The following is a 72,089-nucleotide window of genomic DNA, read 5'->3' as shown; positions in this document are numbered from 1 at the left end:
TTGTCATCCAAGATGTTCATGTCTTTCTTTCTTCAGTCATAAAGAAATTATGTTTTTTGAGGAAAAAAAAGGATTTTTCTCTACATAGTGGACTTCTATGGTGCCCGCGAATTTGAACTTATAAAATGCAGTTTAAAAAGCAGCTTCAAAGAGCTCTAAAGGATCCCAGCCAAGGAAGAAGAGTCTCATGTAGCGAAACAAATTAGTTATTTTTTTAAAAATGTACAATTTTTTATGGTTTTTAACCTTAAATGCTCATCTTGTCTGGGTCTGTGTGAACTCTGTGTGTATTCCGTTTAATGACAGTTAGGTTATGTTAAAAAACTCCCACCTCATTTTCTCCTCCAACTTCTGCACATCAGAACTATATTCTTTGGTTTTACTTACTATGATGGACAATTAAAGGAATTTGGCCTTTTTCTTCCCTCATATAAATATTCCTGTGAAAAAGGAAGCCATGGCTGGATAATTTCATGTTCCCAGTCACCCTGGTGTGCTAAAAATGGAAATATGAATAGGAATATACTTTAGAGCTATTTTACTCATAATAATTTCTAGGGGTATCAATAATTGTGCCCACTGTGTATTGTATAAGGAAAACTAATTATTTCACAATGTGATTTTCCCCTACTTTCACTTTTTTTTAAATTTCAATTAAAGGTTGCTTGTGAGTGTTTTTACGTCACATTTGCTTTTGTTCATACTATTGGGTAGGTTTAGGTGTAGTGCAGATGGTACATTATTTTAAAATGTTACAGAGCATTAGAGTTATAGCACCACTGAATGGACATGGCATATTTCGTATTACGTATTTTGTGTCTTGCCAAAAAGTTCCCACAGGTATGTTTTCATCATGAGATAAGGTTGTTTTATACACATATTTTGATGAAAGATATGCGTAAATACCATTTAATGCAATGCAAGTAGCTAGTGCTCATTTTAGCTCATTTTAGTCGGATTGTATTGGTGAGTAACCACAATGGATGTAGAAATTCTAGAGCCATTCATCATTCAACCCAAAGTGCAGTGACAAGGAAATAACCTTGCACTGGCTAACTTGATCTATTGTTGAGATCAGAGGTTATTAAGAATACTGAAAAAGAACCTTCTCACTTCCCGGTTTTGAATAAAAAGTCTGCATCAGAACCTTGTCAAAGCACAGCGTATAGTGTGAGTGAAGATTCAGATTGCATCCATATGGCTGTAAGGTTTTTTCTTTCAGTTTTTAGATGAAGCTTCCCAGTGTTCTCATTTCATTGCATATTTGCAATTACATCCATTGAGGAGAATGTGAAAACTAAACCCAGACACCTGCATCTGTACGTTTTCCATCTGCTCTCCACTCTTCATCACATCAGGCCCAAACTGCTAATGGCAACTTTGACAGCAGGCGATGTGATGCATTTTTGTGAAAGAATCAGGAATGCAGCTGTTTTAAGCACATCAAACAAAACTGAACTGGAATAATGATGATGAATTAATAACCACAGGGCCTGAGCATCACACTGATGTTGTGTTTTGGTTTGTTTTTCAGCTTAGCACTGCGCCATCAGTCTTTTGGACCCATGCGGTGCTGTAAATGTGGTGGGTACTAAGATCAGAGCGGTTGTCATGTCAATGCGCACCATCCCATTGAGAGCCATCATCCCATCCTTCAGGCATGTTTGAAGTGGTTTAGATCACTGGCTCAAAATCCCACATTAACCTGCTCAGACCACTGCTATGTTAACACACGTCCACATGTCCTCACTGCTCATATTTTACAGACACAGTGGGAAGCGTTTCAACATTCCAGCCGTTGAATATAACATTACCATAACTGTCGGTTACATCATTTAGGTGCTGCTGATTTCCAAATGCAGGTTAAGTTCAAAATCATTGGACAAAATAATCAGAGGTGCTAAGGTTAGAGCTTGGAAATGTACTGTTTCATATTCTCATCACAGTTGAAGTAATAGCATCAGTTGCAGTCGTTTCTATCAATAATAGAATCCATTAGTTTTGATTGTCTTTGTTGTCAGTGAATGATACAATCAAGGACTTTCCCATGATGGAAGACTTTGTTTCCTTGGTGATGGATGATGCCTGGAAGTGAATAAGGGTGTGTGTGCGTGTGTGTAATCACTGATTGCTGTCATTAGCCAACTCACAGCTGCCTGTTGGGATTCCCTGGCAAACATGGAGATGATTCAAACAGTCTTTAGTTCAGAAATCATCACATTCAGGGATGTCCTCTGACTCTGTTGTTTTGTTTTAGGACAAAGAATTTGCATTGACCCTTGGTGGTGTATAGAAGTCCGTTTCCGCCAGTGAATAAAAAATAAAAAATGTTATTGTGACTTTTTATCTCACAATTCTTTTTTTCTCAGAATTGTAAGATATATACTCGCAATTGCAAGTTATAATTGCAAGATATAAACTATAATTAGTCAGAATTGCGAGATATAAACTTACAGTTGCGAGTTATAAAGTCAGAATTGCAAGATATAAACACGCAATTCTGAGAAACAAAGTCAAAATTGCATGTTATAAACTCGCAATTGCATAAAGAAAATTCAGAACTGTAAGATAAAAAGCCACAATTGCGAGTTATAAAGTAAGAATTACGACTTTTTATCTCGCAATTCAAAGAAATAAAGTCAAAATTGTGTGATATAAACTTGCAATTGCTTGAAAAAAAGATCAGAATTGTGCGATAAAAAGCTACAATTGCGAGTTATAAAGTCAGAATTGCACGATATAAACTCGCAACTGCGAGAAACAAAAAGTCAGAATGTGCAATAAAAAGCTACAATTGTGAGTTATAAAGTCAGAATTGCACGATATAAACTCGCAATTGCGAGAAACAAAAATTCTGAATTGTGAGATAAAAAGCCACAAGTGCGAGTTATAAAGTCAGAATTACGACTTTTTATCTCGCAATTCAAAGAAATAAAGTCACAATTGTGTGATATAAACTTGCAATTGTTTGAAAAAAAGATCAGAATTGTGCGATAAAAAGCCACAATTGCAAGTTATAAAGTCAGAATTGCATGATATAAACTCGCAATTGGGCAAAAAAAGTCAGAATTGTGAGAAAAAAAAAATCGCAATTGCGAGTTTATATCTCACAATTCTGACTTTATTTCTCACAATTTTGAGTTTAAATCCCGCAATTCTGACTTTATAACTCACAATTGCAAGAAAAAAACACCAATTACCTTTTGTATTTTTTATTTAGTGGTGGAAAGTGGTGACCCATCAAAATTGAACATAAAATTAAAGATTCAAATGCTGAGAACAAAGGAAGATATTTTGAAAAATGTTGGTGACTAAACATTTGATGGTAGCCATTGACTTCCATATGGAAAAAAATGCTTACCAACATTCTTCGAAATATCTTTCCACACAAAAGTGGACAATTATAAATACGTATATACTCTCATGAATGTGCATCAAAGACTGACACAGAAGAGAAGAATTTGTTGAATAAAGTCTTTATTTTTTATTTTGTTTGTGCACAAAAAGTATTCTCGTAGCTTCATAAAATTAAAGTTGAACCACTGATGTCACATGGACTATTTTATCAACGTCCTTACTACCTTTCTGGGCCTTCAATGTCGTAGTTGCGTTGCTGTTTATGCAGGGTCAGAAAGCTCCCGGGTTTCATTAAAAATGTCTTAATTTGTGTTCCAAAGATGAACGAAGGTCTTACGGGTTTGGAACAACATGAAGGGTGAGTAATTAATGACAGAATTTTCATCTTTGGATGAACTATTGCTTTAACTCAGGACCATTTAAATTCAGGGCCATTTTCAGTCATCTCAATGGCAAAAAAAAGCAGTATAAGTTAAAAGCCACAAATTAACTCACTTTTGAGATCCACTTCTAACAGCAGTGTCTTTCAAAAAGCACTATGAGATGTTGTTTGTCTTTTCATTAACAGCAGCTCTATTAACAGTTTGAAAGATGTTGTGCAACATTTTCTACTGGCCTCATTGTTTCAGTTTGTTGAAGGAAAAAAAAAGTAGCTGTCTTGCACAGAGATCACACTGAACTGGAGAGTTAGCTTAAGTGCAATTACCCGACTGAGAAGTTTTTATCAACTCTTGTATTGAAGAGGATAATGAGCAAAGATGGTAGCAGAGGCTCAGAGTAATGAGAGCTACTGTTTGGGATGCAGTTGCTGGGTTAGAGAGCGCCAATCAGGGTCACAAAGTTACATCTCCTATTAGCAAGCTCTGTTATCACTACACAGGCACAAGAGCCCAATGATAATGACTGATCTGCAGAACTGAGAAAACAAGTGTTTTCAGAGGTGAGGCGATACAATTTGGCATCTGATTACTTTGCACAGTACCTCAGATTTGGAATGTATTTTTTAGTCAGTTGAACTGGTCGTGTTGTCTTAATTTTTTACATGTGATCAAAAATGCATTATAAGATTAACTAGCTGCTATTTGCCCTTTCATTCTAAATGAGTTCAGTATTCCCTACTGAGAGGGACTACATTGTGTTCTTATCTGTCAAGTGCACCTCCACACCAGCTGTAATCCTCCTTGAAGATTTCGCTCATAGGAGCGGCTTTTATCCACATCATGCCTTGGGACAAGATTTTGTTTGTTTAATCCCTTTTTAGTGCCTTAGAATTTCAGGTCAGTGAATAATGGTGGTTTGTGGACAATGCAAATAACTGTATGCTAAAATAAAAAATATAAAAAATCATTGACAAAATAACAGTATGCTGTTGATATATACTTGTGTCATCACATAGCTGTGTGAGTTCAGGTAAGTGGAACCACTAATTAAGTCCACCTGGGGGGAAAATTATCCCTATATCCATTTTTATCATTTTTGATTTCTGAATAATTAAGCAGACCAGTAGCATCTGCTTTTTTGTACCAAAAAAAAAATCAAAAACATGTAGTTACTGTAGCATCTTGAATTAAGGCTTTATTCTTAAGTAGTGTGCAAAAATTAATAATAATAATAATTAGTAGTAGTAGTAATAGTAGTGGTGGTATTTCCTGCAGTCACTAATTATAGCATTTAAAACTAATTTTTGATAATCAGATGGACATATTACAACTTTTTTCCAAGTGAAAATCATTTCGTCATGCCTTAAAGGATTAGTTCACTTCCAGAATTATAATTTCCTGATAATTTACTCACCTCCATGTCATCAATGATATTCATGTCTTTCTCTCTTCAGTCGAAATGAAAATAAGGTTTTTGAGGAAAACGTTGTAGGATTTTCCTCCATATGGTGGACTTCTATGGTGGCCAACAGTTTTGAAGGTCCAATCTTGTGAATCTGTCATTTTCGAAAAAAATAAAATTTACAGTGGTGTGAAAAAGTGTTGGCCCCCTTAATGATTTTTTATTTTTTTGCATGTTTGACACACTTTAATGTTTCAGATCATCAAACAAATTTAAATATTAATCTAAGATAACACAATAAACACAACATGCAGTTTTTAAATGAAGGGGAAACCCACATGGTTTTCACATGTGTGAAAAAGTGTTCTCTAGCCATACCCAGGCCTGATTACTGCCACACCTGTTCGCAATCAAGAAATCACTTAAATAGGACCTGCCTGACAAAGTGAAGTAGACCAAAAGATCCTCAAAAGCTAATCCAAAGAAATTCAGGAAAAGATGACAAAGAAAGTAGAGAGACTGAGATCTATCAGTCTGGAAAAGCCATTTCTAAAGATTTGGGACTCCAGCGAACCTCAGTGAGAGCCATTATCCACAAATGGCAAAAACATGGAACAGTGGTGAACTTTCCCAGGAGTGGCCGGCCGACCAAAATTACCCCAACAGCGCAGCAACAACTCATCAAAGAGGTCACAAAAGCCTTTCTTGCCTCAGGTAAGGTCAGTGTTCATGACTCCACCATAAGAAAGAGACTGGGTAAAAATGGCCTGCATGGCAGAGTTCCAAGACAAAAATCTGCAGCTGAGCAAAAAGAACATAAAGGCTCATCTCAGTTTTGCCAGAACACATCTTGATGATTCCCAAGACTTTTGGGAAAATATTCTGTGGACTGACGAGACAAAGGTTTAACTTTTTGGAAGGTGTGTGTCCCATTACATCTGGCGTAAAAGTAACGCAGCATTTCAGAAAAAGAACATCACACCAACAGTAAAATATGGTGGTGGTAGTGTGATGGTCTGGGGCTGTTTTGCTGCTTCTGGACCTGGAAGACTTGCTGTGATAAATGGAAATGGAATCATAAATTCTGCTGTCTACCAAAAAATCCTGAAGGACAATGTCCGGCTATCTGTTCGTGACCTCAAGCTGAAGTGAACTTGGGTTCTGATCCAAAACACACTAGCAAGTCCACCTCTGAATGGCTGAAGAAAAACAAAATGGAGACTTTGGAGTGGCCTAGTCAAAGTCCTGACCTGAATCCTATTGAGATGCTGTGGCATGACCTTAAAAAGGCAGTTCATGCTCTCAAACCCTCCAATGTGGCTGAATTACAACAATTCTGCCAAGATGAGTGGCCAAAATTCCTGCACAGCGCTGTAACAGACTCATTGCAAGTTACCACAAACGCTTGATTGCAGTTGTTGCTGCTAAGGGTGGCCCAACCAATTATTAAGTTTAGGGGGCAAACACTTTTTCACACAGGGCCATCTGGGTTTGAATTTTGTTTTCCCTTCATAATAAAAAACTTCATTCAAAAACTGCATGTTGTGTTTACTTGTGTTATCTTTGATTAAGATTTAAATTTGTTTGATGATCTGAAACATTAAAGTGTGACAAACATGCAAAAAAAAAAAAAATCTGGAAGGGGGCCAACACTTTTTCACACCACCGTATATACTTTTTAACCACAAATGCTTGTCTTGTACTAGCTCTGCGATGCGCGTCCGCGACTTTACACATTATGTAATCATATTGGAAAGGTCACACGTGATTAGTTCTTCGTCTGTGCACTTGTAAAGGTATTGTAGAGCGAAAAACTCCATCTCATTTCTCCTTAAACTTTAAAATCGTCCAACATCATTGTTTTAAATTTTTTTGTAAAGGGTGTTGGACTTTCTTTGCACATTTGCTTTTTGAGTTGATACTTTTGTCTACATCACGTGTGACCTTTCCAATGTGTCTACATAATGTGTTAAGTCAAGGTAGCACAAAATGAGCATTTGTGGTTAAAAAGTTATGTAAGATTTTGTTTTTTTTAAGAAAATGATCGATCATTAAAGATCCTTATTCATCAGCTGGGATGAGTGTAGAGCCCTTAGAGACTGCAATTTGGACCTTCAACTTACTATATGGAGAAACATCCTGAAATGTTTTCCACAAAAACCTTAATTTCTTTTTGACTAAAGAAAGAAAGACATGAACATCTTAGATGACATGGGGTTGAGTACATTTATTATGGAAGTGAACTAATCTTTTAAAATCAATTGAATATAACTCAAGTGATCTTTATGAGTGAGTAACTGAATGATTCACATTTAACCTGTTTATCCTGTTTCACCATGTGAAAGTATGTTTATTTTTGAAGGCAGTGTGTAGGTTGTTTAGATCTGGTAGTTTTAGCAGAGCAGTGGCTCTCATGAGGGGGTTGATTAGCAGTCCATTAAATTCTCTGGGAGGATCCGCTGCCACATAAGCACTTCAGTTCCCTCCACCTCTTCCACCAGAGTTAGTACAGTGCACTCTCCATGTAGCGTTTACAATATTATATGTGTTATTAATGTATATTGACCATAAATTATTAGAAAGGAGAGCTTGACACATGATGAGGTAGCCTTACGGTTCCAGGTAACAATGTGTTTTATCAGTTCTATATCATATATTCTGCCATCTCTTGACCCACAGCTAACATAAATGTGTCAACTGCAGACATGAGAGCGTGTGGCCTTTTAAACATATCCCTCTGTAGTCCTCTTGGAATTGGAACCACAGTGGTTTGATTTCACTGAACTGTGAAATAGGATACGGGAGAGCAGCAAACTGTAGCAAAGAGGGTGATTAGACCTTATTTTGATTTTTACTCCATAGGCACAGCACACCTGGAGCACAGGTTCAGAAACTGTTTCTTTCACTGATATTGCAGCATATTTCGTAGGGTGAGGACAGAGAACCTATGGTGAGAAGAAAACAGCTCTTAGTCGTGTCCATTCAGATATGTGGCCTTAATATCAGTATTATAGTCAGTTAACAGACTGTACAGCGATTATTCAGGGTTTTGAAAAATGCAGTCCAGAAAACACATAGTTTGTGGGTTGGCTTTTTGAACACAGTTCACTGATGACTCTAAACTGTGGAAATAAGGGCTGTTTGCTTAAGGCTGAAAAAATATTGCTTGCAGGGATAGGCAAATTTGCACCAAGATCATTAATAGTAGCATTAATAGTTTGCAATGTGTTGAATGTGCAGGTAAAATGAAATGAAAAAGAAGTAAGGCTATCTGATGGTGAAACCATTAAAAAATAAAATGTGAATAATATTGTTTAAAAAAAAAACACATTAAAAGGGACATATCATGAAAGTCTGACTTTTTCCGTGTTTAAAGGAGTAGTTCACTTTCAGAACAAAAATTTACAGATAATGTACTCATCCCCATGTCATCCAAGATGTTCATGTCTTAAAGAAATTATGTTTTTTGAGTAAAACACTTCAGGATTTCTCTCCATATAATGGACTTCTATGGTGCCCCCGAGTTTGAACTTCCAAAATGCAGCTTCAAAGGGCTCTAAACGATCACAGCCTAGGAAAGAAGGGTCTTATCTAGCAAAAGGATGGGTTATTTTCTAAAAAAAATTACAATTTATAAACTTTTTAACCTCAAATGCTGGTCTTGTCTAGCTCGGCAAGACGAGATTTGAAATTAAACAGTATATAAGGTGTAAATGTTTTTAGAAAATAACCCATCGCTTCACTAGATAAAACCCTTCTTTCCTCGGCTGTGTTTAGAGGCCTTTGAAGCTGCATTTAAGCTGCATTTTGGAAGTTCAAACTCGGGGGCACCATAGAAGTCCATTATGTGGAGAGAAATCCTGAAAGAAAGACACGATCATTTTGGATGACAAGGGGGTGAGTACATTTGTACACATCTGTAAATTTTTGTTCTGAAAGCGAACTACTCCTTTAAGTGCTTTAATTGGGTCCCCTGGTGTTTCTTTCCAAGTTGTTTACCTTCACAGACATAACCTACTGTTTTTGTAACTCATGTGTGTTTTTAACATAAACTTTTGTGTATTTGACAGCTTAAGCTTAATAAGACATAAAAGAGAACTTTTATTTTAGTTTAGTTTAGTACTCACATGCCTTGTGTCAGAATTTTTTTTGCATGTACTATGGTTGTGTGCACTCAAAAAAGCTATATTACAATTGGTTTAAAATGCATGATTTCAGTGCAATAGACATGAGAACCAAAACCAAACAGATGTTTTTTGGCAGAGTATCTGAGGTACGAGCTGCAAAGGTACAGCCCTATTCTGGAAAAGGGAGCAAGGAGCAGCAGCTTATTTGCATTAAAGAGCCATGCACAAAACAGCGTGTTTCTGCGTTCACTCAAAATAGGCATTTTCAAAATGATCTGTGGGATATTTTGAGCTAAGGCTTCACAGACACATTCTGGGGACACCTGATACTTATATTACATATTGTAAAAAAGGAGCACAATAAGTCTCCTTTAAGCTAAAATAACTTTTGACACAAACTGCATTAAAATTATCAGTGGATGTTAAATTTTGATATAAAAAAAGCATAGCGTAAAATGAAAGGGACTGGTAATGTTTTTCAATAAATGTTTACCAGTGAATATATCTCCATGGGCATCCAGATAATGTAACAGCAACAAATGCAATGTATTTAATGTTAAGTTTAAGTACATAACTCAAAATTCATCAAGTGTCATATGGACACACATGACTAATCAGCTCTGTTCTAAAAACATTTACCAAATACCAGGATTTTTAGCAGGATGCGAAGTCATGACTCAGCTTACAGCACTTTAGAACACAACTCCTTCAGAAATTTAAATCACAGAAGAAGAAAAGAAATTAAAGTTAAAAAAGGATTTTAGGCTGAAGCATTCTTGATTGGGTATCACATATGATATAATAAATGAATAAATAGTGAGACACAATGCCAAGAAGTGTTAGATCCTGCCAACTAGTTAACAGCAAGTTCTTCTAAACCAGTTAACAGCCAGTCTTGTCTGATTCAGTGGAGCCATATATTATTGTTTTGTGACATAGGACAGACCCCAGATGAGTCTGGTCTTGTTCTCCAACACTTCACCACCATCTGAGATTTTTCCTTGACATAATCTTAAGAGATTAGGGGACATATTATGATTTAATGCAAGATTCCCAGTTTATTTAGTGCCAAATGACTGTCTATGATTGAAACATGCATTTTCTGTCAATCTGTATTGTGAACAGCTATATAAATAAACAAGAGAATTTAATTTATTGAGAATTGAGAATTTAATTAAATATTGTCTGATACTCAGAATTGTATTACTGCCAGCCCAAGATGTTGATTAACAAAGAAAAGCAGAGAAAATTAGAAAGCAGAAATAGTGATGATAAAAATGAGCAGGGTTTATTGCATGATCTTAATTTTATGTTTAGTATACGTTTTATTGCTCAGTTGATCTCCATTAACAACTGAGAAGAGACTAATCTGAGAAATCCAAACATGCCAGTGCAAAGATATAAAAAGATAAAATTCACACATAGCTGAATTTTTTGAAAGTTGTCTTTTTCAGGATCTTTTGAATCTCTGTATAAAGTGAGAGAGCAGCTGGGATCGTGATGTTTAGTCAGTGTCCAAGAATAAACCTGTAACCTTTGTAAGAAAAAAAGGACATTATGCAAAAGTTGTTGCAAAGACTCAGTGAAGTAAGCACTGCAGATGGAGACGTCAGAGAGGATATTTCAGTCTTGAGTTCCATAATTAATCCTTTCTTGGATGCCTGAATGTCCAGGCTGCCAGCAACTGAGAAAACACTAACACACCGATACAAAGATAAAAAGCAATGAAATTCACACACAGTAAGAATTTTCCACATCTATTTCTGTATCTGTGACTTGAAAAGGTCTATGGTCAACACAAGACTTACAGTAAATTATTCAATAAATAATACTGATTTAATTTATGTATTTGGGCAAAATATATAATATATTAACATTTGGGTAGAGTGCTACTCATCTGCTGTAGGTCTTAGTAATTAAATTACTATGAGCAGCAGAATTATTAGCTGAAGGTTTTTTATAAAAAAAAGATATTAACCTTTTGTATGGATGGTTGAAGGATGTTTATTGCAATAAACTTTGTAAGATTTCTCCAAAAATAGCAGATTAGAAAGGGAAAATAAATTCTGTTCACTGCAATCCGAAATATGCCCTTATGAAATGAATCTGAAACAATGGATTTATGTGCTTGATAGCATATATGTCCCTGGACCACAAAACCAGTCTTAAAGGGATAGTTCACCCAAAAATGAAAATTTGATGTTTATCTGTTTACCCCCAGGGCATCCAAGATGTAGGTGACTTTGTTTCTTCAGTAGAACACAAATAAAGATTTTTAACTCAAGCCGTTGCAGTCTGTCAGTCATATAATGGCAGTCAATGGGACCCACAGCTTTGAGAGTAAAAAAAACACAGACAAAACTAAATTAAACCCTGCGGCTCATGACGACATTGAGGTGTTAAGACACAAAACAATTGGTCTGTGCAAGAAAATGAACAGTATTTATATAATTTTTTACCTCTGATCCACCGCAATGTCCAACTGTCCTGAGCGTTTTCACAACAGCCTCAGCTTCATGTTCCATGAAGATTTTTGGCAAATTTCCTACTGTAAATACTAATGTAAAACTTAATTTTCGATGGGTAATATGCATTAAGATGGGTAAGATTTTTTGCATCCTCAGATTCCAAATTGTCAAATAGTTGCATCTCGGCCAAATATTGTCATATCCTAGCAAACCATACATCTATGGAAAGCTTATTAATTACGGCATGTATACATCTCAGTTTAAAAAAAATTGACCCTTATGACTGGTTTTGTAGTCCAGTGTCACATATATTGATTATTCCGTTATTATGTAAGAGAAAAGCTAAGTTTAAAGATCAGCATCCATGACTCAAGAGCTTGAACGTTTAAAAGCGTCATAGGAAACCTTGTGCACTTAAAATCATAAGAAAGCAGAAAATGCAAATTTCTACATCTCTTAATAGTCAAATTAGGGCTTGAAAAACTGAAAATTTTAGATTAAATTAATTAAATATTAGTAATATTTTAAATGCACAATAATTAAAAATAGATTAAAATGGACTTGTCTGTTGCCTTTCAAATCACAGCTCAGGATATTCTCTACCAGGGAGATGTTTGGAAATGTTAACAGATATCTTTCTCTCAGATATGATATATATCTTTAGCACCACTGGGCTTGACAGCTTCCAAAGCTGTACTTTCTTCTGCAAATTTAACTTTTCTAGCTATGTGGACAGGGAGGTGACTTTGCCCTGAAGTGTTTAGACAGGGACTGATCACTGGGCAGTCATGTGAGTGAATGCCATCTGCTGTTAATGGGCCATACACATACAAATACCTTGTTTATTCAAGAATAGAGTGTTATTTACACACAGAGAGTGGTTAGGCAATGGCTTTGAATGTGGAATTTTTCCAGTATTACCTTAAACTCTCATTGTGAATGCCTTTCTCTGATTTTACAAAAATGGAGTGCATTCATTTTTGTTTTACCCTGTCATTGTTAGCGCTTGAAATAAATCTGCATGAAAGCTGGAAATGGATGACCCTAGATTGAAACCCTACGGCCTGCCATTTACTCCTTAAACTAATATTAGCTTCAATCAGCAGATGAACAAAGGGTCAGCAGAACCACTGATTGCATAAAATGACCAAGGATGGACATGAATGAATGATTGTATCTGTACTTTCTCCTCTAATTTTGGTTGACCAGAGGATAAATGAAAGCAAAATAGGTCTTTAGCATCTGATAGCTTCTAGCACCTAAAGCAAAAAGTCATAAAACTCAAATAAGTCCTACATCTTAAAGAAATTGATGGTTTTCAGTGGGAATATTGCCATATCACAAGTGTAGTGCTGCAGGGATGACGTATTTTTGTAGGCCAGAACCTGAAAAACTAGTCAGCATTTTAGCACTTCCAGTTAAACTGTCCTAAAGTCAGTTGGTTTGAATGAATTTTTGGGTTAAATAAATTAAACAATGTCTCTGGTCAACACAAGCTCAATGTGTTTTTACTTTTAATTCTATTATAAAATACATTAGTAAAACAAATTTTTAAGAAAGTTTTTATCTTGAAAGCTTGTCTCGAAAAAGGTGGTTGATAACAAGTGGCACTCTTGCGAACTATTCAAGGAAAATAAATGAGATGTCAGAAGCTTAATGATTGTGACACTGAAGTCATGCGTTGTGCTATTGGTCGTTTATAACCTATGTCTAGCTTTTTACTTCGGGTGATTGATTGTATTTAGGCTTCAAGATCCATAAAAGTTATGTTCATTTGTGAAGATTAGCACAATGAACACAATGTACAAGAATCATAAAGTTTGGTTGGTGACTGATTTTATTTTCTGCAATAATCCAAAATCCAATGGAAAAGTCTGGGTTTTTTGTTGAGGGTAAATGTGTGATGCTAAACTTCTAAACTGCCTTACAAAAATACATAATCTCTGCAGCACTCTATATTGGCTATTGTACATCATGGTTCATTCAGTCTGGGTTTAGGTGCTGAATTTTATATTATTCTATTCTAGTGCAGGAGCTACTGGCCCTTAACAGCTTCATGGGTGTCAGTTCTGTCTTCCATGCAGAATGAAGGTGGGGGGAATGAGTAGGGTCACATTGTCTGATTTGTGGGAGTTGGTGGTATAATGTGAGCTCAGTGCACATGGGGATTTGGATCTCTGCTTTTAAACTGCAGCTGGAGTCTCTGATGGTGCACATTGAGACACCTTTCTGTAACGTGATAACAAACGAAGGGAAGCAAGTGCAGTGAAATGGTTATTTATTGAAACAGATGATGAATACGTGAACCGAGGATACAGATGACGTGCACAGATGATCCCAGTGTGGTGATGTCTCTCGACTGGGTGACGCAAGGGCTAGATGGCAGAGTGGTGATGTGCCGTGAAGATCCCGTGGTGTTGATGAAGTCCGATAGTGATCCCACGACGAAATAAACATCCAACAAGACGAGACACGAACCAAGACAACCAACACAGTTGTAAGGGTGGCTTCCAACAGTGGTTCAGGCTGTAGGACTGCCGAAGGACTAAAGAAATGTTGTCAGCACGATGGTATAAATCTGTACATTTCTAGTCTAATACCACCCACTGCCGCTTATACCAACGACGGAAATAAGCGCAGTTATAATAGCTAAATATGTGGGAGAGCGTTGCTATTGAGTGACTATATTGTATTGCAATAAGTAGCACATCAATGTTAATGTTAAATCAAGACTAGTTAGCACATCATTCATCATTAAAATGGTTTAATAACAATGTTTTGTTATGGTTACACTTAAATTGGTTACACAATAGATGAAGGATGGTAAAATAGACAGTTAATTGTACCCAACATGTACATGTATGTGAAATGTTACCTGAGAGAGAGAAAGAGAGGGGGGAGGGGGTAGAGAGAGAAAGAGAGCAGAGCCCCAAGAAGAGAGCTCCAGCAAAGAAAGGGAGAGCAAGGTAAAGAGAAGGGGCAGAGCAACAGTTACAATCTCCTTTTATACTTTCCTTGGCCATGTGACTGAAACCCAAATGTGAGACATTCAAACTGACCAATCAGCAAATTACAGCTTCACCCTCTGTTAAGGTGTTACAATTAGCAGACCCCCAATGTATGCACATTTTGGCCTACAGGCCTTGATCACTATCAGCTCATCTGTGTCCTCAGGCGTGCCAAATGGCTCTTTTGTTGCTGAAGAAGTGTTTGGGGCAGGAAAGCAGAAGTCTTTGATTATTTTCAGCCTTACACAGTCCAACATCCAGAGTAACTGTCAGACAAGGAGGGAGAGAATGGGGTGAGTATTTGTAGCCGGAGGAAATGAGTGACACCTGGTGCGGGACTGATCAGCAGCTGCGCTGAATGAGCATGACGAACAACACAGACAGACACATGATCATGAGACAGAGCACATGGCATGACAAACAACACAGACAGACACATGATCACGAGACATGAGAACACGGCAGATGTATGAACCGTGACAGTACCCCCTCTCCTAGGAACGTCCCCTGACGTTCCCAGACTTCTGTACCTGTTGATTAAAGTCATCAATAAGAGAGTGATCCAGGATGTCCCTGGCAGGTACCCAACTTCTCTCCTCCGGACCGTAACCTTCCCAGTCCACCAAATAGTGAAATCCGCGTCCCCTCCGCCTAGAGTCCAGAATACGATTCACCGAATAGGTTGGTTACCCGTCTACGAGTCGCGGCGGTGGGGGAACCGGAACTGGCGGATTAATGCGTGCGAAAAACACAGGTTTAATTTTGGAAACATGGAACACGGGATGAATTCTCCTGTACACTGGAGGGAGGTTAAGGCGGACTGCCACCGGACTAATGATCTTGGTGACAGAAAACAGGCCAATAAATTTGGGAGCAAGTTTATTCGAAACGGATCAGAGAGGAATGTTCTTCGTAGAAAGCCACACTTTAGAACCAACGACGTATACGGGTGGCCTAGACCGGTGGCGATCGGCTTTGGCCTTGGTGCGCGCTCCCACTTGGACTAGAGTCTCACGGGCTCTCGTCCAAGTGCGATGGCACCTCTGGACGAAGGCGTGGGCAGAAGGGACTGCGACTTCGGATTCCAGGCTGGGAAAATTTGGTGGCTGATACCCTATACTACATTCAAACACCGACTTCAGCTGCCAATCAATCCGTGGGTTGTGTTTGATGAGCCAGGGGTGTCCTAATACAACGGGTGCATGGGGGGAGTCCAAGATGTAGAAGGGGATGCTCTCACGGTGGTTGCCAGACACCGTGAGAGTGATGGGTTCCGTGATAGAGGTGATGGTGGGGAGGGTCTGGCCATTGAGTGCGTGGACGGCGATGGTTTCGCTGAGGGGGTGGATGGGGATATGGTTAAGTTGAGCAAAAGAAAAATCCATAAAATTACCTTCCGCCCCCGAATCCAGCAGTGCAGTGCAGTGAAGATCGTGATGCTGCCATCTTAGCCTAACCGGGAGGAGCGTGGAGGTAGAGCTGGACGAGGACTTTGTAGCGGAGACCCCACAAGACAGTAGCCTCATACTTACTGCCGGGCTGGCCCTTTTACCGGGCAGCTAAAGGCAACGTGCCCCGCTGCCCCGCAGTAAAGGCAAAGGCCTTGAGATCTCCGCCTCTCCTTCTCCTCCCGAGTAAGTCGAGCCCGACCCACCTGCATGGGCTCGGGATCGTTGAAGGAACTGACCGCGTCTCTGCCGCTGGCTCGAGATGGTGGTTCCTCCCCAGGGGGAAGCCGAGCGGGTAGCCACCGCCACTCGGCTCGGGAGAGTCGAGCGTCTACCCGCAGCACCAGATCGATGAAACCGTTGAGATCTGCGGGTAGCTCCAGGGCGTAGATCTCCTGTTGGATGCGGTCAGCCAGCCCATGCAAGAACATGTCTCCCTGCGCCTCCTCGTTCCACTGACACTCGGCCGCCAGGGTGCGGAACTCAATAGAATAATCTGAGACGGACCTCCCCCCCTGTTGGAGATCCGTCAACTTCCGCGCAGCCTCTCTCCCCGTGGCCACGCGGTCGAACACCCGTCTCATCTCCGCGGCCAGTGTCGCGAACGAGGCACAGCACGGATCTTGGTTCTCCCACACCGCAATACCCCAAAGGTCCGCCTTCCCCGTTAACAGGGTGAGCGCGAACGCCACCCGGCTTTCCTCACTAGGAAAGGTGCGTGGTTGCAACGCAAAATGCATAGAACACCTAGTGAGGAAAGCCCGGCAGAAGTTCGGCTCACCTCCGTAAAGCTCTGGTGGGGGAAGGCGGGGCTCCGGCTGATGAGCCGCCCCCGATGGTTCGAGAGGGGCGGGCGGAGCGGGCGGCATGGGAGGTGTGGGTGGCGCAGGGGACAGTTGCATCTGTTGCATCCGCTGGGTCAGGTCGGACACTTGCGTCACCAAAGCACTCACGCTCCTTTCCTGGGCTTCCAGTCGAGAGGCGCAAGCCCCCAAAGCTTCCTCCACCGTGAGTGTGGTTCTTCCTGCTGCTTCCATGATTGGTCTGACAGTTCTGTAACGTGATAACAAACGAAGGGAAGCAAGTGCAGTGAAATGGTTATTTATTGAAACAGATGATGAATACGTGAACCGAGGATACAGATGACGTGCACAGATGATCCCAGTGTGGTGATGTCTCTCGACTGGGTGACGCAAGGGCTAGATGGCAGAGTGGTGACGTGCTGTGAAGATCCCGTGGTGTTGATGAAGTCCGATAGTGATCCCACGACGAAATAAACATCCAACAAGACGAGACACGAACCAAGACAACCAACACAGTCCAACATCCAGAGTAACTGTCAGACAAGGAGGGAGAGAATGGGGTGAGTATTTGTAGCCGGAGGAAATGAGTGACACCTGGTGCGGGACTGATCAGCAGCTGCGCTGAATGAGCATGACGAACAACACAGACAGACACATGATCACGAGACATGAGAACACGGCAGATGTATGAACCGTGACACTTTCATAGAGTCTTTTTGGTCTTTGGTGTTTGAGTGTTTGAGGGTGATGCTTGTGAAATTCAGAAAACTCCTCTGCTGCAGCTCTCAAATCTTTAAGTTTGTTAATATTCAAATATGATGTGTCAGGTTTGACTTTTGCCAAATGCCATGTGTTGTATATTGTGATGCACCTAACTAGAATATGTGTTTTTCAAAATATACTAATGGGATTTAAGAACAACAGTTTACTTTAATGGTTTGTTCACCCAAAAATGAAAATTCTGTCATTAATTACTCACACCTGTGTCGTTCCAAATCCGTAAAACCTTCGCTCATCTTCTGAACACAAAGATGTTTTTGATACAATTCAAGAGCTGTGTGCTGCTGACGCAGAAGCTGGCGTAGAACCCAGATAAAATTACGGTTGGACCACTGATGTCACATGGACTATTTTAACAATGACCTTACTACCTTTCTGGCCCTTGAACGTGGTAGTTGCTGTCTATGCAGGGTCAGAAAGCTCTTGGATTTCATCAAAAATATTAACGAAAGTTTTACTGCTTTGGAACGACATGAGGGTTAGTAATTAATGACAGACTTTAAAAAAGTAATTAGTAATAGTTACTAGTTACTTCTCACAAATAGTAACTGAGTTCATCATCATAAAAGTAACTAATTACCAGGGAATGTAACTACTGTGTTACTTAATTTTTTTTTAAATATCAAACTTGGATGCCCCCAATATTACATATGTTAAATGAGTAAAACATTGTACACTAATCTATCTATTTGAATGTTGCTGTGGGACAATGTGAGAGACACCTTCCAGAGGCTAAATATCACGTTATTGCGATCACTTTAACCTGGGGACATGAAAAACGTCCCACAGATAAGAACAAGGTATTGTTTGAAACTGTAGAAGCTCTACTTGTCTTTGTGTATAGTGATTATAACAACAGAACAGTGCACTTTTGTAAAATAAAGAAAATAAACAGGGTGTGCTCTCTACCGTCTCGGTCTCTGTCACCTCTCTTCACAGACACGTAAATAAAACAACCTGAATCTCAGCGCATACCTACTTTACAGACATAAATATATGTATAAAAAAGCTTGAAATATCTACTTTTAAATGAAGTCACGTTGAAAACAAATATTCTCTGATAAAGTAATCCGTATGATACCAACGCAAGCTCCAGTTCTTCCCATCTAAACTCCATCTAAAAGCTCCACTTTTCAAATTTTAAACATCCACATGAGACATGTAAGTAAACACCCACATCATCTCTGTAAACAAACGTGAACATTCATCAAGTTCATCTCGGCTACTTTCGTTTCTGGAAGAAGACGCGCTGAGAGGAATAATCCAGAATTTACCTCAGTAGAAGAATGCAACGCGCTGTGATGCACAGCTTTGCAGGTCCTATGGCTAAGAGAGAGCCTACTCGGATGAAAACCGCTTCAGCAAGCTCAATTATAGTAACGCCGCATTTTATTATCAGTAATGGTAATGATGTTGTAACAGGGGAAACAGTAATTTGTTTAATTACTCGTTACTGAAAAAAATAATGCCTTAAGAAATGCTGTTATTCCCATCACTGGTCACCATTCACTTAATTGTAATGAAAAGAGCCGCATAAACATCCTGAATGACATGAGGGTCAGCGTATTGTCAAAGGGGGTAAAAACAACAGCAACAGAGCCCTGCTGCCCTCCGTGCCTTCTATTACAATGAAGTGAGGTATTACAAACTTGCCAAATTGACGAATTCATTGCATGCCAACAGGCTGTTAGCCAGTAAGAGATTCAAACAGCTTCGTATTACATAAATAAAGCCATTATGACAGACATCAGACCACTACTTATCTTGGCAGTGTAACATTGGTGGGTATCTGTATTCCCATCACTAGAGTGTTCACCACAGGAGCCAGTCCGAAAATCAGCCCACTCACCCAGCATGCCAATTCTACTCTCGTTAACAGAAATATTACAGGAGGAGGTCTCATTATCGCACCTCTGACTGTGCAGCTGAGATGATCTTTGAAATCTGGGCCTGCAGCCGAAGGAAACCCCTGTGGCATTTCCAGCATCTACACATTACTCATAACTTAATCAGTGTAAAGACACCTGTATGGGGTCTCTAGAGAAATGGCAAAGAAAAACATTCCCTGTCAAAATCACTGACCTCTATAAATAATGAATAGATGCTAAGTCCAAGATTAGAAAGGTGTTTACCCCCTAAGGGAAAATAATACTAAAGTCACATCCTCTATTTTGCTCTCTTGTGACGAGTCAGTAAGTCAGGAAACATTTTGATGTTCTTTTGTAGGAAGCCTAAATCCAGTGTATGAATGTAGCTATATTTCAAAATGAAAGAGAGACCAAAAGTTTTTTTTATTTTATATCCCAGAATAGTGTCTCATTCAGGGCCGTTAAAACCTCAGCTGTGAGGCATATATTTTTGCATTATTTGTGACTGTCTAAAAGTCTAGATGGAATTTATTCCTGTAAGCATTCTTATAGAGCAGTGGTTCTCAACCTTTTTTGGGCCAGCGCCCCCCTACCCATTATTCAGTTCCCTCACCGCCCCCCATCAAATAAATCATAATTGTAAGATTGTAAAAGGGATTAATTACACATATAATTTATAATTTAGCTCAAAGGGAAATCGAATAGGATTCAATAGGGAATTTGAACAGAATCGCTGTTTTACGGCTGTTCAAGAGTCGACCTGCGATTCATTCACAAGCCGTAACAGAAACTCTGCGATGGATATTACTATCCAGAATATAGTGAAAACACTATATATTAGCACAGTAGCAAAATCAGCAGTTTAAGACATTAACTTGTAAGCACAAAACACAAGATACTTATCTTTTCTAATAAAATTATGATTTTAATGGATAAACCTAACACATACAAACTAAACTAATATAAAACACACGCATTAACACAGGTTGCAGAAAGAGAAAGTGAGGAAAGAATGAGTTTAAAGGAATGAAAATCTGAAATCCCAAGTTATAGCAATGTGCAATTGCTTAGACCTGAACAACCATCAATCACTTAATTAACCCTCGTATTGAGTCTCTCAAAGAGGTTATTAAACTTTATCAAATGCACCAGTTCAGTTAGAACCTGGAAGTTACTTGCGTTGCCTTTGTCTGTGAAGGGAATTCCTTTCGTCGCTCGTTCCAGAAAGGGTTTTCCCGAGGTTGCTGATTGGTTGGTGGTCGGTCAATGTGATGTCTTCTTGGGCGTTGGCTGGATATGAGAGATGTGCGTGCGCTGTTAAAGTTCAGGTCCGCGAAGACGTTTAAGTCGGTCGCGGCTTGCACAAACTTAACTAGACACGAAACTCTCAACGGAAAGAAATAAAACGTATTAAAGTAAAAGACAGCAGTGGAATGGTCTCCTCATGTTTCCTTTAGAGGAGCGTCTGGCACACAGGCCAGGCAGCGTCAAGACGCGGCGTGAGAGACGTAAGAGAGCTTATAGTGAAGAGATAAGAGTTGCAAGAGATAAGAGAAAGATTTGAGGGTGTCCTTGAGTTTTTAAACTCAGCTTTTGGACACATCCCAAAATGGTGTCTTGACCAATTAGAACAATGTCCGAAGTCCGGTGGACTGCTGGTTCCTCCTACCAACCATAAATCACAATGTTATCTTATTAGTCCCGTGATCCCAAATTCCCGCTCTTTGCAGAGATAAATTTGGACATGATTTCTATAACAAGACTATAATACATTTCGCAAAGAATTGAATTACAGGAACATTTTGAGAATGCAATTTCCAACTCAGACATATCAAACATCAATATAAACCATTAAACTATTCAATAGTTATCAAAAGGGACATACACAATGAGTGATTAAAACATAATAGACAAATGTGTGGGTTACATATATGATAGGAAGTTATACATAGAAATGAGGAGTTGCTCCTTAGTTCTTTAGCACATTTTAGGCGCATATGTACATCAATAGACAGTTTTCTGTGCCCTTCTGTGAGGGTCTGTTCTCTAAGCTGGGAGGTCAAAAGTTTAGGGAAGGAATTTCCGTTGTGTCCTGTGTGTGGGGGAAAACCAACCATATCGCTAATGACTTTAATCATGTGATGTTCAAAATGTGCATCTCTTTGACAATTAATCTTGGTTACTTGCTCCAAATTTGACAATCTCCTTATTCGAAGGATTTGATTATGAAGAAGTGTCTTTGTGTTACTTTTGCGAGTTCTTAGTAAGTTAGGTTTGCTTCAGGCTGGCGGTCTGGCGGCAGGCTATCAAACGTCAGATTTATGACGGGCCTCTTGTGGAATGTACGTCTGTAGAAGTGTTCTAACTTCTAATCGACTCTCTTAAATTGTCTGATTCGCGCTGAAATCCTACATAATCTAATTGTCCTCACTGAATATTAAAGTTGATTATTATTAGTATTTTGTGTTTATAATAAGGACTGTTATTATATTTATATTTATCCAAATGTATGGGTCATTACATCAAAAAAAGACAGTGATGTGCTTTTTTTTTTTACAGTAAATTATATATATATATATATATATATATATATATATATATATATATATATAAACAGTAATAACATTCATTTACAGAGTTTTTAAGCAAATTGGTGATTTTCATTGCTACAGCTTCAATGTTGTTGTGATGCTGATATACTTTATTGCCCCAAATTTAGAAAGACTAAATAAAAATTCCTCTTTAGAATATATCCAAAAGGACATTTTTACGTAAGTAAAAAAAAATATATATATATATTATATATATATATATATATATATATCCCTTGGAAAATACCTTCCTTTTTGAGAATATATTGAATTCCCTTATTTCTGAGATAGTGGACATGGTTAATTTTGTGGGTAATACCACATTTACACATGAAAATGGAAGAAATGTGAACTCTGTCCAACACTAAAAGTTGGGGCATTTTGTAAAATGATAAAATCTATGATTTGTTAATTTTATTTAGCTTTTATTGAATTGACAACATTACAAAGAAAAGATTTCCAAAGTTTTCACTGACCAACTTACATGTATTTTATAAAATATAAACTTTTTTTTTTAAGTCACAAAAGGGCAACGCACTCCAAAACAATTGGGACAAAAGAAAAATAAAAGTGAAAAGGTTATATAATAACCTAAACTGTTTTGAAACAGTCAACAGGAGGCAGGTGAGTTGGTAATAGGTGAGGGGATCATCTTTGGGTATAAAAGGAGCTTCTCAGTCTTTGCAAGCAAAGTTAGATTGTGGCTCAAAATTTGTTTATATTAACAAAAATAAGTTGGCCAGTGTAAACATTGGAATTTGTTTCTTTGTACTTCAGTCAATTAAATAAATGTTAAAGAGAACAAATGACATATTCTTGATTTTATGGCATTCAGCATGATTTCTGAAAGATCATGTGACACTGAAAGCTAGAGTAATGAAGCTTAGCATAAGAGGCAAACACACTTTAAAATATATTCAATTAAAAAGCTTTTTTTAATGGTATTTTTTTTTTTTTTTTACGAACAAATGTAACCTTTTTTTATTCATCCATTAACAAATCTTATTTACCTTTTATAATAGTAGTGTATTATGCTATTTTTATTTATAATAGATAGGCCTATTTTAAAAGCATGTAACTATTGCTATTGTTTTGACGGAAAGTTCGGCAGCTGCGCTACACTGCGAGCGAACACTGAAGTATAAAGATACACCGTCTAGTCTAGAAGTGGGTGCATTGTTGTAAACTAGCAGCCAGCTAACACTAAATGTCATTGCACACTGCCTCCGAAATTTTCGTCCGTCATAGAAAAAAAAAATTCGGATCGGTTTGGTTTTTTGCATTTCTCGCATCCGTTGCAAGCATTTTGAGAGGTGTTTTGTACGGTGGCCGAGAGAGGCCAACGCGCTGCAAACTTAAGAAAACACATGCAAACAGAAAAAACGACAACAAATTAAGAAGACATCTTAATCAGTTTGACAACACAGGCGCTGCAAATCCTTGCAACGCAAACACAAATACGGAAACACGCTGCAAATTCTCACAACACAACCAAACTCAGAAACGCGCTCTGAACACACGAAGGCACTGCAAACTAACAAACTAGAGCCCTGCACGGGCCTTAAATCTAAGCCCTAGCCCGGCCCTGGCCCGAGACGCACAGGCTGTAGCCCGGCCCGTGTCCGGCAGCTTATCAAAAATTTTGGCCCGAGTCCGACCCGAAGCCCGTCTTTTTTTCCGCCAAACAGCTAATACTGTTACAGCCATTAAAATAGACCAGATTCGTATTTGATAGAAAGTTTATGTTTTTTCGTTTCGTTTTTTTATCAGAACAATTTAGAGAAATGTTTGGAGTTTTTTGTTTGTTTGTTTGTTTTTTAAATGTAAGTTTTAGTTTTTTAAGTGACATCGATATCCAAGCGGCAACCCCAAGCGGTATGTGGTCCACAGTGAGTTTACTCAATTTAACCTATATATCAAATCAACACTTGACTAGTCTACAATGCAATTCACAGATATAAAACAAACATCAATATATCACAATGTTAGATTTAAAGTTTATTATCACCATCTCAGAACAAAGGCACTTCGAACAGGGCAGGCAGCTCTGCTGCGCAAAACCGGAACATACAAAGTCGCAGTGGTAAAGTAAACGAATAATGAACAAATATATAAAGAATAAATAATAATATAGAAAACTTCAAAAACACAACTTTACCACGTGGCTGAAAATCTCTGTGCTGCGCAGAGTAGAGCGGCAACAATTTCCCCCTGCGCTCCTTGCATTTAATAATCGCTCTGCTCCAGCTCCACTCCTCGCTCACTGATATCAGAAACACCGCTCCGTGTCAAAAAAAATCAGTATTTGAAATGTAACAGTCCTGTTCATAAAATATAATAAAATAAAATAACAGGATAGTTTCAAACATAGTGTGCAATATTTGTTCCGACCACAGCTAATAATTGTCAGCATTAAAAGAGTATTGCTGCTTTATCCAGTGCAAAGTTTGTAATGAAAATAATACGTTTTCGTCAGCTATTTTACCTACAGATCACATTATTTCTGATTTGAGTGATCCATCTCTATCAAGCTGAACATGTTTAACATAAGATTTCCTGCTTAATGTGCAGTTATATTATGGACCATTGGCATGAATTGTACTCATGATGGAGCGGTGGTGGAGCGCTCTTGAAGAGAGTGAAAACCATGACGCTCCGACTTTTAAAAAAATCCGCTCCTTCCTCCATTTAAAATCACACCGCTCCACTCCGTGCTCCGCTCATACTTTGCTATGCGCCAGTTAGGCATCACTGGCGCTTCCGGGGACGCACGCATTAAATCTCATTAAACTTTTTTTTTTACGTTTTTTTCTAAAGCAGGCCCGAAGCCCGATATGCGTGCAAGTTATGACGTGAAAATTGGCCCGAAGCCCGGCCCTAGGGGCAAAAAAAAGTCGGGCCCCGACGGGCTCGGGCACAAATGCAGGGCTCTATAACAAACGCGCTGCATATAGCTCGGTCCACAACGGAAATGTTTCAGGGGGACCTCAAAAAGTGACAAACCCATCTGGGACCTGATTACTTATATCACTATCACCTTTAAGTGATACTATACTATCACTAAAAGGTGATAGTTCACCGATAACACCTCTGCTCTGACCAACAGCCACTGAACAAATAATCAGGTCCCAGATAGGTTCGTCACTTTTTGAGGTCCCCCTGAAATATTTCTGTCATGGACCGAGCTATATGCAGCGCGTTCGTGTGTTTGCAGAGCGTTCCTGTGTTCGCAGCGCGTTTCTTAGTTTGGTTGTGTTGTGAGAATTTGCAGCGCGTTTCCGTATTTGTGTTTGCGTTGCGAGGATTTGCAGCGCCTGTGTTGTCAAACTGATGAAGATGTTTTCTTAATTTGTTGTCGTTTTTTCTGTTTGCATGTGTTTTCTTAAGTTTGCAGCGCGTTGGCCTCTCTCGGCCACCATAGTTTTGACAGTTCAGAGCCACCTTACAAGCAAACGCCAAAATCCAGAATTGCGTCTGTCAAGTTCATTCACTTTGTCCCGCAGCACAAAGCACTGTAAAGGTCCTTGTACACTGAGTTAGCAAAAATTTGTGGTCTTCTTTATAATATGTGGCTCCAGTAAAGCTAGCAAAGCATCAAAGATTACTGACATCCTGAAATAAACTTTGAATCACCCGGGATAATCCCGCAGTTTATTAATAAGGAGGTGCGCCTTAAGAGTATTCCCTCATTCCCTCGTTTCTCTTTTTAAGAAGAGAGTGGACAACATCGTTCTGTTTTGTATTGTTTTGCTTTTTTTTTTTCTCAACGGATGAATTAATACGCATCGGACTCAGTGTGCATGGTTTCTGTGCGTGATTTTTAGAATTACGAATACGAAAAAACGCATACGAAAATTTCGGACTCAGTATGCAATGACCTTAACTGCTACACTGGCCGCGAACGGTGCAAAAAGTTGCGTTAAAGCACACAGATCCCGTTATAATCAGTCATCCAGTAACTGAGTGCGAGAGCTACAGTAAACGCATTCCACGTGCTTATGCTACAGACAAGCTGACAAATAGATACAGAAAGTGCGCTTTGATGCATCCAGTGTACAGTAGAAAAGTGTTTTTCAACCTTTTTTGAGCCAAGGTACATTTTTAATTGAAAAAAAATCACAAGGCACACCAACAATTGAAACTGTAAAAAAATGAAACTCTGTAGCCTATTAGGGCTGGGCGATATGGCAAAAAAAATGTATCACGATAATTTTTTTCATATCAGTCGATATCGATAATTATTACGATAAATGTCAAATCTTTATATCTATCAATATTAAAGGCAGATTTTTTCTCCTTAATGAAAGAAAAACCAGATAGTTAATTATTATTTATGGTTTATTGTCAGAACAAGACACATATTTTCCAAACAATGATCAATTGAGGTAGAATACAGATTAGAATATTACTATCAACATCAATAGAATACAATATTATTAATATTAATAGAATATATACAATTCTTAAAAAAAACCGAACTGTAATATGATGATTTTTAAGTAGGCTATATTTATCATTCAACAAAAATAAGAATAGACAAATCTTTTCAGCATGCCAATCCCTTTGTGCAGCTGATTTTTGTAAAATGTTTTAGCTGTCTGACAATATAAATAAAAAAATGGCTCAGGGCTCTATACTTACTTTTCTTGCTAGGAGCACTTGTGCTCCTAACTTTAAAAAAAATAGGGGCACAGTCAAAATTTTAGGAGCACATTCTAACCAATAATCAAAACTCTGATAAAAAAAAAATTAGCCTTCCTATTACAAGGTGCTATTTGACTCCTCAAAGTGATTTACAGGGGAATTTTGTTTTTTACCTTTGTTTTTATCCTTTCATTTGTTTAAAGAGGCTCAGATGTGAAATGAATGCAATCAAAATCATAAATTCATGTTGTGATTAATGTTTTTAATATAAAATTATGACTACAGAAATTTAAATAACTGAACAGATCTGCCAGCAGGTGGCGGCAAGACACTGATTTAATTACTGAATCATATCGTTCATTTGATTCGTTTGAACGGATGGTTCATTCGGGAACAAAGCAAGTGACTGTCTTTATGAATGGGAAAGTGAATCATTTCACTAGATTCGTTTAAAAACGCACGTTTCATTCATAAACGAAACACCACTGTGTTTGAATGGAGATGCGCGCAGTTGTGACTTGTTTCAGATTGTTCGACGTTTGACGAAGAAATAGAGCTAAATCAGGCAATAGTGTTGTAGTCAGTCAATGTAAGTCACTTAATAATAACTAATTGTTTATTTAACTGCTGTATTACTGTAAATAGACCAATTAGGTGAAATTGAATAATATCCCACGGCACACCTGACGATCTCTCACGGCACACTAGTGTACCGCGGCACAGTGGTTGAAAAACACTGCAGTAGAATGGCATTAGGATGTGGCAGACCATTTTCTTCTGCAAGTTTTTGCTCAAACATATTCGGTTTAAAATTGTCTTAACCAAACGCCCCCCACAAACACATCAGCGCCCCCCTTTCAAAATTATTGCTTTCAGCGCCCCCCGATGCTCTCCCAACGCCCGGGGGGCGGTACCACCCCCGTTGAGAAACACTGTTATAGAGCAATACAGGTTTGGAAAAACATTAAGGTGAGTAAATGATTACTTTTCATTTTTTCAACTTTTCCTTTAGGGTTAGATTTTAACATTTCAATTTCATTTATGTAAGATCGCATTTTGAAAGTGACCATCAATTATGCAACACCAACTGTGTTTCCAGGATTAGCTTTAAAAGAATGGAATATGTGAGAGAGGAAATGCATTATAGATAATGTTGTATTTCATATCAGAGAAAGCCATCATGGGATGCACAATACATATTGCAAACAAAAACAATTGCATGATGCAACATAATCTACCAGAACAAATAAACAAATCCAGGGACAGTGACCTGTCTGAGCTATTGATATTAAATTCATAACTGAGCCAGTGTGTGCAGACAATGTTTATGATGTATGAAATTACCTAACAGAATTCAGAATATGTGCAGAGCTGCATATTGACTCTGCTCTGGTGGAATGTTCTGGAATATAGATAAGGATAAGACAATAACACTGGCATCATCTGTCATCAGGTCAGAGGAAAAAACAATAATCTGATATCATTATATTAGATTTAGATTTAGTTTCTAATGAAGCACATTAATATTTGCTAGACTAATGAAATTGGAGCATATCTGAGCTGAGCTGTAACAGCTCAGGTTTAATTATATTAACTAACTAAGGTCTATCACATATTTTTCACTCACTGAGGCAAGGTAGTCAAGTCCCTCTAGACAGATTCTTCATGCAAGCATTATTTTTATAGTGTTTGAGAAACTATTTTCAATGCATTGGTCTGTATTGAATCAAAGCATTATGAAGCTATATCACCTAAAAAAAAACTACATTTTGTGGACACCGAATTTCCAATTACGTTGTCTGTTTTTGCTGGGGAAATGAAAATTGTTTCAAATGAGATCAAAGCAGAATAAACCTTTACGCAACTCTGTGCAACACATTACAGGTATTTTGTTCCTGAAGGAATTTGTAGGCTCATTTGACAAGTGACAAACACCTCATCTTAAAAGTAGACAACATTAAGCAGTTAAACAAATACAGGCAAGTTGGATGAGAATTTCTCGTATATTGTAAAATGGAGTTTGCAGGGAAAACACACGCGCGTGCACACACACACACACACACACGCACACGCACACGCACACGCACACGCACACACACACACACACACACACACACACACACACACACACACACACACACACACACACATGTTGGGTTTACATGTTTTATGGGGACATTCCATAGGCGTAATGGTTTTTATACTGTACAAACCGTATTTTCTATGGCCCTACACCTAAACCTAGCCCTCACAGGAGATTGTGCACACTTATATTTCATCAAAAAAAACTCATTGGGCATGATTTATAAGCCTGTTTCCTCATGGGGACCTGAGAAATGTCCCCACAAGGTCAAAATCTACTGGTATTACTATCCTTGTGGGGACATTTGGTCCCCACAACGTGATGAATACCAGGTACACACACACACACACACACACACACACACACACGCACGCACGCACGCACGCACGCACGCACGCACGCACGCACGCACGCACGCACAATGTTCCTCCCATGTACCCTCTTTCTCAAATGCCTGATGTTCCATCAAAAATCAAGAACTGCCATTTCAAAGATTACCCTTGTATGAAATGTCATAGCATTGACCTTCTTTGGTGAAGTACACTCGTCTCTAGGGCCTGTCTGCCCTTCTTCATAATCTGGAACATTTGAGAAAGAAGCATCACTGATTCAGTTTCTTTTGAGTGGAGCCTCTTGACTTCTCAAGCTCATCAGTGCATTAAAGTGCAAAATTAAATCCAACAATTACCATGTAATATTTGACTATTTAGGTTGTTTTTGAGAAACAGTTGCTGATTGATGAAAGATGATTACTGCACTTGAACCAGATGGGTCCGTTTGTCCGGGTTTAAGGAAGGTGGGGGCAAAGTGTACAGCAGGACAGCAGGAGAGAGCACCTCTAGAGTGACAGAATGCTAGTCTGTCCACCTACACAAACATCAAAAATGTCATGTCTGCTGCTGAAACGTCCTTCTTATTTGTTTTTAGTGTGTTACTATGCATGTTCTGGTTGTTGCTAGGGCAAGTGGTTGCTATAGAGTGCTTGCAGCTTGGTTGATATGACCAAGGCCGTAACCAGGGTTTGAAATTTAGTGAGGTCCTAAGTAAGGTGTTAAAGCAACACTAAGTAACTTTTCCCTCAACGCTCCCTCTACAGGTTGGAAGCGGAATTGTCAACACTAAAGAGTTGTTTTACCTTAAAATAATGTTTCCGAACTCGTGTCAGTGGTTCATCAACTCATAACAGGGTGAAACGGCACTTTCGTATTCGCTTTGCGACCCTCTATCGGCCATAACAGCACTATGTAAGTTTGGGTCGTCGGGTCATGGTTTTGTAGTTCAAATGAGACTACAAATGCGACTTGCTTTACGACAGGCTTCACAAAAGGTTTTCATACTTTTATAAAGTCATACAACATACTCTACCTTGTCACTGGACATCGTTATTTCCAAAGCCGGTCCTGGATTGCCTCCAAAGAAATAACGTGCATGTGACTCGACGGTAGGCTAAATTATTTACGACATCGGTAATGGACAATTCCGCTTCCAACCTGTAGAGGGAGCGTTGACGGAAAAGTTACTTAGTGTTGCTTTAAGAATTGTGCTATAATAATACCCACAAATGCACTACATATAGCCTAAACTTCAAAATAGACAGACATGTAGATGATTGTGAAAGATTTTTTATTCAGTATAATGTTTTACATGGAAAGTTCGTTTTTTTTTTTAGCTGAGGGAATTTTTATTTTATAACAAGTTATAAAAATAACGTTAGAATAATGACACTGACATAAAACTTTATAACATCTCATTTGACCGTAGATACGGAATGAGGAAAAAGCGTTTTTCTCAGGTAACGTTAACGTTACTGATACCAACGATACTGAGCAAAGACTATAGAATACCAAAGACATGTCACTGGTGTAGTTTTGAATGGGGAACAATGAAACGGTCATCATGGCCGCGAAGCTCCGCCTTCTTAGTGAAAGAGCCAATCGTTGATCAGTAAAGTCAGCGCGTCACTGCAGCTGCCGTTAGAAGTCCCGGTTGCTATAGAAACAGCCGGCGCTCTAACGGTGTGTTCACACGGGGCGCAAGCGTCAACGCTTAACGGAAGGCGTGGCTGACGTTTATGGTCATAGCAGCGTCAGCCAATAAAATGCTGCTCTTGAACAAAATGAACGTGATTGGCTGCCGCCTGGCCACTGTATTTGCATAGAGCGATCTGATTGGCTGACGCGGCGCTTCACTGGCGTTGCTCGCGGCAGAAGTTGAAAATTTCTCAACTTCTGTCGCGAGCAACGCGAGTGAAGCGCCGCCGACGGATCCACAATTCCTTTCGGCAAAGCTTGACGTCACCCATTCAAAGTCAATGGGAAGCGTTGACGCTTGCGCCCCGTGTGAACACACCGTAAGACGTGCGTTCAGTACTGCGCATGCGCACTGGCTCATCTAGCCGGAAAAATAAGCGTTTTTTTAACGCTATTCAAGCACAAGGAACTATATTTATGAGGCAGTTCTTGTTGGATTTCTTTGGAGATTTCAAATATGAAATTTAATTGTAAGTTTGGCGAACAGTTTTGGAGAATTTGATGTTTCCCCATTCAAAGAGATAGGAGCTGCACTTTGATGCCCGAGAGGCGTTTCAAAGATGGCCGCCGAGTGACATGACTTGTCTTAAAAGGACTTTGTACTGAGTCAACCGCTTTCACGCACGTCTTTCAAAATAATAGTCTAGCATCAGAAAAAAACAGAATTACGTTTGTTGTTTCTTTGACTGCACACTCCACGACCCACTCAAAACGTTTTAGCGACCCATCAGTTGAGAAACACTGCTTTAATTAATGTTTTTTGATGACTTAAGGTTAACTAAAGAGCATGAGACGTCTTCCTGCTGGCCAGTAACGTTAACGTTATTTGGCATAGTAGCCATTTCATCTGTAACAAACAGATTTGTATTATGCTATTGTTTTTGATAGTGTTATACATTTCTTTCAAATATTAACGATGATCACTGCGTTTGTCTTACCGATTGTGGTATCTTCCTGTCAGCAATTAAATTACAGATTGTCTATAAAATGTACAATGTTGCCAGATATTGCTACGAAAAACAAGCAATTATAAAAAGAAAGAAAACGATATCCGAAATAAGTTCAAAGCTTGTGTTTTGTAAATAAGATTAATATATCACTAACACTAACGTTCAACTTTCCACTTTATAAACGTCCCAAGGTGTCACACTAAATTGGACAAACGAGTCAAAAAACACGTATAATAGGTGGATCTGGCAACAAACGGAGGCTGCACCCGCGCTCTCACTCAACGCGCTCTCAAGCCCCGTTCACTGCGCTAGCTTCTCGCAGCAACATGAACTGCAAACACTCATGTGATATGAGGTGGTTTAAACGGCTAAATAATCATTCAAAGAGCTTGACATTTTATTTTTGAATATAAAAAATGACCGAGGTCCGGACCTCGGTGACCTCATAGTCATAGCTGGCTACGGCCGTGGATATGATTAAGTCTTCCACTATAAACACACTTACATCAGTAAGTAGGTACATACTTAAAGTAAATCAAGTGGTGCAGAAGATGTGGTTGAGGCATTTATCATGCATTTGCTGCAACCGCATCACCCAATTCAATGCATTCAGGTGCGAATTTGTATCTATTGCCATTTTTACATTGGCTTTGTATGTAAAAATTTAATTCGCTTTTGGTGTGCAAACACCATAAGTTTTCTTAATGGGAACCTCAGGTATTAAGACTTGCATGGCTTAATATAATGTAAATGATGTGTCTTACTGAAATATGCAGCAAAAAAGAAAAAAAAACCCCATAGATTGATTCCCATCGGTAGAAATCGCAATCGATTTCCATTGGAGGAAGTCATGATTGATTCCCATGGATCAATTTTCTGTAGAAATCTTGATCAATTTGCATCAGAAGAAATCGGGATTGATTAAATATAACTAAACAAAAAAAAAAACAAATAGCCCATAAATATTACTTTTAAAAAACTATCGATTCCCATAGATCGATTTCCATCAGAGGAAAATGCAATTGCTTTCCATAGGCAGATTCTCATTGGTAGAAATCGTTACTGATTCCCAGAAGAAGTCACAATCGCTTCCTATAGATTGATTTTCATCAGTAGAAATCGTGATCAATTCCCACAGATCAATTCCCATCGGAAGAAATTGTAATTGATTATCAATGATCGATTCCCATTGGAGGATATTGCAATCAATTATCAAAGATCGATTCTCATCAGAAGAAATTGTGATCAATTCCCAATTCCTATCGGAAGAATCTGTGCTCACCACGACCCAAGTTCCTGTCTCAAGTTCCTTTTGCCAATTCCGCCCCCTATCTCCACGCAATGCTGTTCCTGTCTCGACTGTCCTATCGTATAAAAGATCGATTCCCATTGTTAAAAATCGCTTCCTATAGAACTATTCCGATTGGAAGAAATTGCAGTTGATTACCAAAGATTGGTTCTCATCAGAGGAAATTGTGATCAATTTCCATAGATTGATTCTTATCGGAAGAAATCACGATCGATTTTATCTGAAGAAAACACCATTCATTCCCATAGATCAAGTAGAAATTGTGATAGATTATCATTGATCGTTTCCTATCGGAAGACTTTGAGATTGATTCCTATTGCAAAAAATCACGATTGATTCCCATTGAAAGAAATCACGATCGATTCCCATCGGAAGAAATTGCGATCGATTTCTATCATTAAAAATCATGATCGATTCCTATAGATCGATTCCCATTGGAGTAAACTGCGATCAGTTCCCATAGATCCATTTTCATCAGTAGAAATTGCGGTCGATTTTCATCGTTCGATTCCAATCCGTATAAATTGCGAACAGTACCCATAAATCGTTTCCTATTGGAAGAAAATTGTGATCGATTCCCATCAGAAGATGGGATATAATCATATTTATTATTTATTAAGTCTGGCTGTTTTTAAACATTGAGCCATTCATCAAAAACATATGATATTATAAACTATTTTTTTACTAATTTTTTCTAGGAAATTTAAAAACTTTTTTTTAATAGCTTTGCAGCTAAAATCCCAGCTCCCTTTTGAAGCTCCCTCTTAAATACTTAATTTCAATGAATTGAAAAAGCTTGTCCATGGAAATAACGGTGAAGTATTTTTTGATATCTCCACCACAGTCCAATGCACAGTTTCAGATTTCACATGAGAAATGCAAACAGTCATTATATCCTTACTGCATCAGACGCAAGCTATTACTGACCATGCAGAATGTAGAACTACATCCATATATTTAACCTACCATGTATTGATCAGCAATCAATATTTGTCTCCTTTCAATGTTAAATGCATTTTTTTCCTGCAGTAAATGAGGGGTTTGTGAAAGGTAAAGCTGTGCAGCTCAGCTCTGTCAGGGTCCTGGAAATGTTCTGTGCCAGGCTGCTGAATAATACATGTTTAAATGCTTCACGCAGAAGGACGACCCTGGGTGTCCCTTCATCACAAGCCTCCTACAACCACATAATTACAAAGTGCCTATCACAGCAGCTGGGTCCAGCATAATGAAATGTTGTCCAGCACTAAACTGTGAGCAATTGTCTTTCCTGAGGAAAAAGGAGATGAGTTTGATTTTGCTTGCTGGGTTCAATACCTACTCTAGGGCTTTTGACAATTAAAGGGATCATTCACCCAAAAATTATAATTCTATAATCAAGGCAACTCACCTCCTTGCTGTTTTTTTTTTTTTTTACTTGTAAGTCTTCATTCTGGAATAAAAATAATAATAATTTTTTATTTATTTTTTAATAAATGCCTTTAGATGATTAATTCTGGGTCAGCATAAACCTGGGTTTTCAATCATTGTCTGATTTAGATTTTTTGCTTAAAAAAAAAAAAAAGATAAAATCTTCTGTTACTGTTCAAAACATGAATATTTAATGAGCAAAATACTGTTTAGTTTATTTTTGGTTTGCTAGCCATTTTAGGTGAACATTCACACAGAATGCACTTTTGTATTCCACTGCACTGCTTTTCCTTTGTTTTTCTATGTGAAAGTGCTAGAGAGACGTGTTTGACCATTGCACTTACATAATTTGCAGAGCCTTGCGCATGGCATGGCATTATAAATACACAGTTTTATTTTTAATAAATAAAAGTTTTTTTCAACCACTTCACTCCCATGAGGCACTGCGAATGACATAGTCAAATCCAGTCTCTTTCAAACTACTACTTTTTTGCAGTAAAAATTGACAAAAAGATTGAAACAAAGATTTATGTCCCAGACCCAGTCTCATTTTGTGGTTAAATAAACATTACTTACACTATCACACACAAAGAAAGAAACATTTTTATTATTATTAAAGCCAAATATGAATCTCATCAAGTTAGTGTTTTTAAGCATTTTACATTTATTCCAAAATAATTAAAAACAATAGTAAACTTAAGTTCAGTTATTCTTTTTAACAGTTAACTTTTAACTATTTTTGAATTTTTCAAATCATCAGTCATCAAAGCTCAGTAAATAATGGTCACAGACACAGATTTACTTGAAATTCTACTTAGCTGATTCCTCAATAAAAACTTCCACAGATCATGTTTTCATGCCATTATAAATTTTGACGTAACAAAGTGGTTATATCTAAAAGCCTAAGATAACCCGTCACATCCAATCATATCGCAATGGAGGCATTGCCTCCTCTCATGTGATTTTCCCCTATTCATTCTCAATTACCCCCCACCAAACCCACCGCACACTTTAGGGGGTCTGTTAAAACTCAATGGGTTGAGATGTGGTCTCCCTCTTTACAGTATATGTTTCTTTACAAAAACAAATGATTTATACACTTTTTAATATTGTATTTTGTACTATTATTGTTGTTTTATTTGTTTTATCGCCAACTGTGATAGGTAAAGGTACGATGGAAAACAGCTTGGTGAAGAAAAAGCCTAAAGCTTATTGGTTTAAACAACTTTGTTGTATTTTCTTCTAAAATGTTTGATTTTGTAATTGTTTTTATGTGTGTAAATTATTTCTGAACATTCCGAAATGCTTAGACAGTGTTAAGAGCTGTCCATCTTGACTGCACTTATTTTATTCCTCCCCTCTTGGCAGTCACCTGCTCATCAAAATTTCAAGCAAAGCAAGGCACACCTCAAAAGAGCCTTTTGTCTTTTCGTTAGATTTTAAAATGAAAAGTTTGTAATGACCTTTTTAGTACATAGTTTAGATCTCCTAATCAAAACACTGTTGTACTCTGTACCTTGACACTGTGATGCCAGGTTAACCCACTACCAAACCTCTTTCAAATTATAAAACAAGTTGCTCACAAGTATGAAACACCGCTTTTTCGAAGCTTAAAAGCTGGGTTTGACAGACGCTAATACCAAGTAAAATGTGGTTCACTATCACTATACATTTAAAACAAACAACAACAAAAAAAGATATACAGAGTTTTCTTAGCCATCTTATTCTTCAACACAGAAGTAATCCTATGGGCGAGATTTCCTGTTCATTATCCGCTATAGGGAAATAATGAGAAGAATAACAACGTCCGGTAAATGGTAAAACTGTTTGCACTACAAACCTGTGTTCATAATTAAGATAATACAGTAATAATTCAAAAGAATGAGAAGGTGTGTTCAAACTTTTGGTCTGTACTGTATATTTTTCTGTTTATTAAAGTTTTTCTTCTACATTTGTGCAGTTTTCAGTGGGTTAGTGATATTGTTTAAATATAAATAAATGAATAAATAAATATTTTTTAAATGGGTTTTTATACAAAAACTGCTTTTTATGTCAAATTCACTTTATAAAAGACCCACATTTCTAACTTTAATTCATGGGGATAACATGGATAATTTCACATGGTTTAGTGTAAGATTTTTGCCCATCTTTTGGAAAATCCAGTTTTAAAAGTAAAAAAACAACAACTATAAATAACTTTTACCAGTAGGTGGCTGCAGAGCTCCACTATTTGCTATTTGCTATTTGACCACCTGAAAGATATTTTTTCACAAGTTTTTTCAGTTGTATTCATATCTACAATACAGACCAAAAGTTTGGACAGACCTGAATGAGAAGGTGTGTCCAAACTTTTGGTCTGTACTGTACGTTAAAATAACATAGCAAGACACACCAATTAGCAACACCAAGCAGCAAAGCGAGCTGTTCTGTATAGCTAAAAATAGCTGGTTGCAGATGAGACCAGAAACAAGACCCATAAAATTTACAAATGACCGTGTCCGCTCTTTCGGGAAAAATAAGGCATTGGCACAGCATTGGAAAGCACCCATTTATCATGCAAAAGCACTTTTTCATTTGTTTGCACATGGCAACCGAGGAGTCTCAAATATCTCCCCATCAGCAGACTTTCAGCACATTTAGTGCTATATTTCACTCTACTCACTTTAGAAGGATCAGCCAGCTGACCTTGATATCTGCTCTTTATCAGTTTCATTGTCAGAAGTAAAACGGGGAAGTTTATGCAATCACAGTTTTTGAATGACTCAGCATACAGGTACACTATGTTCAATATTGCAAATGTCTCACAGTAAAAGCGAATTTATACCGAGCAAGCTGTTCACCTGTTCTTTAACAATGCAGAGAATGTATTTCAGTCTGTTTTTGATGATTTTTTTTAGTCTTCTAAAGCAGCTTATTTAATACACATTATATTCCACAAGCATGACCTTCATTTTATTAGTCATTTCGAGTATTGCAATGAACCTCTTCAGTCTTCTTCAGCTCTGTGAAAATGTAATACACCATGAGCAGCCAGTTTCACAGTTTACCGAGGTCAAAAAGTGCTCATTATGGTGTGACAGTCCAAGAGCATGACTTAAAATATGGCAGAGTAATAAAGGCACGGCTGCCACTGGCTGGTACAAGTCACAGAGAGCAAGCTGTTTGCATTCTTATTATCAGACAGCTTCATCTGCACCTCTTCTTTATCTCGCTCCTAATAGACTCTTTCCCAAGGAAGAATTCACGCAATTCAGAAACGTGTGAAAATGAATGTAAGTCACTGAACAGATGTGAAATAAATGATTTGATCAAAACGAAGTTCCACAGCGCTGTGAGCAGCATGAATGCTTTATTACATGAGTTGACCTTAAAATGGGTTTCAGAAAATGCATGTGTTTAATTCTGCAAATATAAAGCCATTCTAAAACATTACCCAACATCTTGGGATTTATAAAAGAAGGAGGCCTCTGGGTGTCAGTTTGTTTAAATGAATCAAAATAAAGAGACAAATGCATCTTTCAAATATGGCAATTTGCTTAATGGGTTTAGACAGAGCTGGCATTTCTCTCTTTATTTGGATGCAGATGACTGGCATCATATATTCAGTGTTGCTCCAGGGGATATGAGCTCAGTCATTTTACAGAAACCTCTTGCTCCCTTTGTTCTGGAGAGACATAGTTACTGTTGATATAAATCACTGAGCACTAATGAATACTTAGCATTGCTTTCAAAACCTTTTTTATTTTGTACCACGCACACTTCCTTGGGCAGGATGTAGTCTAATCAAGTGCACTGATCAGAATCCACCAGTCTTTAGTGAAAAACAGGATAATGATTATTATTAAAAAGTAATCTACAGCATATTAATCATCTAAAGCATATTAAATTGATTTTGTGATGCAACTAATAAGCTGCAGGCAAAGTCAGAAATTAACTAACAGAATTGATTTGCAAAAGTATTTTCTTTATTTACACTTAATGAGGATATACACTGCCATTCAAACATTAGGGATCAGTAAGATTTTTTTTAGTAAGAAATGTTTTTTAAGAAGTCTTTTCTGCTCATCAAGGCTGTGTTTATTTGATTAAAATTACAGAAAAAAATTAATATTGTAAAATATTATTGCAATTTAAAATAGTGGTTTTCTATTTTAATATACTTTACAATATAATTTATTCCTGTGATGCAAAGCTGAATTTTAAGCATCATTACTCCAGTCTTCAGTGTCACATGATCCTTCAGAAATCATTCTAATATGCTGATTTATTATTAATGTTGGAAACTGTTGTGCTGCTTAATATTTATTTCTTTATTTGTGACCCTGGACCACAAAACCAGTCTTAAGTCGCTGGGGTATATTTGTAGCAATAGCCAAAAATACATTGTATGGGTCAAAATTATTGATTTTTCTTTTATGTCAAAAATCATTAGGAAATTAAGTAAAGATATACACTACCGTTCAAAGTTTGGGGTCAGTAATTTTTTTCTTTCTTTCTTTCTTTGAAAGAAATTATTACTTTTATTCAGCAAGGATGTGTTAAATTGTTAAAAAAGTGATAATAAAGACTTATATTGTTAGAAAAGATTTATATTTTTAATAAATGCTGTTCTTTTAAACGTTTTATTCATCAAAGAATCCTAAAAAAAAGTATCACAGGTTTCAAAATATTAAGCAACACTACTGATTATAAATCAGCATATTAAAATGTTTTCTGAAGGATCATGTGACACTGAAGACTGCAATAATGAGTATATTACAATAGAAAACCATTATTTTAAATAGCAATAATATTTCACAATATTAGTTTCATTCTGTATTTTTAATCAAATAAACACAGCCTCGATAGGCAGAAAAGGCTTCTTTGAAAAACAAAAAAATCTTACTAATACCAAACTTTTGAACGGCTGCTATGTCAGAAACTTTGTTTAAATTAGCATAACATTAATTCCTTAACATATTCTGTCAAGAATTTATTACCTCAGAAAAAATATGACATAAAATATAAAGTCTTATATTAAGTAATACACACGTATATGACTAACCCTAAAACGCACATTAACTTGGGATAAATAATGGTATAAAACATAGACTTACTGTTTTCTTAATTCTGGAGACGAATGCTTCAGCAAGAGGAGGGTGATTTCAATGTCCCTTTACTCTGGGAGGTCCTGAACAGGAATAAAACCACCTTGTGGAACAAGAGCGCCATCTTCAGATAAGAAAGTGTACGAACAGTTAACCTGAAAATGTGAATACAGCGTTTTAAAAGGCTGTGTTCACAACACATATGCAAGCATTAAAAAAAGATTAGAAAACTAGAAAAAAATCAATACAGTTACTAGAGTTAAAGAGAGTATTAATGAAACGGTAACTTTAAAAGATGTCTAGAGGTTGCTTTTAAAAATGTGAACACCAATTTGGAACAAATTCAGCAGTCATTCCGTTCTTGAAAACCACTAAACAGGATTAACGTCAATTCTGTCAATTCTGTACTTGGTTAGTACAGTTTGAACATGTCATCTCCTGAATCTAAAACAATCCAGTTGCAGTATTTTACACCTCTTGTCGTTTTTCCGTACACTTCTTACTAAACCAGTATAAAGGGCATTAACAATAGAGGTGAGAGAACGTAAAAGCTTGAAATTGGTCTCAAAAATAAAAATCAATTTTATGTCATTTCCTGTAGGGGCGCGACAGAAGTGCTCTGGTCTCGTGAAAGCGGAAGTACAGCGCGCTTGTGTCATTTGAGCACGCGCAACTTCCGCCTGGTTAAAAAAATTTTTGCACTCTTTTTTTATTTGGTGAAGTAGGGCTAGTCTTCTCGCCGTTGCTGCCGTGTTAGTGATCCAGTATGGACATCCAGAGTAAGTTTTCGTGTTTTAAACCAGTTCTGTGTTTGTACAACGATATGCTGAATGAGTTTGTAGAGACGTGCGTAAATGTGGCTGTGCTAATATGAGCGCTACAATACAGCGAGAAGGCATGCGTACATTTTTTACATTTAGAGTAAAACGACCAATCACTCAGAGTGTTTTTATTTGTATACGCTCCTTAGAGTTGTTAAATGCAAGTGTAGGTTTTAGACTGTGCATTAGCAAGAAGTATTACACTGAATATACGTTTTGATGTCTAATAACAGGTATTGAACCAATGACACTCGGCTCTCCTACTTCCCCCAAGCCTGGGGCTCAGTTTTTACCTGGGTTTTTGATGGGAGACCTGCCTGCTCCTGTCACGCCCCAGCCCAGGTCTTTTGGGTTGACAGGAGGTGGGGCAGAAACAAGGTCTCCACTTCTGGCTGGTAAATACTTATGGAATTTTCAATATGTCTTTTTTATTTTACATAGCACATAAGTTACTTGATAAGACATTTAATGTTCTCCTCCATCAGGTGGGTCTCCTCCACAGCCAGTGGTCCCAACACTTAAAGACAAGAGCGGAGCCCCTCCAGTCAGGAGCATCTATGATGACCTAAACGGCTCTGCTGTGGGAATGTCGCCTCTTGCAGCTCGCAAACAAGTGAGAAATTTGAAGATTTTAATTTGAGTTTGAAACACATGTCCTGTGTTTACAGAAGAACATAGAGATACATTGAACAGATAGTGTATTTAAGGTTTTACTGAATACATTGTGCTAATTTATGGTCAGGGGTGCCGCTAAGGGGGGGAAAGTTAGGACAAGTCTAAGGGCCCACGCCCTTTAGGGGCCCCCAGAGATCTGCTTTGGTGTTGTAGGGGGGGCCCAACCTCATATTTTGTCATAGGGCCCAAAATTGCGAGCGGCGCCCCTGTTTATGGTGTCTAAACCACGAAAAAAAAATGGGTGGAAGCTGCTAAATCATCATAAAGATCAATCATAAAGAGAAGGACTTAAGCAGGAAAGGGTGCAGTATTTTGACAAACTAAAGTTAGTCGGTGGTAAAGATACGTATGAGCAGCAGTATTAATTCATTAAGATATTAGCCTAATATTTCACCTACCTGACCAGAAATGATAATAACAAACATGAATGTTGTCAAGATTCTTGCTCTGGAAATCCTGGTTCAGTTTGGCCAACCACAAACACTTTTTGTTCCTCAGACAGTTTTTGTACTCTTCTCCTTGATTTGTTATAACTTTTGGCAGTCTAAAATACTCAATGTTTTTCCTGGTCCGTCTAATTAGTACAGCCCAAAACAATAATTGACTAGGGATGCACCGAAATGAAAATTCTTGGCCGAGGCTGAAGCCGAACAAAATTACACACTGGGCCGAAGGCCGATTACCGAACACGTTTTTTTGTTTTTGTATTTTGGCGTTTTTTCATCATTGCATAAATTAAATGGCCAATATTTGCTTTTTACAGTTTTGTCTTACTTAAAAAAAAAAAGAGAGATTTATTACAAAACAATTTAAAAATATTTATTTAACACTGAACATTTTTAACATTCTAGTAGACATTATAGCCTACCCACAAAACACAACTAAACTTAAAATTAATAAGTTAGTAAAATAATATTCTTTGGCCTTTTTAAGACCCCCTTCTTGTGTTTTTAATGTACAAATACATGTAGCCTTGCTGCACAAAGGAGAATGTTATAGTAAATGTGTTAATATAGCTGTTGTAATGATTGTTATCATTATTTTTGTAACTTTTTTTATTTTATTTTACAGAACAACAGTAAAATTACAATTTTAACATTTATGAATGTTGACTTTTATTTTGGCGAAAGCCCACAAGAAGACCTTTTTGCTGACAGCAGCAGATTTATGAATGATTCTCGTGCTAACGCATAACGTTCTATAGTTTATTTACTAATGGTTAATAAAAAGGCCATTTTGTGATTTTAGTCATCATACAGTAACCAGCAACCACCACCCCTTTCTCTTCTCATGGAAGACATACGAGGCGATTCTAAACAGTCACGTGCTGTTGGTGTTTGTAATGATCGTAATCTTGTAATCTTTCTCGGACAGTTTTAAATACTTCCGCACTGCTGATATGTTTGCTACATTAGTGCGCACCTTTATTTGATGGCGCCATGTCATCGTTCGGTATAATTTATTCAGCTGTTTCACTTATTCTGCCTTTTTTTTTTTTTTTTTGGCCGAAGAGTTGCGGTTGCCGAGCATTCGGTGCATCCCTATAATTGACCATTTTCTGCAGCAGTAATCAGCAAAATATGTTTTGCATAAAAGTTTCGTTCGGTTAAGTGCCATTGTTTACATTCACTGCCGCCAATATGGCCAATTGATGACACGTCGTGAAAGCACGCTATAGCCCTTTACAACCCCAAAGTTCTCGAATGCCGATTTCAAAATCAGTTCAAATTAAATAAACACCTTTTATACAGATTAGTTTATTCAGACAATTTATTCGCCTGCTGTGCGTGTATGCTTATCTGTGTTTGTTATTGTGGAGAAGCTTTGCAGCTTGGCTTATAACAACCTTTTGTTTACTCAACTTGACTGTAAAAATCTAAGTGGTTCTTAGACTTTTTTTTTTTTTTAGTATGAAAGTTATTGGCAAATTATGGTTTGTTTTTCAAAACGTTTCATTTGTGTGCAAGGCCGGTTAGTGAAGTACACCTTTGACATTGATTTTGTTATAATTAATGTAAGAGAAGCATTTAAAATGTCTGTAATGAGATTTTGTCCTCAGCTTGTAAATTTGTTTTTCTTAGCCATTTGCTGGAGCACACACACCATTGTCTGGTCTACCAGGGACACCAGGAACAGGTAAATATCACTTGTTTAATTAGTTATTAAATGAGTTCTGTCGAAAAATAGACGCTTGGTCTCTATTTTTGTCCTTTAGTGTCTAGTTTGTTTAGCCCTGCGGGGCAGCAGAGGAAAACAACACTTTCCCCAGCTCAAGTAGATCCGTTCTTCACACAAGGAGATGCTCTGTCCTCAGAAGACCAGCTGGATGACACCTGGGTCACAGTTTTTGGGTACGTTTAGATATGATACAGATATGATGTCTCAGGCTTTTTGGGGTCCACGTCTTCATATGGCATGGATTTTATATTTGTTTGCACACAGGTTCCCTCCAGCATCTGCGTCGTACATCCTTTTACAGTTTGCACAGTATGGAAACATATTAAAACATGTGGTAAGTACAGACAAAGTTTCAGCGCTGCAAACTGGTTATGTATTTGTATTCTTGAAAAGTTTCTTTCATTTACAGATGTCTAATACAGGCAACTGGATGCACATTCAGTATCAGTCAAAACTGCAGGCAAGAAAAGCTCTCAGTAAAGATGGAAAGATATTTGGAGAAGCCATAATGATTGGCGTCAAACCGTGTATCGATAAGGTAAGAAGCACAAAAGCGATAATTCCACTGGTTGTAATTGTAACCGTGATAATGTTACATTGGGAGTGTTTAATTTGTTTTATTTTTTGGCAGAGTGTAATGGAGAGTTTGGAGAAGAGCAATATTTCAAGTTCTGTGTTCACACCCCCGGTGAAGGCTCCCAGCACTCCCAGTCATCCTCTATCAACTCCCCGATCTGTCATGAGACCCCTCAGTGCCGCTTACAAAGCATCCAGCAGTGACTACCAGGTATAGTTAACTGGTAACCTTCCACCTACCCATTGCTATTAAAAACCACACAAATAGTGCAAATTAACAAATGAATTAAAATAAAACTGACCAAGGCAGCTATAAAAAATAAATAATGCATTTGATAATGCTGAAGCTTTGTGGAAAGAGGGGCGAATTTGGAGAAGCACAGTATAAAACTACACATGGACTCAAAAGTAAACAATTAATTTAGTCATAAATATCAATACAATTAATAATTTATTGTTGTTGTTATTATTATTATTATTATTATTAGTAGTAGTAGTTGTAGTAATAGTATTAGTGTTTATATATATATATATTAGGGGTGGAACGGTTCACAGAAGTCACGGTTCGGTTCGTACCTCGGTTCAGACGTCACGGTTCGGTATGATTTCGGTACAGTGGAGGGAAAAGCAAAACAAAAATGCAGAAGGCAATTAGATGTATTTACACTCACATACCCAACAACCGCTGAACAACGGCGACACACAGTCCTCGTCTTTTCCACCACTCTCTCGCCTGTACTACTGTAACTGACTGGAAAAGCGAAGTTTTCCCAAACTTGCAATCTTAAAGAGGCCGGCGGATCCTCTAACTCAGTGGTTCTCAAACTTTTTTGGTCGCGCCCCCCTTTAAACCTTTGAAAAAATCTGGCGCCCCCCCTCCCAAAAATACCTATCCCACCTAAGACTAATAAATGATTTTAGTAAACTTAATGAAAAATTAGTTTTCTTAGTTAAAAAAAACAGGAGAAAAACATGCAACACTTGAAATATAAAAAATAGCACAGGGGGAATAACTGTTATTATTATAATTCTCTATGTTATTTATTTATTTATTTATTTATTTATATAATTTTTGTAGGTTTCATGCTGTCCTAAGGCTTAGCAGGGCTTGAAATTAACTTTTTTACAGTGCTACCACGTAAAAAAGTTCGCGCTCAAAAAAAATATAGGAGCACCCAATTTATTTTTAGTAATGTGCCGATCTTGATTCTTCGTGGCTGATTCTGATTGCAGATGTTTTACAAGCAAATGGGCTGATTCTGAAAGCCTTTTTTATATCAGGGACAGGAATTAATGAAAATATGAGTACATGAACAAGATGTTTATTTTTTCTATTATAATTAAAGCCATTTAAATTAGTGGCAGTCACTGCATTTTTAAAGAATCTACAGTATAAATAACAAAAAATAAACGACACAGTTCTTTCTTAGTCGTGTAGGCAATAAATGCAACCATAATCAAAGTAAGCTACTCTTTCAATATTCAAAGTGCAAATAGACCGAATTTTCCCACCATGATACAGAGCTATAGACAACTATACAACTTATCATGGCCCACATAATAATAACAGCCTAGAAATGTTATGTAGACTAATTTGCGCGCATTGGGAAGTCGCTCTGTAAACGTGGGATATTAAAATTGCTTTTGAATGCGCTTGCACGTTTTACTTTCGGTTTCATTTTAATGATGGCGCGAATCAGCGGCGCAGAGCTTGCATTCTACAATACAAGACATTACTTTTACAAAACCATTTTTGAAAGTTGGAGGACACAAACAGGATTTTGAAAAGCCCCAAGTGGAAATTACGCCCCTGCATGAGATGAACTCTGCCGCTGAGTTATCATTTGTGAAATGTATGCCGATTTGTACAGTAAACCGAGACTGAGGCGCCAGAATGCCGCAGTTCAGCGGAGCGCAGTTTCAGTGACATCTCTGCTGGATGCGACAAAATTGCAAATAATTTGAACTTTGAAGCCCTGCATTGAGCTTTTGAATGACCAGCACCTGCCTGGGTCTGTGCGAATTCATCTATGGTTTTCTCTTCTCTTTCACACACCGATCCATCTCCCGTTCATTATGTCCTTTGGCTGTTTACGTTTTTATATTTATTTTTCTGCTGATAGCCCGCGCCCCCCCTGCAATACTCGTGCGCCCCCCACTTTGAGAACCACTGCTCTAACTCTTGTGGAACACCACCACTTGCCATACTCGCTGTCGCTGCTATCACTGACTCACTCACTGGATGGACCGTCGAGCTGACAAAAAACTGCAGAGTGCCAGAGAATGTAGACGACGGGCTCTGATAGAGCGCATACATAGGCGGAGCTCGGCTGCATCGACGCCAATCAGAGCTTCAGAGCTAAAGCGGGGCTAAATATTAGCTGTCCCTAAAGAACCCGCGTATCTAACAGTAGTTCCGCATTACATTAATTATTTTGCAGGCAATTTCTTTTTATTTTCATACCGTGTATTCTTTGTTTAAATTCATGCACCGAACCGTGACCCCCGTACCGATTCAGTTCGAAACGAATACATGTACCGTTCCACCCCTAATATATATATATATATATATATATATATATAAGCTTTTATTTACATTTGAACAAAAAGTGGCATGTCCACAATTATTCATACCCTTTGCAAACTGTCACATTCTATGGGAAAATCCAAAGTTCTATACCATTCCAAATAGTCCAAGCTGTTTTAAAGCATCCTAATTACCCTGATTCATTGGGAACAGCTGTTTTAATCAACTCAACAGGTGAAACATAAGCTCTTTGCTGTTGGTTTGTGGACAGTCATGACTAAGACAAAGGAGCTCACCGAGGACCTGCGGCTGCACATTGTGGCTGCTCACAAGTCAGGAAAGGGCTATAAGACCATATCTAAATGTTTTGAAGTTCCAGTGGCTACAGTGCAAAGTATTATTTAAAAATACACAACGTTCTGCACTGTGAAAAATCTCAGAGAACGTGGTCGGAAGCCAAAAGTGACACCTGTGCTGGCCAGGAGGATAGTGAGAGAGGTAAACAAAGATCCAAGGATCACCACCGAGGCCATCCGGATGATTCTGCGCTCTGCTGGTGGCAACATCTCAAGGCAGACAGTCTAACGGACACTGCACACTAGGGGTGGGAATCTTTTACCATCTCACGATTCAATTCGATTCCGATTCTTGAGGCCACGATTCGATTCAAAATTGATTTTCGATTCAAAAAGATTTTCGATTCAAAACGATTCGATTTTATTCATAATGATTTCTAATCGGGTTTCTGATCATGATCTACTCTCATCTGCTTTGCTATACAGAATGACAAACGGAGACATTAAAGTGTCTTTTTCACATTTATTAAGTTAAAATCTCAGGGAAGTGCCTTTTATCAATTTTTTTTTTTTTTTTTGCTCGCTCGGAGTTGGCAGGGAGTTTCGTGAAGCACTGCAGTGTGCGTTGGTCTGCAGCTGGCGGCTGACTCTGCTCCGTGTCGCTGAGCTCCGGGTGATGCCTAGTAATATGAGCACGCGCATTTGTTGTGCTGCCGAAGTACTTGGTCTTTGTTTTGCAAAGCTTTCACACTGTGTGTGTCGCCAAACTTGAGCTTTAAGTGAAGACGGGGCTGATTGGATCTCCCTCTCATCCATATTTGCTTCCTCTTTGTTTTAGTGATTTGCCGCGCACGCTTGCGTTCAAAAACCGGCTGCGTGGTGATGTCAGTATAGGCTAGTTACAAAAATGGAGGCGAACAGCCAGCTGATTTTATTTATTTATTAAATCGATTCTTGGACATTTCAGATCGATTCTGAATCGTTGCAAATGAGAATCTAGATTTTTCTGTGAATCGATTTTTTGGCACACCCCTACTGCACACCGCTGGGTTCCACGGACGCAGACTAAGGAGGACACCACTTCTCCAGATAAGGCACACAAAAGCCCGCTTGGCCTTTGCAAATGCTCATCTGGACAAAGAAGAAGACTTCTGGTCTTCTGTTTTATGGTCAGACGAAACAAAAATTGAATTGTTTGGCCACAATGATGTAGCCTTCATTTGACGTAAAAAAAGGAGAAGCCTTCAACCCTAAGAACACCATCCCTACTGTCAAACATGGTGGTAGGAGCCTAATGTTTTGAGGGTATGTTTTAGCCGGTGGACCAGGGAACCTAATCACAGTAAACGACACCATGAAAAAGGAGCAATACATCAAAATTGTCAACAACAACATCAGGCAGTCTGCAGAGAAACTTGGCTTTGGGCACCAGTGGACATTTCAGCACGACAACGACCCAAAACACACAGCAAAAGTGGTGAAGAAATGGTTAGAAGACAAAAATATTAACGTTTTGCAGTGGCCCAGCCAGAGTCCTGACTTAAATCCAATTGAGAATCTGTGGAGGGAGCTAAAGATCAGGGTGATGGCAAAGAGACCCTCCAACCTGAAAGAGTTAGAGCTCATCGCTAAAGATGAATGAGCAAAAATACCAGTGGAGACATGCAAAAAGCTGGTCAGCAATTATAGAAAGCATTTGATTGCTGTAATAGCCAATAAAGGGTTTTCTACTGATTATTGAGAAGGGTATAACTAATTTTGGACATGCCACTTTTTGTAATATTTTTTTTTCCCACAATGATGCCTCTTGTACATTGTCTTATTATCTTCTGGGAGACATCTGTGTCATTTCTAATAAAAAAAACTTGCTGGTTAAATAAAAGTAACTTTAAGTCAGAATTTGCCAGGGGTATGAACAATTTCAGGCTTGACTGAGTATATATAAATGTAAATATATTATTATTATTATGACAAAAATGTCCAAAAAAGTCTGAATAGCTTTCTACGGACAGCAGAAACAAAGCCATCTCCTACTGGTTTGTAGTTTTCCCAAACCCGACTGAACATGAGCTGATATTAAGTACTTGCTTTTTGTTTTGTTTTGATTTATAGGTTGTGTCAGATCAACAGACACCAAAAAAGGATGACAGTTTGGTATCTAAAGCAATGGAGTATATGTTTGGATGGTAATCTTTCACTCACAAGGTCCTGATGAAAAAGCTCTGAGACCATCGACAGCCTCTGACGTGTTGACATTGCTCTAAAAACTGACATTTGGGTTTTCTGAGCACAAGCACTGAGTGAATACAAAAGCACTTTATCTCTTTATCTCTTGCGGACTAATTGCGTGCTGTTTTACGGAAGATGGACTCTTTGAGTGTTTCACATGGACTGTTCTCAGCTGCTGGGTTAGGAGTTGTGTGTTTTGAAGTTAGTCCCTCCTGTCTGTCCTTAAATCATACAGATTTAACAACTTAATCATAAGCATTAAGTGTTTCAGGTCTAAACAAACATGCCAAAAAAGAGTTCTGTTGGAAATTGAAGGATTCAAATCATGACACACTCCCTCATGGGACCCTTTTATACAAAATCTGAATTTTTGCTTGATATAATTCATGGTTGGCTTTCTGGGTTTATGTCTAAGATTGGATTTCATAAGAATTTCATTGATACCTACAGCTTTTTGAGATCAAGGCCTTAATCCAGAATATTCCTTTTTCAGTCTTTTCATTGGGTTGTATACCTCTGTTTTTAGGTTTTTGTAGGTGGGTTTCACTAACTTTAACAGTTATTTTAATAGGACATAATCCAATTTTTAGAAATGTCTGAATTTGATAATGTCTTTTCTCTTTAATAAACACTGTCTGACTAGAAACTTTAGTTGTTTTCTCTAGGTAAGTATGAAGTATTTGTACAAAATTACTAACTATTGGCTCCTTCAGGTTCACATTTTTTGCCTTTAGAAGGATGCAGTTATGAACATTTTGTTACACATACAGTAGCTGTTTGTCATTAAAAAAAAACATTGTTTAATTTGATGTTATGTCCATAATGTGGAAATCGTAATCTGGAACAGATGTCATCCTTCAATTTTAGACGAATGGGCAAATTCCTGGCTGAGGATTTGGATTTAGTTTTATTTGATGAGTAAGAGGTTGATTGTTGCATGGCATCATAAATTAATGAGCATCTGGTCATTGATTTTTCCATCCCCTCAAAATGCAGGTCGTTTCCAAAACAGTCATACAGATATTATGAATAAGTGTTTGATCCAGTTTTATATCTGTGAGTCAGAAACCTGACACAATTTTGAGGACTTAAGACTTGACTTGGAAAGTATTAAAAGACTTGACTTTGACCTTCTCACAGTCTTCATGTGGGTGTATTCAGTGGGTTTGGAATGAAGCATTTAAAGTGTGAAGAAATGTTTAGCAGTCATCTTGTTACATCTTTCTTTAATGCATAGCAGGGTTGGGCAAAATTAAGAATTTGCTTGAATTTGATCTAGACTGTGTTTCCCTCCAATTGTCTCTATGAGCAACTTTGCTCACAATGCTTTTGAGAAATACAACCATGAGATAATCAGTAGATCAATCTAGGGGTGGGCGATATGGTAAAAATATCATATCACGATTTTTTCAAGAAATATCACGATTCACGATTTTATCCCGATTCTTTGTCATGTTGGTTTTACTTTTTTACAAGTTGTCTGAGTAGTACAGCCAAATTATTTTTTCTATTTTAAAACCAAAACCTTACAAGGTAACAAAATATAAAATAAAAAGAATGGCAAATATTTAAGCCAAAGTGGGCGAAGACAAAAAAATCTTTGTCATTATTTTCTTTGTTTTTAAAAAATAAGAACAAAGATAAGCTACATGTTACAAATACACATACTATACAAATAAAACAAACAGTGCTTTAATTTTCACGTACAGTCGGTGTATTTATCAGTAGCATTCAAGAAATTTAATTAACAAATATAAAAATAAAACACTATATACATTGTATACATAAATTATACATAGAAGCAACATTTAAAGCAACTGTATTGAAGTTCTTCAGTCAAGAGCAGTGAGTGATTTTCCTTTGTTTTGTTTTATTAGCGTATCATCACCCAAAAATGACAATTCTGTCATCATTTACTCACTCTCGCATTTTTTTAAGCATAAAACATGCTGAACATAAAACTTATTTTGAATAATGTGGGTAACCAAACAGTTGCTGGGTCCCCAGTTACTTCCATATATTTTATTTATTTATTTTAAGTCAGCGGGGACCAGCTACTGTTACCCACATTCTTCAAAATATCTTCTTTTGTGTTAAGCACAAGAAAAAAATTAATATAGAGTTAGGACATGTGAGTGACAACATTTTTGGGTGTACTGTCCCTTTAATGACAATCGGCACCGGCAGCATGTTTAGTTCTGTCACAGAGCTGCACGCATCTATACAGGCGCGCATCCGTTTTTCTCTTAACTGTGTACTTTCACTTTAGACAACCAACTGTGTTTAAATGTAATCCTTGCGTGTTTTTGACAGTATAAGCAAATTAAGCGCCAAAGATAGCTCAGTTTAGTAATCAGGTGCTATTTGACAGGCTTTTAGCGCACGTGCTTCAGGTTTACGCGCTCATGAAGCGCATGCCAGAACAGCGCGCGGACCAAATGGCGTTATTTTACCGGCAAGACTTTGAAGCACATTCAAATAATGTACTTTTGTGATCGCGAATATGAATAAGTGCAGTGTCCCGTGAGTGAATGTGCAGTATATTAAGACGGAGGCACACTGTAGCACGATACTACGATATTTATTCAAAAGCAGATCGTGGAGACATTTTAATCGTCCACGATCAAAAATCGTCATATCGCACACCCCTAGATCAATCTACTGAATTGCAATATCAATAGATATTTTTGAGTTCTGGGATTTTTATTAACACAGCTATGTCATAATTATTCAATTCCTATTCAACATTGCTTTTTTTATTCACTTAGGGTGGGGAGCAAAACTGTCTTAAAACACAATTCAATCTTTAGAAACACTGTTAGAAAACAGAATTAGCTTGAGCTGTTACACATACATACAGTTAGCCCATACATTTGCTGAAGTTAACTACCTAATATGGCAAAGTCAACCGAGCTCTCACAAAAACTATGGAGAAGAAATCATTTTATTACTTTACGAAGTCGGCTATATGAAGATTTCCAAGACATTAAAAGTTTTTAGAGACACAGCTGGCAGCCTTATTCGTTAGTTAAGAACAAAAATGCCGACTTGAATATGCTCAAATTTATTTAGATAGACCTGTTGAGTTCTGGATGTATGTTTTATGGAGTGATGTGACCAAACTGCTTTTTGGACCTATGTATCAGCAGTTTGTTTTTTGCAAAAAATGCAAAACTTGTAAGTAGAAGAACGCCATCTCCATTGTCAAACAATAAGGTGGGCCAGTCCTGTAATGCGGTTGTTTTACTGTTTCAGGAAGTGGAAATCATGACTGTATAAAGGACATGATGGATTCTGAAAAACTGAAGCTTATGATCAATGGACTTTCCTGCAGGACAATCATCCCAAAGTATAAATCCAAATCTACGTAAGCTTGGTTTAGGGATCAGTCATAGATTGTGCTTGAGTGGCCTGTTCAGTCTCCAGATTTAATTCTTTTTGAAAATATTTGGATGAATTTGAAGAAAGCTGTGGCAACGTGAAAACCGAAGATTATAAGTGATCTGAAAACTTTTTCAGGCAAGGAATAGGGCCAAGATTGCAGTAGAGAAGAGACAGAAGCTTCTAAGCACTTCCAAGCAGCGTGTATTGGTGGTTTTAAAGAATAAAAGATTTTGCATCAAATTTGACTTTTGTGAGTTGAATAATTTTGAACATGAGCGTTTAGAGCCAGTTCGATTTTTTTTTCCCCCATTATTTATCAACTTGCATTCTCAGAATTGCACAAATGTTTATTAAACATAATAGTGCACTCATGCCTTTGTTGAATTGTTTTCACAAAATTTTGTTTTTGCAGCAAAATGTCTTGCAGGTCAGAATAATTGAATAATTTGAATAGTTGAATAATTTCAATTGCAAATCTCTATATAATGTTTTTTTTTCTTTTAAACTATTTCAAATGACTTAAATTTACTAGTTTAAATGACTTAAACTTAAAAATCTCGGTTCAAATTCAATTAGAATTCATACAACCCTGTTGTATAGTATACAGCAGTAAAAGCATGTTTCTGTTAAATAGAATTCTGGACAAAAACCCTCTGGCAATGTGAGAGCAAAACAGCAGTCTGAATGCCTTCTAAAAAGATAGTAGCTGTAAACTCATTTGTGTGTTGTGCACATGTAGAAGGCTGGTAAGATTGGTAACCACTTCAGGGAACGATACTCTCGCTTGGGGCCTCAGGGCTTGTCCAAAAAAAGGGCAAAAAACATGAGTACAACCTATAAAGCTGCAGCATTTACTTCAACATAAAATAAATAGAAATTTTTTCTTATGGGGTGAGATGTGCTAATGAGAACAAATTGGTGTGCATCGCCTTCCCTCCTTTCTCCATTTCACAGCTCAGCATATTCAATACATTTATTGAGTTATTGATTTTGTGCCTTATTTGTGCTAGGTTCTGCTTTCAAATGCGTCACGTATAATAGAATCCAATATGTAATTTGTAACTTGACCCAGACTTTAGATATTTCTTCAGCTTTAAATCAAGCCACAAAGGTTCAAACTTGTAGCACATTTTTCTGCATTGGACTTTCGTTGACCTTCCAGATGACCCTGAGACTTGTTTCAGGTGTCTGAACCTCGCTCTGATCAGGCAGCGGAGGTCAGGCAGGATAGCCAGCTGGATCCCAGATCAGACACATGGCTGAGTGCTTGCTGAAGGTGACACCGAGCGGGTCTCTGGAGGTGAGGCTGACCCTTGCTGTCAGAGGCTGCCAGTGCACAGCTCAGGTGATATGTTCAGAGATGCACGCTACCCCCGGGCCTGCTTCAGATATAATCCATCCTGATTACCACTGCTTTTCCACCGGAGGCAGGATTTAACTAACCTTGAAACAGGCTTATTTTTGTGGCATGTTTGTAGCTTATTTTTATTTTTCATGCATAAATGAAGGTGTGGTGGTTGGTATATTTGTGAAGCCACCAGGGTTTCATTGACCTCACAGGACATCAGTGGCTGATCACGACATGTTATTATTATTAGACTTCAGTTTTTCAATGTGAATGTTTCCTGAATTAGTAATACATGTAAAGAACTGCAATTGCAATCTCTTTTTTTCAAATGTTTGTGTGGGTTCCTTCAAAGCTGAATGTTCATATTTTAGCAACAAATGAACATTGTTTTCATGAGAAACGTTTACTTTTGTTTTGGATGCACTACAATGCAAGAGAGCAGCCACAGTTTCATGTATTTTCAATTCCAGCTTAAACCTATAGTGAGTTTAGCTAAAATAGGATGCTGACCACTAGATGGCAGCGTGTTCATTCACTACTACTACATACTTTTTATTTATTTTATTTTTTTGAGCATGAGCAACTTTTTTCAAGTTGAAGTAGCGCCTTTATTGAGTTTGATCCTTAGGGGAAGTGTTTATCTTTCTCATCACTTACAAACAAAAGTTGTTCTGGGAACTTTGATCAAATCATTTGATGCAAAAGTATTTTATTATGTTAAAATGGAGTAATGTGGATAAGCAAGGGTAAGCAAATATACCAGTGTTGCTGCAATTAGTTCATCTCAATTTGTTGAGATAAATATCCAGTTGAAACAACACATTACTTATTTTAATGTTGAATTAGTTGTGATAACTAATCGTAGCAATCACTTTTACAGTGTTATTCATAAAGAAAATGTATAGTTATCACCTATGTATATATTGCTATACTTTAGATGTATTATGTATAATAAATATCTAGAAAATTGAAGGGATAGTTCACCAAAAAATATAAATTCTGTCATTAATTACTCACCCTCATGTCTTTTCAAACCCGTAAGACCTTCATTCATCTTTCAAACACAAATAAAGATATGTTTGATGCAATCCGACCCTTTCTGACCCTGCATAGACAGCAACACAACTACCATGTTCAAGGCCCAGAAAGGACATTGTTAAAATAGTCCATGTAACATCAGTAGTTCAACCTTAAGTTTATAATGCTATGAAAATACTTTTTGTGCGCAAAGAAAACAAAAATAACAACTTCATTCAACAATTTATTCTCTTCCACCCAGTCAGTCTCTGCCCCATGTTCACAAGAGTATTGCGATGCGCGATGGCTCCTGAACCAGCAGCAAAGTTTTAATTATGAGATCATTAATAATGATTATTTATAATTATCACCACATATGTGACCCTGGACCACAAAACCAGTCTTAAGTATGGGTTTTTCTTTTATGCCAAAAATCATTAGGATACTAACTAAAAATCAAATGATGTTCCATGAAGATATTTTGTAAATTTCCAACCATAAATATTTAAAAACATATTTTTTGATTAGTAATATGCATTGCTAAGAACTTTAGAGGTGATTTTCTGAATATTTTGATATATATAATTTTGATATATATATATATATATATATATATATATATATTAGGGGTGGGCATAGATTAATTTTTTTAATCTAGATTAATCTAGATTAAATCTTGGAATTAATCTAGATTAATCTAGATTAAAATGGCTAATTTGAATTCTGCTGAAGGCATTCAGAATATGTGTGCTACCCAAATAATGACTTAAAGTCTTTGAGAATGGATCATAAAGCTCATAAAGCTGTTCTATGATAATTTGTTGATGAAAATAAATTATGTTCAATTAGATGTACTTGTGTTTACTAACTAACTAACAATGAAATTATTTTTTCTCCCTATTAGATTGTGTTTTTTTAACGTCAACACCTACCCAGCCCATTAGATGTTACACCGTACTTTTATTTTGACAGGTTGCCGTGAAGTTTCTGTGTCATACAGTATGATATGATGCTAGTTTTCTCAAATGAAATGGTAAAAGTGACACTCACAGCAGTTTGGGAGATTGAGTTTATCTGTTCATGTGAGATGAAAATGCCAAAAATTACCGGGAGCGTCACATGTGTTTCAGTATGCGTGTAGTAAAAGCTCGTCTCCGCAATGCATACATACAGCTAGGCAAACGGAACATATCGGATTCATATTAAAACGGTCTTTTTGCATTTCAGTTTTCACATACACTAGTCCATATCGCGATTTGAATTAAGTGACTGACCAACATTTGATTTATGAATCCAAAAAACGACGAATTTACGTGGCATTTCGCTATAGTAGATTCGGTTTTTATGAATGGAGGACGACGCGATCCCGTCTGTGTTTTGGCGGAGGAGACATAAACGCGCGACCATATTCTACACAGTCTTCGGTATACATCCGCGTTAAACTATCAAGGTGAAAGTCATCATAGCTTGCGTAGTTTAGACCCAGCTCCCAACCCAAATTTGAGAATAGATTAACGGCGATATTTTTTTTATCGCGCGATAAGAGTTTCACGTTAACGCAGCACGTTAACGCCGATAACGGCCCACCACTAATATATATATATATATATATATATATATATATATATAATAAAATGTATCCTTATGACTGGTTTGTACATATGTACAGTTGAGGTCAAAAGTTTACATACACCCTGCAGAATCTGCAAGATGTTATTAATTTAAAGAAGGTTCAAACGTTCACTGATGCTTCAGAAGGAAACACAATGCATTAGGAGCCGGGGGGTAAAAACTTTTGGAATTTGAAGATCAGGGTAAATTTCACTTATTTTGTCTGTTGGGAAAACAAGTATCTTCTGTAGCTTCTGAAGGGCAGTACTACAAGAAAAAATATAGATATTTAGGCAAAAAAAAAAAAAAAAATACACATCTTTATTCTGTTCAAATGTTTACACCCCTTGCAATTAATGCATCGTTTGTCCTTGTGAAGCATCAGTGAGTGTTTGAACCTTCTGTAGTTGCATATGAGTCCCTCAGTTGTCCTCTGTGTAAAAAGATGGATCTCAAATTCATACAGTCATTGTTGGAAAGTGTTCAAATACACAAAAATACTGAAAAACCAAAAGAATCTATGGGACCTGAAGGATGTTTTATGAAGAACAGCGGGCAGTTTAACTGTTCAGAACAAACAAGGGACTATAAAAACAGCTGTGGATCATTCAGGTAACAACACAGTATTAAAAAACAAGTGTATGCAAACTTTTGAACAGGGTATTTTTTTATAAATTCAATTTTCTCTTGTGGACTATATGTAAACATATGTGACCCTGGACCACAAAACCAGTCTTAAGTAGCACGGTTATATTTGTAGCAATAGCCAAAAATACATAGTATGGGTCAAAATTATCGATTTTTCTTTTATGCCAAAAATCATAAGCATATTAAGTAAAGATCATGTTCCATGAAGATATTTTGTAAATTTTCTACCATAAATATATAAAAACTTGATTTTTGATTAGTAATATGCATTGCTAAGAACTTCATTTGGACAACTTTTAAAGCGATTTTCTCAATATTTAGATTTTTTTGCACCCTCAGATTCCAGGTTTTCAAATAGTTGTATCTCAGACAAACATTGTCCTGTTTTAACAAACAATATATCAATGGAAAGCTTATTTACTCAGCTTTCAGATGACGTAATAATCTCAATTTTGACAATTTTACACTTATGACTGATTTTGTGGTCCAGGGTCACATATTTTATGTGAAATATCTTACTCGAGTCAGTACTAAATAAAAAATAACATGCATTTTGTATGATCCCTCTCGTTTTGGTAAATAATTAACCTTTTGCAGATTCTGCAAGGTGTATGTAAACTTTTGACCTCAACTGTACTGTATGTAGTCGTTTTAATAAGAATTTGATTACCAGTGCTTCTAAAGACTCAGGGATTTTTGTGTTAAGTTGAGCAATTTTTTGTTTGTGTCTAAAAATATGATAGATCCAAATATGATCTTAAAAAGTGCAGTTTGCACAGCTGACATTATTATTTGAATACCTGTACAGTAGTGTCATTTTAAACCTCATCAGTTGACTGATTTCCTGGCCCTGACGCAGCATGAGACATAAACGTCCTGCTTTGAGAGGTACATGCCGCCTAATTCAAAACACATCAGGATGCAGGCCCTCTTAGTCACTGTGTAATCTTATATTAAAGAGATCAGGCAGGAATTAAAGGAGACCTTGCCTGTGCAATAGGATTTATGCAGGTCCTATTAGACTTATTAATTTATAGTTTTAATTAAATTCTGGAAATGCAGCACTGCAGAAGAAACCTGTTATTGGATAATCTGGGTGTGTAGACTCGCAGGGCAGGGTTCATCTCAATAGCGCCTCCAGTGAAAAGGCCACAGCCGTATGGACTGTTTAATGAGAGGATGTGAATTAACTCGGAGTGGGATAGGGGAAGAGGAGAGCCACCGTGCAATGAAATGCTTCTTTATTTGGCACACAATGGAATAAAAATCAATGATAATATCTCCCGATTACAATCATCAAGGTTTACTCTCTTTCAAAATGATTCTTATCAATTCCCTTAAGAGCAACAGCCTGTGTGAAGGATCAATAGCACGCTGGTGCTGTGGTTTTACTTAATGCGTTCAGCCCTGGGCGTTTGGTGCGGATGTGTGAGCGAACGCATGCAAAGGCTTTCCTGCCGCATTAGAATAGTCCCGCTTTCATTCGGCTCTGAGGAGATCAGAATAAGGACGGAGGGTTCTTCATGTGAAGCGTTTTCATTCCAGATCACATTCAGACATGATCTAATTATTCTTAAGAGGTTCTCCATGATTGTTGACGGCGGTAATGAGGACTCTCTCCTCATGTTCACAGTGTGGAGAGGGAACGAGGGATAAAAACACTGCTGAAATGTTTAGTTTTAAGATTTTTGTATTGTGTTTATCTAAGATACATTTACCTATCAAACATTTTTATAAGATGATGAAACTTGTTTTCAAAGATTGTTTTTCATTGGATGTTTTTGTCTTTAAAGTCTAATATAAATACAATTAGTCTTTAAAGTATACTACAAAATAATAATAATAATAATAATAATAATAATAATAATAATGATGATGATTAGAATAAATATTAGATTAAAGGATGTTTTCCATTGTATTTTTGTTGTTTAGACCCCAAAAATAATAATCATAATAATAATAATAACAATAATAAAAATAATTAATAATAAAAAAATATGAAGATGATTATTATTATTATTAGTAGTAGTAGTAGTAGTAATATTGATTGTTAGTTAATGTTATGATTATTATTATTGTAACAACTTTACAAATTTATAACAATTATTATTAATAATAAATATATTATAGTCAGATAAATATATTATAGTAATAGTATTAACAACAACAACAACAACAACAATAATGGTTTTGTAATTATTAATAACAAAAAACTTATTCTTATTCTTGTTATAGGTAGTAGTAATATTAATTGTTAATTATTTGTTATGATAAATTATTATAGTAACAACTAATAATATTATTACAATTATTATTATTAGTAGTAATAGTAATATTGTTTGTTAATTAATTGCTATTATGATTATTATTTTATTATTATTATTGTAACAAATTTACAAAAATAGAACAATTATTTTAATAAAAAATATAGTTTATTATTAGATATTTAATAATTTTAACAATAATAATAATTAACAACAATAAATCATCATTATGATTATTATTATTGTTGAGGCTTAAAGTACTTTAAAATACACATTAATTGTTATTATTATAGTAGTAGTAGTAGTCCAATTATTTTTGGTACTATTACAAAAATGATAATTGTATTATTTTTATTAGTAATAATAATAATAATAATAATAATAATAATAATGTAATGGTTTTGTTATTATTAATAATTGAAAGTTATTATTATTTTTTATTATTATTAGTAGTAGTAGCAGTAGTAATATTGATTATTAATGATTTACTATTATTATTATACTACTTAAATATATAAATATATAACAATTGTTATTAATAATAATAATTATATTATAGTCATATTTTATTATTATTACTACTAGATTTTTTATAATATTAACAATAACAATACTAATTAACAATAATTATTATTTATTATTGAGGCTTAAAAGACATTATTATTAAAATTAAAACACATAATTGTTATTAGCAGTAGTAGTAGCAGCCCAATTAATTAAGCTATATCACAAAAATTGAAAATGTTTAAATTTTAATAATAATTAAGTATTAATTATTAAGTAATATTATTTTATATTTAGTAGTAGTAGTAAAATTGATTGTTAACTAGTTATGATGATGATTATTATTGTAACTTTGCAAATGTATAACAATGGTTATTATTAATAATAATTAAAGTCATAGTTTATTATTATTAGATATTTAATAATATTAACAATAATAATAATTTAGGCTTAAAAGACATTATTATTAAAATACCTTAAAATACATATTTATTATAGTAGTAGTAGTAGGCCAATAATAATAATAATAATAATAATAATAATAAAAAATAATAATTATTATTATTATTATTATTATTATTATCAATATTTTAATAATAATAATTAATATTTGGTTAGTACTTATTATTATTTGTTATTATTATTAATTCCTATTATTAGTAGTAGTAATATTGATGGTTAATTAATTGTTATTATGATTATTGTAACAACTTTACAAATATACAACAATTATTATTAATAATAATGATTATATTATAGTCAGAGATTATTGTTATTATTATGAATTTAATAATATTAACAATAATAATAATTAACAATATTAATTATTGTTATTTGTTTTTGAGGCTTAAAAGACGTTATTTTTAAACTACACATTAATCATATTATTATCAGTAGCCCAATTATTTTTATTATTACAAAAACTGATCATTTTATTATTTATATTGTTAAATCTATTGTTAGATTTATGCTCAAAGAAAACAAAAAAGCATTAGTCAATGCATAAGAAATGCATAAAGGGTTGTGGGGTTTATGGGCTGACATGAACGGACAGAAGTGAGGTGGGCATCACACAGGAGGTGAGAGAGCTTGAATTACAGCTCACAGAACCTCTGTGGCCCTGTCAGCCCTGCTCAGAGTCCACTGAATGATACAGCATGATGCCTTTAAAAAAAAGGCCTGACCACCGCATGCAGGTTAAGCCATGCGCAAACATCAGCGGACATTATCAGCTCACACATTGGCTGCTGTCCGACGCTCCTGAAGCGGGGCCCCGCACAGAGATTCCTCTCAGGTGTTTACAGGGACCATGATATGATGGGACTAGAATGTGAATGAAGCGTCACGTAGAGTCTATGCTCTTGTCAAGCAGGATTACGCTCTGATGTTGACAGCCGTGGGTACAGAGAGCATTGTTATTTTGAGAGGAGATAGTGCCAAACTTGGCTGCAGGTTGTTGACTCGCTCTTGTTGACGTAGTATTAGCAAAGTAGAGCCTTTTGCACTTCAACTAAACCACAGTTAACCTATATTATTTGCACAGATTTGAACTAAATGCTTGATTCTGTCACAGCATTTAGTTGTTAAAGTTTGTAAATAATGATTGTTGTAGAGCAACACTTTCTACCTTGTTTCTTTGTTTTGTCTCACTACAAGTAAACTAGTAATATATCAACAATCATACATGGTAAAATATTTTTTAGCTGTGTATAATATTTTTAGTTATAAATTAAACAAAAATTGAGTATTTAAATATAAAATATATATATATTTTTACAATATCATAGTAGACATAATAATAATAATAATAATAATAATAATAATAATAATAAATATAAAAATATAAATGTTTTTTTATGATATCATAGTAGACATAATAATAATAAAATATAAAATGTTTTTTTTGCAACATCATAGTAGACATAATTATAATAATAATAATAATAATAAATATAAATATAAAAATATAAATGTTTTTTATATCATAGAAGACATAATAATAAAATATAAAAAGTTTTTTTTGCAATATCATAGTTGACATAATAATAATAATAATAATAATAATAATAAATATAATTTTTATTTTGCTATTGTCATAGTAGACATACTACTAATAATACTTTTTTCCAATATCATAGTAGACATAATAATATTAAATATAAAAAATGTTTTTTGCAATGTCATAGTAGACATAATAATAATAATAAAATGTAAAAATATAAATATTTGTGCAATATCAGAGTACACATAATAATAATAATAATAATAATAATAAAATATAAAAAAATAAATGTTTTTGCAATATCATAGTAGACATAATTATAATTATAATTATAATAATAATAAATATAACAAATATACTTTTTGCAATATCATAGTAGACAATAATATTAAATATAAAAAATGTTTTTTGCAAAGTCATAATAAACATAATAATAATTATAATAATATTAATAATAAATATAAAAATATAAATGTTTTTACGATATCATAGTAGACATAATAATAATAACAATACTAATATTAAATATAAAAAATACATGCTTTTTGCAATATCAGAGTAAATAATAATAATAATAAAATATAAAAAAATAAATGTTTTTTGCAATATCATAGTAGACATAATTATAATAATAATAAATATAACAAATATAAATTTTTTGCAATATCATAGTAGACATAATAATAATAATAATAATACATTTAAAAATATATATTTTGTGCAATATAGTAGACATAATAATAATGATAATAAAATATATATTTTTTGTAATATCATAGTAGACATAATATTATTAAATATAAAAATATATTTTTTGCAATATCATAGTCATAAGAATAATAATTAATAATAATAATAAAAATATAAAAAATATAAATATTTTTGCAATATCATAGTAGACATAATAATAATAATAATAATAATAATAATAATAATAATAATAATTATAGTAAATTAAAAAATACATATTTTGTGCAATATAGTAGACATAATAATAATATTAAATATAAAAATATATATTTTGCAATATCATAGTAGATATAATAATAATAATTAATAATAATAATAATAAAATATAAAAAATATATATTTTTTGCAATATCATAGTGGACAACAACAACAACAACAACAACAATAATAATAATAATAATAATAATAATAAAATATAAATGTTTTTTGCAATATCATAGTAGACATAATAATAATAATAATAATACATAAATATAAAAATATATTTATATATATATATATATATATATATATATATATATATATATATATATATATATATATATATATATATTTGAAATATCATACATAGACATTTTACCAGTGAATAGTTTTGTTTGTTTATTTATTTTTATTCATTCATTTTTTGCACTGACTTCATCATGTTATAAAACTTTGTCAGCACAACTGAGCGCCAAATAGCAAAGCTAGTGAACTTAAAATCACACACTGTGCCTTTTAGGGGTCCTGTGCCAGCAGAGCAACTGGCATTGATATGAATGGAAATGCAAACAGATGGCTCTCATCAGGTATTACAGACCTCCTTGGTAGTATTTATTTCTTTGGGGTAAAACTTTTCAAGTAGGAAAGAAATGAGTGCCCATTAAATGAAGGCTCTAAGCTTAATAAGATTTCCCCCGCTGATGGAAATACTTTTGTTTCGATCTAATTCTACTGAATGATGTTTCAGTTTTTTTTATATATATATAATTATACTCTAGTTCAATGTTCTGTCTCTCTGTTGCGTTATTAGTTTACATAGCTTTCAAACATTTGATAATATGAAGATGTGCTGGTGATGATGGAGCTGGAAGTTCTGAGTCATTTACACTCTGCACATTAAAACTCCATATTCTCAGCCACATTAATGAGTGAAAGTACCAAACAAGTTGAGTCAGAAAAGCTGATCCCTTCTTAATGTCAGAAGCTTCAAATGTCAACGCTCACCCCTCCTGAGCTTCCCCATTTATCTCCATCTCAGCAGCCTCCCGGTCCTGTCACAGAAGTGGCTGCAAGATACTGCTGAGTCCTGTCTTTATTCTGTGGAAAAGTCAGATAAAAGAATGAGAGAAAAAGTGAGCCAGAACAGAAATAAACAAGTGGAAAGGAGAGAAGGAAATACAGAGAAGGACAATTAAAAGAGATTATCGAAAGAAAAGGAAAGCGAGGAAAAGATGAGCAGTGTCCATCCATTCAAGATTCCTGGGTCCCTCAGGCCTGTAACAATAAGAGGGACACCACTGAGTCCTGCACTTCCTAGGACTGTGTGTCAGAGAGAGAGAGAGAGAGAGAGAGAGAGAGAAAGAAGAGGAAAATGGGGGCCTATTTTCTTGGTCACAAGACCTCATGCTGTCAATGTGCACAAATTCAACATGCTGAGAGAAAGAAGTATACAAAGGCAGAGAAAAGCGATAACCACAGGTTGCCTGAACAAAGAGCAAGAATATCAGTGGATCTGCAAAGGAAAGCAATAGGATGGTTTTCCAATTACATTCACTCCAGCATTCATCTCTATCTGAGTTTATGTAATTTCCGTTCATTGTTGGACACTGAACTGATAATGTGCATTACGGCCTTCGAGAAAACAGCCTTATTTTGTCCACAGTTCCAAAATCTTATTTTAGAATTTCGTAACATTTTATGATGCTTATTCAGGGTTTCAGTAACAATTTACTTAAAGCCTTTATGTATAATGAATTATAAAGGGTTATTAAAGGATACAAGGCATTATAATTGCATTGTAAATTTCATCTTGTCGTAATTATAATCAAATTTAAAATACTTATAGTGTATTAACTGTGGTTGCAATTATTCATGAGATTGTACAATGCATTACAAGGCATAATTAATGCACCAAAACTACTTTTATAATGCACTATACATAAAGTGAAGTGTTACAATGGTTTCTTGCGCCAAGGTTGGGCATTTAGTTTAATTTATTTAGTATTAATAAACTTCAGCCATTAGTTTCTAATTTTTGTATATGTGGAAAGATATTAATGAGTAGGAATTTATATATACATTTGTGCTCAAAAGTTTACACACCCCTTGCAGAATATGGAAATATGTTAATAATTTTACCAAAATAAAAGGGATCATATAAACTGCATGTTATTTTTTACTTAATAGTGTCCTGAATGAGCTACTTAACACAAGAGATGTTTATATATATATAATCCACAAGACAAAATATTAACTGAATTTATAAAATTTACCCTGTTCAAAACTGTACATACCCTTGAATCTCAATACTGTGTGTGGTTTCCTGGATGATCCACGACTGTTTTTATGTTTTGTGATGGTTGTTCATGAGTGCCTTGATTGTCCTGAGCAGTTCAACTGTCGATGTTCTTCAGAAAAATCATCCAGCTTTTGCCCATTCTTTGGTTTTCCAGCATCTTTTGCATATTTGAACCCTTTCCAAAAGTCAGTGTATGATTTTGAGATCCATCTTTTCACACTTTTCATGCACCTGTCAAGTTTAAAGATTTTGGGCTTTTTGTGTTTTTCATATAGTTTTTTCAGACTAGTGGAAAGAAAACATCCAAAAGACACCATTAAGTGTTTCTTTTATAGCACTTTATATATTTTTTGTCAATAGGTATTAATTACAATACATATTTTTAAAGGCTGTTTTCTCAAAATGAGTTTTTTCTCCTATACTGAGCCATAAATCTCCACTTCAAAAGCATTTACACACACCACACTTTTTTTTATTCTTGTCTATATCCTGAAGGTTTTTAGAGAGGGATTTGTTCATATATAATTTGCTTGATTTTATACAACTTTTTATTCCCCCAAAAATTGTAAAAAAAAAAGAAAGAAAAAAAATGTATATATATATATATATATATATAGTTTTCTGCCTGTATTTTCTGAATTATGGAGAGACAAAATGAGATTCCTTAATGTCAAAAAATGTAACAAGAATTTTGAAAATGCCTTCATCCAGTGTTTAGATTTTTATACTAGAAATGTATCAGCGCATATTTCATTAAATCTCATTTGCATATTAAAACCTAACATTTTAGAAAACTTGTAATACAAAAAATGTTTGCAATTATTAACGTAATCAATCAACTGAGTAAGTAAAGTGATAACTCTTAGTTAATTTTTTTTACCCTTTTCACCTGCAGTGTCTCGCCTACACTTTTTGCATTGGATGATAAGAGTAAATTATCCTTATATTGTCTTTTGGGAAAAATTTAATTATTTATGTAGCTTCTTAAGTGCAGTACTAAATGGAAAAATATGATTTTGAAACAAAATGAAAGAAAAAAAATTACACATCATCTTCCTGTTCAAAAGTTTACACCCCCCGCTCTAAATGCATTGTTGCCTTCTTAAGCAACAGTAAATTTTTTCACCTTTTGTAACTGAGTTCCTCAGTTGTTCTCAGTGTGAAAAGACGGATCTCAAAATCATACAGTCACTTTTGGAAAGGGTTCGTATATTAATATTAGTGGTGGGCATAGATTAATTTTTTTAATCTAGATTAATCTAGATTAAATCTTGAAATTAATCTAGATTAATCTAGATTAAAATGGCTAATTTGAATTCTGCTGAAAGCATTCAGAATATGTGTGCTACCCAAAAAATGACTAAAAGTAAGTCTTTGAGAACGGGTTTCTCAAGCCAGGTGGCGCATTAGACCAGGCGCTCATCTCCTGTTTCCAAAATGCATTACAAACTGCTTGACAATTGCATTTACAACACAATTAACTATACAAACTTGTGTAACCAAGTACTTCTGCGCAAAAGGCTGTACGACGTGCGCGTTCCAGTAAAATATACAGGCGCGCGGGTATGGATAGCCTATCTGCGTTCATCTTCCAATAAACTGCGTTGCTTTTAGAAGCGTCAATTCAGTTGTTGCATATAGTTTAATGTCTTTATTTCGGGATTATCAAAGTAAATTATAACTCAAACTTGAGATTTTACTGGGACACAGCAGAGGGTATAGCAATGCACGCACCTGCCCTGAAGCGGCTTCATAACTGCATCCATGTCTGCGCGTCTCATTTGTGGTCATTTCACAGAAGTTGAAGACTTGTTCTCGCCCCCTACAGTGCAATTCAACTAGATATACGTCATCCGCGCTAAAATATCAAAGTGAAAGTCATCATATCTTGCGTAGTTTAGACCCAGCTCCCAACCCAACTTTGAGAATAGATTAACGGCGATATTTTTTTTATCGCGCGATATGAGTCTCACGTTAACGCAGCACGTTAACGCCGATAACGGCCCACCACTAATTAATATGTTTATATATTTTTAATTAGTTATTAAATTAAAAGTAAAAGTCATTACTCCAGTCTTCAGTGTCACATGATCTTTCAGAAATCATTCTAATATGCTGATTTGCTGCTCAAGAAACATTGGCCTAATACGGATTGTCTATTTATACTTAGTGCAAATAGCTTGCCTTGTTGGCAGAGGCTATTTACACAAACTCCGCCCACCAACGTGTGATTGGGGTAGTCAACACTACAAAAGATGATTACTAAACATCTATTCCAGTAGTGTAGATGGTAAAGCGCATGCTGTAGTCTTTTTGACACGATCGACCCAAGTTCGATATCACATTGGAAAGGCATTTGTTTTCAATCAAAATAAAGGAAATACTCAAAAAGTTGAAAATGAAGTATCGGGTAGGGTTATAAATAAAATCTATTGTTATTTGTACTTAGTGCAAATAGCCACTGCCTTATTATTATCAATGTTGAAAACAGTTGTGCTGCTTAATATTTTCGTGAAAACCATGATATAGTAAAAGAATTTCAGCATTCTTTGATTATAAAAAGTTCAAAAGAACAGCATTTATTTGAAAAAGCAATCTTTTGTAACATTACAAACATTTTTACTGTCATTTTTGATCAATTTAATGTCCTTGCTTCAATTAATTAATCTATTAATTTCTTTCAAAACATAAAAAGAAAAGAACAGTAAAAGAAAAACGTACTGACCCCAAAACTTTTGAAAAATTGTTTATAATCAAACATGATTGATTGATTGATAGGCTAATAACCTCTTAAAGTTAATTTTCAAAATGTTCTTAAATGGATAGTTCACCTAAAAATAAAAATTCAGTCAATTACTCACCCTCATCCAAACCTATTGGACCTTTGTTCATCTTCAGAACACAAATTAAGATATGTTTCATGTAATCCAAGAGCTTTCTGACCCTGCATAGACAGCAACACAACTGACACATTCAAGGTCCAGAAAGGTAGTAAGGTCATCATTAAAATAGTCCACGTGACATCAGTGGTTGCATGCATACATTTTCCTCCGCCTGCAAACAAGGTGCAGCGCATCCAGGTTCTACATGAAGATGCCAGCTCCTGCGTCCTGTGTCATGATACTCTGAAAACACTGCGAAGACTGACACAGAAGAGAGGAAATTGTTGAAGGAAGTCGTTATTTTTGTTTGTCTGTTTTATAAAATTAAGGTTGAACCACTGATGTGACTGATAATCACATGGACTATTTTAATGATGTCCTTACTACCTTTCTGAGCCTTGAAAATGTCAGTTGCATTGCTGTCTATGCAGAGTCCGAAAGTTTTTGGATGTCCTCTAAACTATCTTAATTTGTATTCCGAAGATGAACAAAGTTTTAAATGAGGCTGAGTAACTAATGACGGAATTTTCAATTTTGGGTAAAATAACACTGTAACATTTTTAAACAAGGCTTTGTTAAGCCATTATGCAAAGTTTTACCTAAATTGTAAATTCAAATTCATATTAGAATTCTGCATACTGTTTGTTACCTCAGGGACAACTTGCTAACTGAATAGTTGTATTATGTAAATGTGTTCAGTCATATGTATTCATAGGTTTGTTTCCATACAGTATAATGGTCTTGGTGGACTGAGGAAGGAACTTGTGATTATTATAGTATATCTATATAGTACATACAGTTGAAGTCAAAAGTTTACAGACACCTTGCAGAATCTGCAAAATTTTACTAAAATAAGAGGGATCATACAAAATGCACTGTATGTAGTACTGACCTGAATAAGATATTTAACATGAAAGACGTTTACAGTCCACAAGAGACAATAATAATTTAATTTATAAAGATTACCCTGTTCAAAAGTTTACATACACTTGATTCTTAATACTGTGTTGTTACCTGAATGATCCACAGCTGTGTTTTTTTGTTTAGTGATAGTTCATAAGTCCCTTGTTTGTCCTGTTAAACAAGGTAAACTGCCCGATGTTCTTCAGAAAACTCCTTCAGGTCCAACAGTTTCTTTGGCTTTTCAGCATTGTTGTGTATTTGAACCCTTTACAACACTGACTGTATGATTTTGAGATCCATCTTTTCACACTGAGGACAACTGAAGAGCTCATATGCAAGTATTACAGAAGGTTCTAATGCTCACTGATGCTTCAGAAGAAAACACAATGCATTAAGAGATTTTGAAGATCAGGGTAAATTTAACTTATTTTGTCTTCTGGGGAAAATGTAAATATATTCTATAGCTTCTGAAAGGGCAGTACTAAATGAGAAAAAAAAGATATTTAGGCAAAATGAGAAAAATGTACACATCCTCATTCCGTTCAAAAGTCTTCACCCCTGGTACTTAATGCATAGTTTTTCCTTCGGAAGCATCTGTGCACGATTGAACCTTCTGTAATAGTCGCATATGAGTCCCTCAGATTCTTTTGACTTCAACTGTACACTGTTTTGATTCCAAACCCCCATTTCCCATGATATGGCTTTAATACATGTTTTTCACCATCATCACTGAAATGGGAAAATGCACTATGTGGGACCCTGAGTCTCTGATTGACACATCTGACTGCACTGGATGCGGGCAGCTGTACTCTCTTACCAAGCAGCTGCTGTCTCAAGTCCCTCCGCTGCTCGCGGAGAAGGTCACAGTCCTCTACATTCCACATCTACAAGCACTGCGAGCCTGCATTTATATCCTTGGAGAAAGACCTCTGTGGTTTTTGAAGCAGTTTTCACTTACAAACCCTGAAAACATTTTCCAAATGCCTCTTTCATCTGATAATTGTTCAGGTTACAAGACCATCAGTGCTACAAGGAACCACTGTACTCAGACAGCAGACGCTAATGTTTATCAGATGAGCCGAGAGGAAGTCTAAAAGAGTTTGTGAGCTGATTTATGGGCTGACTTCAGATACGACATTATCTTTTCCCCTGTCTGATCACCTGAATGACAAGTGGCACTGACTCAGGGGAATGTGGACTCGTAGACTTCGCCCCAAAGTGTGTGCACCTGCCAGAACCCTATCTGTAGCCAATCAGTCATATGTTCGTTCAGCCATAGTCGTCCTCACTAAGGGCCCAAGCTCCTTCTCAGATGCGTACGAAAGGTGGGGAAGGGTGTTATGAAGAGCTTTAAAAACTGATATATCCAATTGATTTGGAGGAACAGCTTTGAGAGGAGGAGAATTCATTCAGAAGCCAAAAACGCTGCCAGCTTTTGCTCTCACAAGTCGATTGGATGTGCAGTAGACGTTATGCTCCAAAATAAAATGTTTCTCTGCATTGAGTATGATTAAATGGTCTTTGTCCTGCAGTGTTTTCATTTGAAGACGCAATTTTTTTTAACCTAGTTGCGCACCGGCTAGATGTACGGCTTATATTTTTCGTCTCTGTCTTCTGTGTGGTTCACAAATGCATGTACTTTTGATAAGATCAAAGAAAAATGTGGGTCCGTATGCCGTGAACGCATTAAAAAGTAACTAAGGCAATATAAATATGAGAGCTGAACTAAAAGCAAGGGTGTCCTCAGTGACTCACTTCCACAATGGTCCATTGTTCACGCAGTATTTACCGGTCGCTCCGTGTCATCCATCTTATGTACATTTCCCAGCTCTCAGCATGAGATGGCCTTCAGCCAGTGCTCTGGGCCTCTTGTTATAAATCTCACAGCATTGTTTGCTATGATGCTCAGCCTCCAGCAGTCTGTCATCACAAGGATGCACGCTTGGCTTGAGGAGAGATTTCCCCCCGAACCACCTTGTGTCGCCCTGTTTCTTTTTCACTAATGTTGAGAAGAACAGATGGAAGTGGAAGTTTGCACTTTGTGCTTTTGGAGAGAATGGTCTCGCCGCCTTAGCTCCCAGTGCTTAGAGGTCACCGGTAATCGCTGCTTTGTACAGGAGGGCCATCGAGATAACGGAGGTCACGTGGCTTTTGTAGCGCAAGAACACCCCTGGGGCCTCACTTGCTTCAGAACTGGCCTAGAAAGTGGCCAATCAATGTATATTTGCAGTTCCCTCTCTTTTATAATTGTAATAGAGATACATTTGGGTTGACCTCCAGTCACTTTAGATGCTGCACGCTGCTGAAACCCTCCAAGGAGCTTGTTAGCATTTTTAGCCCCTTTTTCTCCTCGCTGTTTCCATGCAACAGATGCAAAGACGAGTGGCTCTGTACGACCTTAGTTAAGGTAGGTACATCCTACAAGACTCTGCGAAGGTGTGTTGACGCTGAGTGATTGCTTTCCCACAGGGAGCGCTGGTAAGTGGGAGGTTTACCCTGAAGGTCCTAGCGGAGGGGGCACTGTGATCGAGAATAGATTTTCACCAATGGTAGATAATGGCAGTCAGCAGAAAATGATGCCGGGGAAACAAAAAAAGAAAAAGGAGCACATTATCAGGAGTCCAGAGCAAGGCCGTTTCCACCCCGCCCTGAAGAGGCGTGGGCGCGGAGAGAGTAGCTGGGGAATTCTAATGGCATTTATTCTTCTCGCGGAAACAGGATAACTACAATATGTCAGTAGTGTCTTGTGAATGAATCCATATTGGCTGCTCCTTGGATATTCAAGGAGTTTTATTTCTCACAGGTCCTGTTAACACAGCATTTGTTCCCCAGCATTGTGGCACCCTATTTTTCCTCAGTAATTTGCAGTATACTTTGTAAACATACACTCAAGTCGATGTTTAAATTCATTCTCCGTAGCAAACAATCTATCTTATTAGCAGCCTTGGGAATGGCTAGAGAAAATGAGCAAAAGCAGTAAAACACAATCCATTTGCTTTATGAAATCCTGTTCATTTCCTTTGTGTAATTTGGTATAGCAGGGTTGTGCAAAAATCAGGATTGAAGAATTAATTTGTTTTCAATTCATGACTTGAAATTTGAAATGAATTGGTCACAACACAGGAATTTTAGTATGGAGAGACGGACAAATGGATGGATGGATAGATAGAGAGATAGACAGACCTAGAGACAGACAGATGGGTAGACAAAAAGACAGATATAGATCTATCTA

The 72,089-nt window shown here is 36.4% G+C and overlaps 1 protein-coding gene across 1 annotated transcript; it reads left to right on the top strand.

The window, feature by feature from the left end:
• Positions 1–40,408: 40,408 nt before the first annotated feature.
• On the top strand, positions 40,409–49,695 carry nup35 (nucleoporin 35). Its single transcript, XM_073846102.1, has 9 exons — positions 40,409–40,521; positions 40,797–40,958; positions 41,049–41,176; positions 43,320–43,374; positions 43,454–43,589; positions 43,681–43,750; positions 43,826–43,954; positions 44,048–44,203; positions 48,928–49,695. Exons 1-9 carry the CDS (start codon positions 40,509–40,511, stop codon positions 49,003–49,005), a joined length of 927 nt encoding a protein of 308 aa, XP_073702203.1. The 5' UTR covers positions 40,409–40,508; the 3' UTR covers positions 49,006–49,695.
• Positions 49,696–72,089: the final 22,394 nt, after the last annotated feature.

Source organism: Garra rufa, chromosome 8, assembly GCF_049309525.1.
Source record: "Garra rufa chromosome 8, GarRuf1.0, whole genome shotgun sequence".
Classification (NCBI taxonomy): Eukaryota; Metazoa; Chordata; class Actinopteri; order Cypriniformes; family Cyprinidae; genus Garra; species Garra rufa.
Note: the sequence above shows the minus strand (reverse complement) of the source record. Positions and strands in the feature narration are given on the sequence as shown.

What these genes read in the sequence shown, in the direction of transcription:
- nup35 (XM_073846102.1), top strand. An exon ending in CTCTTGCAGCTCGCAAACAA is followed by an intron (nt 41,177 to 43,319) that starts GTGAGAAATTTG and finishes TGTTTTTCTTAG; the next exon opens with CCATTTGCTGGAGCACACAC. An exon ending in GAAACATATTAAAACATGTG is followed by an intron (nt 43,751 to 43,825) that starts GTAAGTACAGAC and finishes TTTCATTTACAG; the next exon opens with ATGTCTAATACAGGCAACTG.